Raw genomic sequence first — 72,089 nt, forward strand, 5'->3', positions numbered from 1 at the left:
CAAAAACTCTGTTTCTCTTATTCATTCTCATCTCAACTATTGTAACTCCCTTCTAATCGGTCTCCCTCTTACCAAACTCTCCCCCCTCCAATCTATCTTGAATGCTGCTGCCAGGATCATATTCCTCGCCAATCGTTACACCGATGCCTCTACCTTGTGCCAGTCATTACACTGGCTACCCATCCACTCCAGAATCCAGTACAAACTTATTACCCTCACCCACAAAGCTCTTCACTGCTCAGCACCACCCTACATCTCCTACCTTGTTTCAGTATACCATCCTACCCGCGCCCTCCATTCTGCTGATGACCTGAGGTTAGCATCCTCAATAATTAGAACCTCCCACTCCCGTCTTCAAGACTATACACGTGCTGCGCCAATTCTTTGGAATGCACTTCCCAAGTCAATACAATTAGTCCCCAATCCCCACAATTTTAAGTGTGCCCTGAAAACTCATTTATTCAGACTGGCCTACCGCCTCAACACATTAACCTAATCTATCCCTATGTGGCACAGCCAAAAGTTTTTTACCATAACCAGGTTCCCCGCATCATGTTCCCACATGCTTTATGCATCCATTAGCCCTCTGCCTCCGTACTGCTACACGCTTAACATTATGGCTGGTCCATACAATCAGGGCACCTGTTACCACCCACCTTTCGTGTCTCCCCTTTTTTTCCTCATAGATTGTAAGCTTGCGAGCAGGGCCCTCATTCCTCTTGGTATCTGTTATGATCTATGTGATTATTGTTATGCTGTAATGTATATTGTCTGTACAAGTCCCCTCTGAAATTTAAAGTGCTGTGGAATATATCAGCTCTATAGAAATAAAATTTATTATTATTATTATCACTAGGGATTCCTCTCCATTGAGGGCAGTGTACCCGGATTCCATTACCTTCTGCTTTAGAGAGTCCATGTCCATCTTTCCCTGCAGTCCTGCATACATGATATGCCTGATGGCCCCGACGTCAGTCTCTAGGTCCCGGGCTTGACAGACGGATTTGCACGGAAAAGTTATATGGCAAGCCACTGCCCTGTGTGATAGGCCCATATTGGTCCTAGCAGCTCACTGCACTTGATCTCAACAGTTAACTTATCTTTTCATCTACTACCGACTCCCCTCAATCAGGAAATGCTTCCCCTTTTATTAACACTATTGCCCTCCCATCAGTGGGCTTGTACGTTACATTAACTGTTCCTTATCTATTTCCTAGTCTTACAGTGTATTACTAACAACCTTTCCCCTTTTATTTATAAAACACTTATTCCTTTATACTATAATGGGGCTTCCGCATTAACCCCTCCATTCTTGTTATATCACAGTACATAAGGATTATATACATACACATTAAATGCCTAAAACCGCATAACGCTATTCACATTACACTTATGCATATGGCAGGTATGTTCAGGGCAGGAACGGGCAAGACAGTCCACATCCTCACACTTGCATGACATTACAGTGGGGAAAATATGTATTTGCTCCCTTGCTGATTTTGTAAGTTTGCCCACTGACAAAGACATGAAAAGTCAATAATTTTAAGGGTAGGTTAATTTTAACATTGAGCGATAGAATATCAAAAATAAAATCCAGAAAATCACATTGTATAAATTATATACATTTATTTGCATTTTGCAGTGAGAAATAAGTATTTGATCCCTCTTGCAAACAAGACTTAATACTTGGTGGCAAAACCCTTGTTGTCAAGCACAGCAGTCAGACGTTTTCTGTAGTTGATGATGTCAGGAGGAATTTTGGTCCACTCCTCTTTGCAGATCATCTTTAAATCATTAAGATTTTGAGGCTGTCGCTTGGCAACTCGGAGCTTCAACTCCCTCCATAAGTTTTCTATGGGATTAAGGTCTGGAGACAGGCTAGGCCACTCCATGACCTTAATGTGCTTCTTTTTGAGCCACGCCTTTGTTGCCTTGGTTATATGTTTTGGGTCATTGTCTTGCTGGAAGACTCAGCTATGACCCATCTTTAATGTCCTGGTGGAGGGAAGGTTGTCACTCAGGATTTTACGGTACATGGCTCCATCTATTCTTCCATTGATGCTGTGAAGTAGTCCTGTGCCCTTAGCAGAGAAACACCCCCAAAACAATGTTTCCACCTCCATGCTTGACAGTGGGGATGGTGTTCTTTGGGTCATAGGCATTTCTCTTCCTCCAAACATGGCGAGTTGAATTAATGCCAAAAACCTCAATTTTTGTCTCATCTGACCACAGCACCTTCTCCCTATCACTCTCAGAATCATCCAGGTGTTCATTGGCAAACTTCAGATGGGCCTGCACATGTGCCTTCCTGAGCAGGGGGACCTTGCGGGCACAGCAGGATTAATGTGTTACCAATGGTTTTCTTTGTGACTGTGGTCCCAGCTGCCTTGAGATCATTAAGTTCCCCCTGTGTAGTTTTAGACTGATCTCTCACCTTCCTCATGATCAAGAATACCCCACGAGGTGAGATTTTGCATGGTTCCCCAGATCGATGTTGATTTACATTCATTTTGTATTTCTTCCATTTTCTTACTATTGCACCAACAGTTGTTTCCTTCTCACCCAGTGCCTTACTTATGGTTTTGTAGCCTATTCCAGCGTTGTGCAGGTCTATGATTATTGAGGTTAGCATCCTCAATAATCAGAACCTCCCACTCCCATCTCCAAGACTTTACACATGCTGTGCCAATTCTTTGGAATGCATTTCCCAAGTCAATGCGATTAGTCCCCAATCTCCACAATTTTAAGCGTGCCCTGAAAACACATTTATTCAGACTGTCCTACCACCTCAACACATTAACCTAATCTATCCCTGTGTGGCATAACCAGGTTTTACCATAACCAGGTTCCCCGTATCATGTTCCCACATGCTTTATGCATCCATTAGCCTTCTGCGTCTGTACTGTTACACACTTAACATTATGGCTGGTCCAAACAATCAGGGCAACTGTTACCACCCACCTTTCGTGTCTACCTCTTTCCTCATAGATTGTAAGCTTGCGAGCAGGGCCCTCATTCCTCTTGGTATTTGTTATAATCTATGTGATTATTGTTATGCTGTAATGTCTATTGTCTGTACAAATCCCCTCTGAAATGTAAAGTGCTGCGGAATATGTCGGCACTATAGAAATAAAATTTATTATTATTATTATGATCTTGTCCCTGACATCATTATAAAGCTTTTTGGTCTTGCCCATGTTGTAGAGGTTAGAGTCTGACTGACTAATTGAGTCTGTAGACAGGGGTGTTTTATAAAGGTGACTATGTAAGACAGCTGTCTTTAATGCAGGTAACAAGTTGATTAGGAGCGTCTAACTGGTCTTTAGGAGCCAGATCTCTTAATGGTTGGTAGGGGATCAAATACTTATTCCTCACTGCAAAATGCGAATAAATTTAAACAATGTGATTTTCTGGATTTTATTTTTGATATTCTATCAATGCTAAAATTAACCTACCCTTAAAATTATAGACTGTTCATGTCTTTGTCAAAGGGGAAACATAAAATCAGCAAAATCAGTGAATCCACCCATAAAGTGGTTAAATGGTCTTCTACTGTTATCAGTAATCAAAAAGTTATAATATCACATGCACTAAAACATATGAATGTCTCTCACCAGTGGGTTACATAACAAATATAAGCAGCGTAAAGGTCCCTTACAGCCCTGGGCTAACAACAGCTAATAGCTGACATTTTATAGTAACCTCATTGTACATCTATGGTTCTGTCCCTAATTAACATTGTGAATTTAGCCTCAATGATTTGTGCCTAGTGCATACATTTACATATCTTAGGTTTAGTAACCAAGGTTCATGCAGGGTAGCTGTGAACCCTGTAGACCCGGGACAATAAAGTTATTAAAAAAAATTTGGAACAAATTTATGACTCTGTAGGCCTGCACAGGAAAAAACACAGATCATTTATTCATCTCAAAAACACCAGCATTATATGTCCTGGGTCTTCCCTTAACCCCTATTCAGAAATCATTCCAATTAAATATTAGCTTAAATTAAAATGCTCCTAAATTATTATGCATTAATGTGCTATAAATGTCTCATAGGTGAGGCTCTACCTCTGGGGCCCACACTTATATGGAGCAAAGGGCCACATCTTGCACAATGGAGAGGTGTGTTCGCATGCACCACTTTATTCATTTCCCTGAGAGGTTCAGAAATAGCTCATCAATTGGTATTCCCAGGAGGGCGAAATGAGGATCCGTTCTCAAGATAAGGGGGTCTTTTACCAGGGTGGTCGCAATATGCAACCAATAGAAGGACTTATATACCTTATTGAATTAAAATTGTAATATACCTGCTGGAGAATGAAATTTCCATCTCCTAAAAGCTTGTTGGCAGCCGGACTTGGCACCTGTCCACACTGCCAAAAATACCAATACTTGGTTTAAAAACAGCAGTATGACTGTGCTTGATTGGCCAGCAAACTCACCTGACCTTAACCCGAGAATCATGGGGTATTGTCAAGAGGAAGATGAGAGACACCAGACCCAACAATGCAGACGAGCTGTAGGCGGCTATCAAAGCAACCTGGGCTTCCATAACACCTCAGCAGTGCCACAGGCTGATCGCCTCCATGCCACGCCGCATTGATGCAGTAATTGATGCAAAAGGAGCCATAACCAAGTACTGAGTGCATTTACTGAATATACCTTTCAGTAGGCCAACATTTTGGATTTTAAAATCATTTTTCTAGCTGGTGTTATAAAGTATTCTAATTTACTGAGATTATGACTTTTGGGTTTTCATTGGCTGTAAGCCATAATCAACATTAACAGAAATAAACACTTGAAATAGATCACTCTGTGTGACCTCGTCTCCCGGTACTTACCTGCACGAAACCTCCGATCCTCACAAGATCTCCTTCTGTACTCCCCTCTTATCTCCTCTTCCCACAATTGCATACAAGATTTCTCCCGGGCATCCCCCCTACTCTGGAACTCTCTACCACAACATATCAGACTCTCGCCTACCATGGAAACCTTCAAAAAGAACTTGAAGACCTACTTCTTCCGACAAGCCTACAACCTGCAGTAACCACCGATCCACCAAACCGCTGCACGACCAGCTCTACCCTCGCCTACTGTATCCTCACCCATCCCGTTGTAGATTGTGAGCCTTCGCGGGCAGGGTCCTCTCTCCTCCTGTACCAGTCGTGACTTGTACTGTTTAAGATTCCTGTACTTGTATGTATTATGTATACCCCTCCTCACATGTAGAGCACCATGGAATAAATGGCGCTATAATAATAAATAATAGCTATACAGTATATAATATATGAGTTTCACTTTTTGTATTGAAGAACTGAAATAAATTCACTTTTTGATGATATTCTAATTTAGTGAGAAGCACCTTGTATACATTCAGCTCTGACCAGCATTGAGACCACTGCAAAATGTTCAGTTTGTCTGATTTTTCTCTTTATAGGTATATTTGTGAGTAAAATGTAAATTGCTCTTTTATTCTATAAACTACTGACAACATGTCTCCGAATTTCCAAGCAATAAATTTTGTATTTATTTTCAGAAAATGAGAAATGGTCAAAATAACAAAAAAATGCAGTGCTTGCAGACTTCAAATAATGCTAAGAAAGCAAGTTCATAATCATTTAGAAACAATACTAATGTTTTAATTCAGGAAGAGTTCGGAAATCAATATTTTGTGGAATAACCATGATTTTTAATCACAACTTTCATGCATCTTGGCATGCTTGCCACCAGTCTTTCACACTGCTTTTGGGTGACCTTATGCCACTCCTGGTACAAAAATGTAAGCAGTTCTTCTTTGTTTGATGGCTTGTGGCTATCCATCTTCCTCTTGATTACATTCCAGAGGTTTTCAATGGGGTTCAGTTCGGGAGATTGGGCTGGCCATGACATGGATTCGATGTGGTGGTCCTTCATCCACACACTGACCTAGCTGTGTGGCATGGTGCATTGTCCTGTTGGAAAAACCAGTACTCAGTGTTGGGGAACATTGCCTGAGCAGAAGGAATCAACGTTTTTTCCAGGATAACCTTGTATGCAGCTTGATTCATACGTCCTTTGAAAAGATCAGCCTGCCCAATTCCAGATCATCACCGATCCTCCAGCAAATTTCACAGTGGGTGCAAGACACTGTGGCTTGTACGCCTCTCCAGGTCTCCGTCTAACCATTAAACAACCAGGTGTTGGGCAAAGCTGAAAATTAAGACTCATCAGAGAAGATTACCTCAAGGCCCCGTCACACTAAGCGACATACCAGCGATCCCGACACCGATATCAAGGTGTCAGGATCGCTAGTAAGTCGCTATGTGATCGCTGGTGAGCTGTCACACAGACAGCTTCACCAGCGATCAGCACAGCGATGCCGAGCGCCCGGCATCGCTGGCCATCGCTGAAAAAAATAGAATCAAAATAAAAAATATAGTTATCACCTTCCGACGTCCCGTTCAGCCATCCTGCCTCTCTCCACGCTCCGGTCCCAGTGATCCTTTGCGAGAATGACCGCGAGATGTCACGGTCTCGAGGGATAACAAAGTCTCGCGGTCATTTGTGCAACGGATCACTGGGACCGGAGCGTGGAGAGAGGCAGGATGGCTGAACGGGACGTCGGAAGGTGAGAATAACTATATTTTTTATTTTTTTTACACCTGATCGCTGGTCTCCCGCCTGTCACACACAGCGATGCGTGCTGGTCTGCGGGAGACCAGTGACCAAAGAAATGTCCAGAGATTTCTTGCAGCGATCCCGCTACCGAGATTGCTTAGTGAGACGGGGCCTTTACTCCAGTCCTCTACGGTCCACAAATATTAGGGAAGTGACATAAGTTTGGCATTTTAGCTGTTTACTCATAGGTAGGAGGCGCATTATAACAAATTTGGACAGAAATATATATTCTCAGTTAGTAAGAAAGAATATTGGAGGTGTAGTTACTTATACTTAAAGAGGTATTCTCATGTTATTAAATTAGTTTAGTTAGACGGTATGAAAATAAGCGAGTTTGCAATTGACTTGCTTTTTCTAACTGCTGTGAATCTCCTGCTGTTTTTATTTTTAAAGAGTATATAGGTGATTGGATATGTGTGCGAAATAGTTATAGCCAAGGCTGGGGAGTTAACTCCCGAGACCCCAGTCAGCTCTCTCCAGACCACTGATTTCAGCAGCTTGCCTCTCACCCTCTGGGTCAGCTCCTGACTGGTTACCAGTCCTGCGAACCCCCAATTTGGTGGCGATGTGCAAGGACGGAACGGGCACCTTGGTTAGGGAAAATCTTGGAAACCGAAACATAATGTTGCGGGGCGGCAGGATGGGGAAGGGTTAAGTACAGGCGTACATCATTAGCGATTCCTTAGCATATGGATTATTGGAAGACGTACTCAATAAGTGACTGCTCAGCTGCAGGGAGTGTGAGGGTCACAAGCGGATAGCAGCTCAACGTGGGGGGAACGATAAAATGACATATACAGAAAAAAACTCAGCAAGTGCTAGATCAGGTGCTACCTCACTGCAAAGGCCCGAAGAGTCCCTGTACCTGGAGTGCGGCCCACACACTGGGTAGGAGTGTAGAAACGTATCGCAAGTAAAAAGTGGCCAATCAGATCATTGCTCTTATTTTCCAAACGGCCCAAGGGAAAATAGAAGCTGGCATGTGATTGGTTCTCATATTTTCCCTGGCCCTAGTTCTATAATGCGACCTTACTGTACACAGTGAGGTCCCCAGTCACCGGCACCTGCCCCTGTCTGCCCGGCGCCCTGACACTTCCCCTCCTCTCCAGCCTCACGTGCAGGCTTCGCCGCACCGCCGGTCACGTGGGTCGCGCCTCACTTCCGGTCCTTCCTCTTGGCTTCCATCTTGCTCCCCGCGTGTGTGCGCGCCCGGTGCCGCCGCTCTCTGGAGGCCTGTAATCCCGCAGTGTTCCGCATATACGCCCGCCTGCCGGCTGCAGAAGGTGAGAGGACGGGGCTCAGGCCATGCTGGCTGGGTTCTAGGACGGTCATGGGCGCCGGCGTATTCGTACGGTAGTTGTGGACGCAGCGCTGTCTGTGTAACTGGCTCTGAGGCTGTGTAATGCTGGGACTTGTAGTACCACTAGTGCTAGGCGCCATGTACTATGGCTGACCATGTTTCTGTCACAGGTGACTCCAAGGTTCTCTCCTCTGCCATGGCTGTCACACGGTGTATTGGGGCATCACGTGGGGTCAGGCCAAGTATTAGGGCCTGGCTGGGTATGGGGGCCTGTGAGGTGCCTGGGTATGGGGGTGACGGGTGCTGCATGGTGCCTGACTTGGCATAGGGGTGTTGGCTGGACATGAGGGCGCTGCTTGGTGTCTGGCTGGGCATGGGTGGTGGTCACGGGTGCTGCGTGGTGCCTGACGGGGCAATTGACATTTCTCCCACCCACAGTTGTGTACAGGGGTTCTAAATCACGTTCCCATAGTTATCTATTCACCTGAGGAGGTCTTTTGAATGGGGTAATATATTCTGGGAGTAACGTTTTATGAAATGATCCATCAGTCTTATGGTGTGTGTGTGTGTTTTTTTTATAATGGGCGATTGATGGCACTTGACCTTTTTGGAACTGGAGTTGACGTACTGTTATGTATATGACCTATCTACTTACATGAGCCGTGCAGGGGACCCAGCTGATGCCCGCAAGAGCTGTCTGTGTGCGACCATTAGGGTTGATCGAATAGCTTCAGATAAGAGCTTATCCGACTACCTATAGCGCTTCCCGAATAGCTGCCTCAGGAACCCGGATACCTGGAGCGCTCCCAATAATCAGCTGTTCGGCGCCACAGCTTCATGTGTCGCGGCTGTGTGACAGGCTCAACACATGTATGGATAACCTGTTTCTTGAGACTGTCACACAGCCATGACACATACAGCTGCGGCACCGGACAAATGATTATCAGGAGCGCTCCAGGTATCCTGGTTCCCAAGGCAGCTATTTAGATAAGCTCCTATCCGAAGCTATTTGCTCATCCCTAGAGACCATCTCTGGGGTGAAGGAGATGGTGAAGCTGAACATTGATATCCTATAGCTGCATGGTCGCTCTTCAATCTTTGGAGTGCCCAAAGATATTAATGTACGCACATCCACTGTCTCATTCGTAACTGCGCAAGATGCTCCACCTTAGTGAGTTAGATGTAGGTCTCAGCTGCAGGTTCCACAGCCATTTATGGTGTATTCTATCCATATCTGATTTGCCTACATTCTGTCAGCCATGTTGTCTAGTTTTACTCCTCAGTCCAAGAACGTTCTTGGCTATAAAATCTGAACTTTGAGTCTTTTGAACTTACGTTTTTCATGAGTAAGGCTTACAGTGCCTACAAGTAGTATTCAACCCCCTGCAGATTTAGCAGGTTTGATAAGATGCAAATAAGTTAGAGCCTTCAAACTTCACACAAGAGCAGGATTTATTAACAGATGCATAAATCTTACAAACCAAAAAGTTATGTTGCTCAGTTAAATTTTAATAAATTTTAAACATACAAGTGTGGGTCAATTATTATTCAACCCCTAGGTTTAATATTTTGTGGAATAACCCTTGTTTGCAATTACAGCTAATAATCGTCTTTTATAAGACCTGATCAGGCCGGCACAGGTCTCTGGAGTTATCTTGGCCCACTCCTCCATGCAGATCTTCTCCAAGTTATCTAGGTTCTTTGGGTGTCTCATGTGGACTTTAATCTTGAGCTCCTTCCACAAGTTTTCAATTGGGTTAAGGTCAGGAGACTGACTAGGCCACTCCAACACCTTGATTTTTTGCCTCTTGAACCAGGCCTTGCTTTTCTTGGCTGTGTGCTTTGGGTCGTTGTCTTGTTGAAAGATGAAATGACGACCCATCTTAAGATCCTTGATGGAGGAGCGGAGGTTCTTGGCCAAAATCTCCAGGTAGGCCGTGCTATCCATCTTCCCATGGATGCGGACCAGATGGCCAGGCCCCTTGGCTGAGAAACAGCCCCACAGCATGATGCTGCCACCACCATGCTTGACTGTAGGGATGGTATTCTTGGGGTCGTATGCAGTGCCATCCAGTCTCCAAACGTCACGTGTGTGGTTGGCACCAAAGATCTCGATCTTGGTCTCATCAGACCAGAGAACCTTGAACCAGTCTGTCTCAGAGTCCTCCAAGTGATCATGAGCAAACTGTAGACGAGCCTTGACATGACGCTTTGAAAGTAAAGGTACCTTACGGGCTCGTCTGGAACGGAGACCATTGCGGTGAAGTACGTTACTTATGGTATTGACTGAAACCAATGTCCCCACTGCCATGAGATCTTCCCGGAGCTCCTTCCTTGTTGTCCTTGGGTTAGCCTTGACTCTTCGGACAAGCCTGGCCTCGGCACGGGAGGAAACTTTCAAAGGCTGTCCAGGCCGTGGAAGGCTAACAGTAGTTCCATAAGCCTTCCACTTCCGGATGATGCTCCCAACAGTGGAGACAGGTAGGCCCAACTCCTTGGAAAGGGTTTTGTACCCCTTGCCAGCCTTGTGACCCTCCACGATCTTGTCTCTGATGGCCTTGGAATGCTCCTTTGTCTTTCCCATGTTGACCATGTATGAGTGCTGTTCACAAGTTTGGGGAGGGTCTTAAATAGTCAGAAAAGGCTGGAAAAAGAGATAATTAATCCAAACATGTGAAGCTCATTGTTCTTTGTGCCTGAAATACTTCTTAATACTTTAGGGGAACCAAACAGAATTCTGGTGGTTTGAGGGGTTGAATAATAAATGACCCTCTGAATAAACTTTTCACAATTTAAAAAAAAATTAAACAAAGAAATAACATTCTTTTTTGCTGCAGTGCATTTCACACTTCCAGGCTGATCTACAGTCCAAATGTCACAATGCCAAGTTAATGCCGAATGTGTAAACCTGCTAAATCTGCAGGGGGTTGAATACTACTTGTAGGCACTGTATGTCCTGTAAGAACAAAAGGAGATTCAGCGTGCCAACATCTTCCATCTTGGGGAAAGTTGGGTCACGCCGCCACCAAACACACTAAGGCCTCTCATTCAGAATTTTGTTGTTTTCTCCATAAAATTACAGAAGTCTTTGGATCCAATTTTCATCAGTTTGGTCAGTGTCAGTTTTTGCCATCAGTGTTTCATCAGTGACTTTCTCATATGTAAAAATAAGTTGTGAAGCATCTCACCTAGATTACGGAATTAAAGGGAATCTGTCACCCTATTTTTCGCCTATCAGCTGCGGCCACCGCCATCGGACTTATCTACAGCATTCTGTAATACTGTAGATAAGCCCCCGATGTAACCTGAAAGAGAAGAAAAATGAGTTAGATTATACTCACCCAGGGGCGGTCCGGGTCCAGAGGGAGTTGCAGTCCGGTTCGGCGCCTCCCATCTGGCAGCGATGACGTCCTCTTCAGTCCTGCCCGTCGTGGCTCTGGCTTCGGCGCACTGCTCTGCCCTGTTGAGGGCAGAGTACTGCAGTGCACAGGTGCTGGACCTCTTCTGCGCACTGCACTAATCTGCTCTGCCCTCAACAGGGCAGAGCAATGCGCCGAAGACGCGACGGGCAGGAATGAAGAGGACGTCATCACTGCAAGATGGGAGGCGCCGGACCGGATTGAGACACCCGTCAGACCAGGACCCGCCCTGGGTGAGTATAATCTAACTCATTTTTCTTCTCTTTCAGGGTACATCGCGGGGGCTTATCTACAGCATTACAGAATGCTGTAGATAAGCCCCTCATGGCAGCTGATAGGCGAAAAATAGGGTGACAGATTCCCTTTAACAATGTGCAGCACATGGGTAGCAATGTGTGCTGGCAGTCACTTTTCACTGACCCATAGCTGTGTATAGGTAATTGTGCTCACATACTCTGATCAAAAACAGACGATCCACACATTTTTTTTGTGGACCTACAAGCCGCAAAAAAAAATGCAGACTTGGCAATAGCACCCATAGACTTTAGTGGTATGTGTATTATCCATGAAAATTGCAGAACACGTGATTCACAGACATCTGAGGCCTAAATAGTCAGCCAGTGTCTGGAAATTCCTTAATGTAATGTGTATGGTACACTTTAGTTTACTATTGATACTGTCTGCATCAAAATGACTAGTGACGCCCCCTGTAGTTATAGTGTGTGGTCAGTGGTGTGGAGACTACAGGACATGAAGCAGTGTCCTCTACTGTGGTCATCAGCAGGCATGAGACTGATGGTTCTGAAATCCTCTCATTGTGCTTTGTTTTGTTTTTCAGATGAAAGAAAGTATCATGAATCAAGAAAAGTTAGCAAAACTTCAAGCACAAGTCCGCATTGGTGGAAAGGTAATTTTGTGTAATTTTTTTTTTATTGAAAGTGGAAATTATTTTTGCTTGTTCCTTTTAGTTGATTTTGCTGTACACTTAGTTGAGTGTCACCTTATGGACTAGAGCTGGGAATTAGTACAGTGCCTGACTATCTTCCATTTTAGTTGAAGGGTGTTTCCTATCTGCGGCTCAGTTATGACTACTGTAAGTGCTTACTGTGCTGGAAAGATAGGAATGTATGGGTGGAGATAATTGTGTGTGTTCAGCCCACTGCTTTGATCTTTGTCTTAATGATCCTTTATATCTTTTTGTATTTGGGTCTTTGTGAAAAGCAATGTTTGCTATCCTTTTTGGTTTTGAACAGCCCCTGCCTTTAAAAAAAAAAAAAAAAAAGTTCTACAGGGCACCCCTAGCCAAAGTAATTTTTTTTACGGATGATCGAAAAACCTGCTGTCACCTATAAAATGAGGAATACAGCATTTAAGAAGCGGTTGCCCAAGTAGTGTACAGCCCCTTTGAGCCTGAGTGTTTTTGTTTTCTGTCTTTCCAGGGTACAGCCCGCAGAAAGAAGAAGGTCGTTCACAGAACAGCTACTGCTGATGACAAGAAACTACAGTTTTCACTGAAGAAGCTGGGTGTTAATAACATCTCTGGCATAGAGGAAGTAAGTGATTCACTTTCAGGGATTTTCTCTTTAAAAAAAACAATTTTCAGTTTTGGCACTTTATTTTTTTCTTTCCAGTGCTTTCACAATATACTTGCAATAAACCTTTAATAATGTGTTGCAAAGAGCTGTGTACATGCTCTTATGCCCTTCCCAGTATCATCAGTATATGTATGGAGCGAGCTTAGAAGTTACCATGCAGGTTCTCCGATCACTGCTGGTAATCCCCTAATCTCTTGACAGCGGTATTTCCAGGCACCCATTGCACCTTATCCCTTCTTGCGACTACAGGGTGCGAGAGTTGCTGTGGCATCTGTAAAATTGGCTATATATTGCAATATAGCTGTCTTGCAGTGTACAGACCAAGCAATCAGGCCATGCCAGGTTCAAGTCCTTTCGAGAACTAATCATAAAAAAACCCTACAAGTTGCATGGTCGTTTTTACTGCACAACGCATGCCTTAAAAACAATGATGAACAATTTCAAGACCTCTGCACCAGTTTTATGGCCAAATGAGTTGCAAATTTTGTTGCACTTTATTTGCACAAAAACTTTGTCATTTTGTGATCTTATTTCCTGTTGCTACTTTTGTAAAGTGGGCAAAGTTATGCAAGTGGATGCCAGATTTATAAATTGCTACTTCTTAAAAAGTCAGTTCTTGCTTCACTAGGGAAATGACAGAAAATAGGAGAAACCTGCATGGAAAAAATGTTAAATTTAAGCTTGATCGAACTTTAACCAGTGTTATGTGATTGTTCAATAAACATGGTGCAAATAAAGGCAATGGAGCCTCCAACAAAACTGACCTAACACAGGCTGCTCATAATCAGTTCGTTTTGTAACCTTGTAGACACTTAGAATTATCGTGTAGTTTGCGTCCGATGTCTTGTCTACATCAGTGCTGTTAGTTATTGAAGTACTAGCTGAAGAGCCCGGCGTTGCCCAGGCATAGTACTTAACTGTGGGTCCCGCTGTCTTCCTTAACAGCCCCGCTCTCCACCCACCGTCCCGTTCTATCCCTCCACAGCTGTGCTCTACATCTGTGTTCTTCCACAGCCCTGCTCTCTCCCTCCACAGCCCCGGTCTCTTCGGCCACAGCCCTGCTCTCCCTCTACAGCCCCGTTGTCTTCCTTCTTCCACATCCCCGCTCTCCATGCACCACACGTGGTGACGCCGGGACCAGAAGAGAGAGGCGCGCAGATTGTTAGTTCGGGCGGAGTGAGCAGAGCTGCAGCGCATGTGATTGGGTGTCCTGTGGGGGCGTGGCCTAGCACGGTCGGGCGGAGTGGGCGGAGCTTCAGCACGTGTGATTGGCCGGCCTGCGGGGGGCGTAGCCTAGCGCTGTAGTAGGCCGCAGTAGAAGCCGGGGACTAAATTTAGGCCGGGAAGCTGCAGGGGAGAGGGGGGATATGGCAGTTGGCGACGGGAAGCGCCCGCTCTCCATGCACTGTCCTGCTGTATCCGTCCTCAGCCCCGCTCTGCTGCTTCGTGATTGATTGGTGTCCCACTCTGCTGCTTCGTGATTGATTGGAGACACACACACACACACACACACACACACACACACACACACACACACACACACACACACACACACATATTCAGAATTATATATAGAGATGGGCTGCACAATTAGTTTTTTTTTTTTTTCTCCTTCGCCTCATTGGGGGACACAGATACTGTGGGTGTATGCTTCTGCCGCTAGGAGGCTGACACTAAGTGAAAAAAAAGAGGTTAGCTCCTCCTCCTTCGTATACACCCTCGCCCCTATTGTGGGCGGAACTCAGTTTTTTGCTTAGTGAACATGGAGGCACACACGTCTGGTTTTGCTCCAGACTTTTTTCTTTTTTTTTTTTTTTTTTCCCCCCATGTAGATGAGACAGGGGCGACAGACTCTATTGAAAGGGTCCGATTTCCCCAAACCATCAACGGGCGAGCACGTGTTGAGTATCGTCTCCACGTATCCTCTCCCACACTGTTTTCCCCAGACCTTTTTTTTTATTTTATTTTTACCATCTATGAAGATGAGACAGGGGCAACGGATCCTATTGAAAGGGTCTGATTTCCCCAAACCATCAACGGGCGAGCATGTGCGAGTGTCCCTCCACGTATCCTCTCCCACGACGTGGGACACAATGCCGGACTTAGCCCTGACCACCCCTAGGTATTGAAACCATGGGCCGTACAGAGGCACAAGACTAGTCCGTGCGGCCCCCACTGCTCCACCAATGCTTAGACTGCGGTGCTGCAAGGCGGTGGACCGTCCCTCTCCTCACCCCCTGAAGGGGGTAGATGGAGCTAGGGTGCCTGCACCGTCCTATTTTGTCAAGGCCCCCTCACATACCTGAGCTGGGAAGCTGAAGAGGATAGTCAGTGAGGAGAGGGCCTGGGAGGGCTCCTGCGGCGAAGATCCGGGACTGGAGCCCTTAGCTGTCAGATGCCACCGGCCAGTGGCTGCAGAGCGATGCGGAGAAGCCCGTGCCAGTAAGTAGCCTGGGCGGCGGGGGATAAATTTAGTCCCCGGCTTCGGAGCGCTGCTAGGCCGCAGACCCGGAAATGCCGCCCCTGGACCGGTTTATATGCTGGCGGTCTGCCCCACAGCTGGTGGCGCACGATTTTTGTGCAGAGGCGTCCAGGAATGGGGGGCACAGGACTGGGGTAAGTGCTGCCCAGGAGACCCCTATCCCCAGCAGCGGACAGATACAGCATGTCCGAAGAAGCAGCATGCATGTCTTGTCGGGCTGCGTTTCTGCGGGCACAGAGCAAGCGATTATGCAAAGCCGGCTGTTATGAATGAGTCACCGTAGGAGGCAAAAACAGAAATACTAGCTAAGTCCATAAAACCAGAGAAGTTGGCAGCTATCGGATTGCAGACCCCTGAACCTATCAACAACAACTAGCAGTAGCCGTGGGGGGTTCCTACGGTGCCCTAGACCCCTCGAACACAGCCGGAGAACTACATAGCCTAAAGACAGAAAGGGAAATCTAAACTGCCCCAGAGCAGACCCCAAAGCAATAGGCAGCCCCCAACATATAATGACGGTGAAGCAAGAAGAAAAAACACTCACACAGAAAGATAGGCTGAGCAAATGATGGGGCCCAAGCTAACTAGATAGGACAGGATAGAAAAGCTGCTGTCTGTAATCCGCCAAAACCCTATAAAAACAAGAGCCAACAGCTGATAGGGGAAAAAAGCCCTGAAGACGCTAGGCTTCAAAAAGACTATATCAGTACTCAGGTATTTTCTGAAGACAGAGCAAAAAGGAATTCAGCTCACCCCAGCAGGGAATGGCAGAAATCAAGGAAAACAATGCAAAACAAAACCAAAACACAAATGCAAAAAGTAGAGCAGAAAACTTAGCTTTTGAGGAGCAGGAATCAGACTGGTCTAGAATCCGTCAGAGAGATCACCAGCAAGGCAGAAGGGCATCGGCTGCCTTATATCCAGTCAGTAATTCCCGTCACCCAGTCATCATCATCCAGCCCAGGTGCTTGGTCATCAGCCTCACTACCTTCCTTCACCAGAAGAGGGAGTTCATCAGACCTCAATGGTGAAGGGGAAAATGAACTCACAACAGCCGGCGACTCCAAACACGCCCAGGAGCCCTCCCCTGCGACCGAACCCACAATGCTGGTGTGGGCAGACCGCAGAGGACAAGGCTCGGGATTCCCGCTGTGCAGCGCCCGGAGCCCGACGCCTAACAGAACCTCAGTGTCCGTCCTCCCTTGCGACCAAGGTGCCAAGCCCCCCAGAGTGGGTCCTATCACTGTCAAGGTTCATGCAATTGAGTCCCTTCAGGCCTCAGATGGGGGCAGGGACCGTGGCTCGCTGGCCTTAGAAGGGACCTCCAGCTCACAAGAGCCTCTCGCCTGCAGGGGCCGCTCTCACTCCAGGCAGACTCGAGGGAAACGAATCCACACGGTGTCGCCCAGTCCATCCGGTGCCTTGGCATCTGTAAGTTCTGCTTCTCGCTCCCCGTCACCAGTGGTTGATAGCGAGCAGACCTCAGAATTCGACTCAGACGAGCCCCTTGACCTGGATGCTCCAGGGTCACGTGAAACAGTGGACAGCCTCATAGAAGCCGTCAATCAGTCCTTGGGGATTGAGGGTGATCCCGCAGCGGCTACTGGGCATGAAGTGGCATTTAAGCAAGTGAAGCCCCCGAACAGAATTTTTTCCTCTCGCCCGGAGTTTGAGGACATAGTGCAGCAGCACAGAGAACGTCCAGACAGGCGTTTCTTGGGTCAAAAGGCACTCGAAACAAGGTATCCGTTTGCTCTGGACCTCCGCAAAAAATGGATGGAATCCCCGATGGTGGATCTTCCAGTTCCGCGCCTAGCCACTAAGACCCTGCTATCCGTCCCTAGTGTTTCCTCAATTAAGGATCCCACGGATCGCCTTATAGAGAGCTTAGCTCGCTCAGTATATGAGGCGTCAGGGTCAGCGCTCGCTCCCTCATTCGCAGCAACTTGGGTAGCCAAGGCTATGATATCATGGTCAGAAACATTAAACAAGGTCACGCAGGAGCAGGATCTACCTGCAGAGATTTCGGAGGTCGCAGGTCAGATGGCGATGGCCGGAGACTATGTAATCAATGCGTCTTTGGATGCGGACAATTGCTCGGCACTTGCTGCCGCTAATGCAGTTTCTATCAGAAGAGCCCTATGGTTAAGGACATATAGCGAGCCGATTCTACTTCTAAGAAGTCCTTGACTTCCCTGCCTTATCAGTGCGGCCACCTATTTGGGGAGAAGTTGGATCAACTTATCTCAGACTCCACAGGAGGAAAGAGCGGGTTTCTGCCTCAACAAAGGGTCAAAACGCTTATCCGTCACCCGTTTTCAGGCACGTTTTCGGGCCTTTCGCAACCCCGGGTGGACTACAGCGGCCAATTCCGCCGCCCCAACCAGGATAGGGAGCGACAGGTCTCATATAGAGCCAACCCATTGGGGAGAATGCATACTCAGCAGCCCAGATCGAGGGGATCCAGATCCCAAAGATCGTCAGCCAAATGACTCGAGGCCTTTACCAGACGACACCGGCATGGTGGGCGGCCGCCTACTCTGGTTTCACCACGTCTTGGTCGGTGTCGCTCACGACACATGGGGAAAGGAATTGGTGGCCTCAGGTTACAAACTAGAATTTGTCAGATATCCTCCGAGATGGTTTTTTCTTTCCCGGCTTCCCAGGGTGGATACCCAGGCAATTGGGAGCCATTAAATCGCTCCAGCACAACGGAGTCATTGTTCCAGTGCCGGAACACGAAAAAGCGCAGGGGTTCTATTCCAACCTTTTTGCGGTTCCCAAAAAGGACGGGTCTGTCAGGCTTGTTTTGGACCTGAAGCTTCTGAACAAATTCATCAGGATCAGACATTTCCGGATGGAGTCTCTCAGTTCAGTCATATCGGCCATGGAGCAGTGAGAATACTTGGCCTCAATAGACATCCAGGACGCATATCTGCATATTCCCATTTTTCCTCCTCATCTGAGGTTTCTACGCTTCACCATAGGCGATCAACATTTTCTGTTCGTAGCAGTACCCTTCGGGCTAGCCGCAGTACCCTTCAGGCTAGCCACAGCTCCCAGAAGGTTCACAAGGGTTATGGCAGTTGTCATGGCCACACTGCATTCTCGAGGCATAGTCTTGCCTTATCTGGACGACCTCTTGGTCAAGGGCCCGTCAGTACGGGCATGCGAGGAAAAGGTCAACATCACGCTGGATACTCTTGCCCGCTTAGGATGGTTGGCAATGCAAAGAAGTCATCCCTTGTGCCAGCTCAGAGGATCTCCTTCCTAGGAATGTTCTTCGATTCTTGCCGAGGGTTGGTAATTCTCCCTCAGGAAAAGGTGCTAGCTCTCCGGCAGGGAGTCCGGACACTTCGCCAACCAGTCCCTCATATCATCCGATCCGGGATGAGGATTCTAGGGAAAATGGTGGCAGCAATGGAAGCGATACCTGTCGCCCAGTTCCACCTTCGCCCCCTGCAGCACGCCCTCTTGTCAGCCTGGGACAAGAATCCTTTCACGCTCGATCGGCGGTGCCGACTGTCCTCTCAAGTCAGGCAGTCGCTCGGATGGTGGATAACCAGTTCCTCTCTGGCCCAGGGGAAACCTTTCCCCCAAGATCATTGCCTGGTAATGACAACCGACGCCAATCTCCTCGGTGGGGTAGCAGTGTTTCGCCACCACACAACCCAGGAACGGTGGTCACTACAGGAGGCACGCCTCCCGATCAACTTAATGGAGATATGAGCAATTCGGCTGGCTCTGCAGAAGTTTCATCGCTTTCTAGCAGGCCGCCCCGTCCGTATTCAATCGGACAACGCCACGGTGGTGGCTTACATAAATCTTCAAGGGGGCAACCGCAGCAGAGCAACCATGCACGAGGTGGGGCTCGTTCTTCAGTGGGCCGAAGCAAACCACTCGGTGGTTTCGGCTGTCCACATTCCAGGGCGTGGAAAATTGGGCGGCAGACTTTCTCAGCCGGCAGGGTCTTGCATCCGGAGAGTGGTCTCTACATCCCAAAGTTTTTCAGCAGATTTGTCAAATGTGGGGAACTCGGATGTGGACCTGATGGCTTCCAGAGTGAATGCCAAGGTGACCACGTGTCGCTCAGGCCAGGGACCCGCAGGCATTCGCGGTGGACGCGTTGGTTCTGCCATGGAACCAGTTTCGCTTCCACATCTATTTCCCCCACTGCCACTACTTCCGAGAGTCATCAAAAAGATCAAGACGGAAGGGGTGCTGGCGATTCTGCTGGCCCCGTCGAGCGTGAGACGCAGAGCTAATGCAGCTGCTCGCCGACGTTCCTTGGCGCCTGCTAGAGCGCCCAGATCTACTGTCTCAAGGGCCGATTTGCCACCCAAACTCTGGGACCCTGTGTTTGACGACATGGCCGTTGAATCTTGGATTCTAACCCAGGCAGGGTTTGGGAGCGAGGTGGTCGCTACAACGATTAGCGCCCAGAAGCCTGCTTCAGTACGAATTTACCACAACACCTGGAAGGTGTTCTTTGCTTGGTGTCGAGGCCGCGGTGTTTCTCCGCTGAGATTCTCGATCCCCAACATCTTGGATTTTCTCCAGTCGGGTTTAGAGAGCCCGGATAGCTCAGTCGGTAGAGCATTAGACTCGGGCTTTGCCCCAGATTCCCTCAGGAGACAAATATCGGCCTGATTCGTCCTGTTCCAGCGCAGAATTGCTACCACTTTGCAGGTGAAGACTTTTCATTCAGGGAGTCTCCCACTTGGTACCTCCCTATAAGGCGCCTATGGACGCCTGGGACCTTAACATGGTCCTAAGTGTTGTGCAGGAAGCTCCATTTGAACCGCTTCAGGATATCTCTTTGAGGTACCTTTCCTGGAACGTGGTGTTCCTTGTGGCCATCGCTTCCATCAGGCGGGCTTCAGAGCTGGCAGCCCTATCCTGCAGAGCTCCGTTCCTCACTTACCATAAGGATAAGGTGGTCCTCAGACCTCAATTTCTGCCGAAAATTGTGTCCTCTTTTCACATTAATGAAGATGTTGTTTTACCTTCATTTTGTCCAGCACCGGTGCACAGTGTGGAAAAGGCTCTTCACACGTTAGACCTGGTAAGAGCCCTCCGGAGGTACGTGTCGCGGATGGCACCCTTTCGTCAGACGGACACGCTGTTCGTGCTCCCCGAAGGGCGCAGGAAGGGATTCGCTGCCTCAAAATCGACCATAGCCAGATGGATTCGTTTGACTATTCCGGAGTCCTACCGCATTAGAGGCACGCCGATTCCAGCAGGGATCAGAGCACCCTCTCCCCGGGCAGTGGGCGCCTTTTGGGCGCTTCGGCACCAGGCTTCGACGGAACAGGTTTGCAAGGCAGCAACCTGGTCCAGCCTGCACACATTTGCCAAACATTATAATAGCCATGCTCAGGCCTCGGCGGATGCGAGCCTGGGTGGAAGGATTCTCCAAGCAGCGGTGGCGCACCTTTTAAACAAGAGGTGCATGTAGCTTGGATCGGTGAGTCAATCTCCCACCCAGGGACTGCTTTAGGACGTCCCACAGTATGTGTCCCCCAATGAGGCGAAGGAGAAACATGGATTTTTGTGATAACTCACCGTAAAATCCTTTTCTCGAGACGCACATTGGGGGACACAGCACTCACCCTATTAGCCAGTTGGCTCTTTTTGTTTAGTTAATACGCATTTATTTGATATAAGGGTGGTCCTTTTCTGGACATGTTGTACCTGTATTAAGGCTGATTTTGTTGTCCTCCTACTGCTTTGGCACCAAACTGAGTTCCGCACGCAATAGGGGCGAGGGTGTATACGACGGAGGATAACCTCTTTTTTTCACTTAGTGTCAGCCTCCTAGCGGCAGAAGCATACACTACAGTATCTGTGTCCACCAATGAGCGCCTCGGAGAAAAGGATTTTACGGTGAGTTATCACAAAAATCCATGTTTTTCTTTTTGTGTGTGCATAATCAGCCCATGAAACATTGTTAGCTGTTATTTCTCTTAAAGAGTTCAACCATTGTTTTAATTTTTTTCTCTGTGAATCCATTTTGCGTGGAAACCGAAAAAACTGTATAGTATATTAATCTGCTTCCTTCTCCAGGACTGATATTTCAGTTCATGGGTAAAATTTGTATTCAGTGAAGACCAATTTTTCTGTAAGGGTGGTTTTACGCTTACCGTATTTTTGCGGACCGATTTTGTAGCCCCAATAGCTTTCTATGGGGCCGCAAAATCGGCCCTCAAAAATTGAAGCATGGGCCGTATATACGGCCGTGAAAAAATATCGAGCTTTCTCGATACTTTTTCACGGCGTACAAACACGGCGCCCATTTAAACAAACCGGAAGTTTGTCTTTGCGGCGCACCGTTACTTCCAGTTTTGCGGAACTCCATTTTTTTTCTCCAATACTATTTCTTTAGTATTGGGGGGGGGGGGGGGGGGGCAGAAAAGGCGATCCGCAAACATTTTTTGCGGTACACCACGAAAAATACGGTGATACGGGCCGCAATAACGGACCGCAAAAAATGCGGTAAGCTGAAAACCACCCTTACTCATATAGGAGATGACAGCTGGTGCTTTTAACATATTATGGAGTGAGGAGTTAGAAGCAGACAGGTTCTCCTTAAACGACAGTTTTCCATAAAACGGTATATGTGCCAGCTGTCATGTCCTGTCTCAGTAATGTGAAATTCTCAATTCTTGGGTAAATCTGTCTTCAGTGAATGTAGAATTTTGAGACTGGAAAGTCAGTTCAGGAGGAGAAAAGATGATTTCTCTAATGTATAGTACGAAGTTTCTTATTTTCACGTTTATTATTGATATAAGAGAGACAAAAATGACACATGTTCTGAAGCGGACAGCGAATTCATGCTGCCCAGTCTGTGCACAGCATATATCAGACACTGACTGACTGTACCAACTCAGCCAACTATGTTTGACACCAAAACGCTGTAGTGTTTCAGAGAAAGCCATGCCTAGCCACACTGGGGAGTAGTCGGGCAAATGGATCCCAGGTGGTTGCTCACCACCCGCTTCCTTAGAATTGACAGGTCCATATATCTATACACGCACGTAGACTAGAAATGGGCGAATATCTTCGGCTCTCCTCATCTGGCAAAGCTATAGCGCTTACCGAATAAGCTACAGCGGGAACCCGGATACCTGGATCGTTCCCGATAATCAGCTGTTCGGCGCTTCAGCTACATGTGTTGTGGCTGTGTCAGTCATAGCACATGCATGGAGAGCCTGTTTGTATGTATTGTTTGTATGTATGGAGAATACATGTGTTATGACTGTCACACAGCCGCAACACATGCAGCTGCGGCGCCGAACAAACAGCTGATTATTGGGGAACGATCCAGGTATCTAGGTTCCCGCTGTAGCTTATTCGGTAAGAGCTATAGCTTTGCCGAATAAGCAGGGAGCTGAAGATATTCACTTATCTGTAGTAGAGATCTGTCAATTCAGGGCAGCAGAGAGTGACCCTATTATTTGAGTAATCTCCTACGTATCTCCGAAAATTGTATATTGCAAATATTGGACCTTTTTTAAAGCGGTTCCTAATAAATGGAGGCATTTATTATGTTCGTTCATTACATTTATATCCCTTTCATTCATCTTTCCAGGTAAACATGTTTACAAACCAAGGAACAGTCATCCACTTCAATAATCCTAAAGTTCAGGCTTCCTTGGGTGCCAACACCTTTACCATTACCGGGCACGCCGAGACCAAGCAGCTTACAGAGATGTTACCCAGTATACTGAACCAGCTCGGGGCAGACAGCCTCACCAGCTTGCGGAGACTCGCAGAGGCCCTGCCAAAACAATGTAAGGAAAAGGCCCATTTTTCTTTTTTTTTAAGTCACTATTCATTTGACATTAGTCAGCTCCATGACCATCATACATTTGGGGACTGATGTTTCCAGGCTGCTAAGTACATCGGCAATGACTGCATCTTTATGGCACCACGTGACATTTTCAATAATGTCTTTAATCCAAGAGCAGAGTTGTAAAACTAACTTACTGCTGGAAATATAAATACATATAACTGCATGAAAAAAAAAGTAAGCAAAGCTTGTGCTGATGGTCTTCATAGTGCTGGTAAGATTATAGTAGAAATATTCACGTCATCATTTACTGCGGTGTACCTGTGTTGTGTTGGAATATTCTACCTGACGTACCTGATTTAGGTTCTAGGTCTGCAGTGGATTGGAAATTGTCAATTTTTGCTAACAAAGATCCGACGTAAACTACCTAATGACCTGGTTATGGTCCTTATTACATCTAACTCTCCCTTTTTTTTTTTTTTTTTCTTTTTCTGAGTGACATCATGGTTATAAGGAGGCTGTCCATTTTGGGCATTTTTTAGTATAGGACGTATACCAGGTTGAAGTAAGGGTAGCCGTCGGCCACATTGTGACCAAGCTAGTGAGCCAACCTCTGCGATAAGGTAGGGACATTCACTAGAGACATGTGAATATTTCTATCTGATTCATCTGGCTGGACAAATAATTAGTTTATCTATTTTCATATGTATTGTTGTGGCATTATATGGAAAAGTTATATTCACTTGAGTAAGGTATGTGAAAAATGTGTGGCGTGTTCAAGTATTTGGAATTCTATGTCTAATATGTGAATTTTTATGTGGTATTTGATCCCTTATGGTATAGTTTAATATGCTAAATCTTCTTAAGTATCTGATGGTTATTTGGACTATCTGTGTTTTATTTGCCTTTTAATATTTAGCCTCTTGTTTTTGATCACCCTAATAGTATTTCCTTCTTAATGGTTAGTGGCTTTTGAGGTTATTGGCTGTTGTTGATGGTGACCATAGATCAGAGCATAATAGGGAACATTAGGGCTAGCTGTCGGTGGGGGGGGGCGCCATATTGCGTCCAAGCTAGGGTGCCAACCTCTGCAGCCAGGAAGGGACCAATCTCAGGGTATTAATAGGGTGAGAGAGTACTCCACATTTAATTTTGGGTTTAAAATGCCCTAATATCATATTTGATCATTCTAACGGATCTGTCAAAAAACGTATGCGACTGACGACCATCAGTCTAAATCTGCCGCTAATGCAAGTCTTTGGAGGAAAACCTGATCCGCCCCGTTTTTTTCTAAAACTGGCGGATTTTGACTGACGTCAAAAAACTGAAATGTGACACAGGCCTAATGTATGTCATTTTCAGAAATGCTGCAGAGATTAAGAAAAAACATTTTGAAAAGCCAGCCTAGACCTATAGAGTTAGATTCTACCCCCGGCCGGCCTATCACCCTCTCCAGTTGATTGACAGGTCTCTTCGATGTGTATATACAGGGAGACACCTGTCAATAATAACCAGGCACCGTTGTGGTGAGAAACTGGCGATAGTGCCAGTGCTGGAATAATCGTATCTCTCCTTATAGGACCTGTGCGGCCTTTCACACTACCTTTTCTGAAACGCCGCAGCATTCCAAGTAAGACAATTTCTGACTGTATACACACAGCCAGGCTCTGATTTGTGTTGCCCGTGGTTCAGGCAGCATGAATCGAGTGATAGGTTCCCTTTAAGATGACACTTTGTATTTATGATGGTGTGTGGGACTTTTTGTGTTTTTTCATGCGGTTCACAGCCTGTGTATATAAAGTGTCCAAGTAGTGAACGACTCGGCATGCCCTTCATTTGTATTACTGGGTGTGCTTTGTTTCATACTAACTTTCCATTGACTTTATTTCAGCTGTAGATGGGAAGGCACCGCTTGCTACTGGAGAGGATGAAGATGATGAAGTTCCAGGTAGGATTTTGTCCCGTTTTATCTGCCTTGGGTCTCATTGGAATTTTACTGTGGCTTCCTCCTTTGTATGAATTGGACAGAAAAAAAATGAAGACAGTCTCCATTACATGCTGCAAGACCAGCTAGCTGGACACGGGGGCTCCAGCATTGCACAACAGAGTAACGTGTTTTGTCTGCCTCATTATACCAATGTTATACTGTAAATAATAGTAATGAGAAATACACATTGTGATGCGAGACACATTGCAATTTGGTTGATTTTTTTATGGTCATTCAATGTGTTTACTGACTTGTTCAGCTTGTGCTGGGAATTGTTCATATTTAGAAGATTTGGTATAAAAGGCAGTCTTATCACCCCCCAAAAGACTAATTGAACCACTTATACAGGTATGTAGGGGTCTTAGCCCCCATAAAAATCATACCCGTAGAATAGATTTTAGCGGTTTAGTTGTCAGGGGAAAAAAAATATGCAAACAAGCAGGAGTCAGTGCATTTTTGGCATGGTGAAGGGCTCGGTGCACTGTTGCACCCTTTCAGTTTGCATACTTAGCTTTTTGTCATGTCTTGATTGACCGCACTCAAGCAAGTGCTGCCTCAACATAATCAGTGGCTCTGCCGTGAGGCTGCACAAGTCTAGTCATGCTTAGTGCGCTCATCATTGCAGTGCAGTAATAATTGGTGGCCACACAGGAGCCAGTGATGAGAGCACTCACTGACACTGTATGCGTGGCATGCAGCTGCAGTATCAGTGTGCGCTCATTCCCGGTTTTTGTCTGCAGCCACCTTTGGTACTGTGTTGCAGACAGGAGCCAGTGATGAGATGGCACACTGATACTGCATAGCTGTGCTCCTGCAGTGTCTGTGCTGATGTGCAGAGCCACTGATTGAGGTCAGGGAGTGCTGTCCATTAAGATGAAAGCGAAAAGCGCTCCCTGTGTGAATCGGCAACTGCATAGAACAAGACCCAAGTTAGTATTACTCACATTAACTTGTTGTGCTGTACAGGCACAACATTGCAATAGGGTACAAAATGGAGAATTCTTGTGCTCTGCTGCCGCACTGACCGTCGGCTCTCCACCCTCACTGGGTAGGAGCTGCACCGCTGTACTGAATAAGCATACTCTTGGAGGAGGTGTATGACAAATGTCTTCCCTGATCCGCTCCACACATACTGCTGGCATACTCTCCTGGGCAGGAGCTAGAGATTCAATTCAGGTGTGATAAGGGTAAAAAAAAGGGGGCAGATATGTTCCGGGTGCTATGATGGAGGAGACCAGCCTATTCACAAGATGAGATGTTTAATGGCACAATGACTGTCAGTGCTCTTCATCAGGTACATTCAAATTAGAGACACAGCCTTTTTATAGCCGTGACATAAGCAGTAACTTAAAAAATAAGTCTTATCAGACTTGAAAGAGGTTTTTCATTTTGGGGGCCCAAATTATTTGTTGCGGTATGTCGAATTACAGCTGTAAGAGTCTCGGTCTAGTGTCACTGGAGAGGTTTTTCCAATCAATCAATATTTAAATTGGAATACATCCTTTGATATATTTACTATAATGTAGTTGCAGTCTTCAATGTGTTGGCTGTTCTAATACTAATCAACCTATCCTAGGGCATAGCACGGTGGCTTAGTGGTTAGCACTGCAACCTTGCAGCGCTGGGGTCCTGGGTTAAAATCCCACCAAGGACAACAGCTGCAAGGAGTTTGTCTGTTCTCCCCGTGTTTGCGTGGGTTTCCTTCAGGTTCTCAGATTTCCTCTCGCACTCCAAAGATGGGGAATCTAGATTGTGAGCCCCTTCGGGCTCAGTGATGATAATGTGTGCAAACTGTAAAGCGCTGCGAATATGTTAGTGCTATATAAAAATAAAGATTACTATTCATAATAGGATCAGTAAACATAGACATAATATTAAAAGTGGGGTTTTAAACCACAGCGTGTCAAAATATTTTAATGAGGTACTAAAACAACCCTGAAGGGTTACGTCTCACTATATTAGAAAAAATACTCAATATTTGTGATCAGTTTCAGAAATTAGAGAATCCTTTTGGATTTTGAAACTGGCCACTATGACCCCAGAGCAGTGGTCCCCAACCTTTTTTGCACCAGGGACCGGCTTCAAGCAAGACCATTCTTCCATGGCAGGGTGGGGATGGAGGTGGGGCGGGGCTTTGGTCATAAGGGGGCAGGGCTATGGACGGGTTGTAGTTTAGTAGTCAGTGCATACTTATCATTTAATATAACATTTATAATGTGACTCAACTCCCCATAGGTTTTGAATGAGTGGGAGCACGAGGCTTGTTTCCCTGTATCAGTGGGAACACTGGGCTTGTTTTCCTGCAACAAGATGGTCCCATATTTGACAAATATTCAAAAGGTGTACCACACATATAATCCCCCATATATATAATGGCCCCACACATGTAATCCCCCATATATATATAATGGCCCCACACGTAATCCCACATATATATGATGGCCCCACACATGTAATCCCATATACAGTGGGGAAAAAAAGTATTTAGTCAGTCAGCAATAGTGCAAGTTCCACCACTTAAAAAGATGAGAGGCGTCTGTAATTTACATCATAGGTAGACCTCAACTATGGGAGACAAACTGAGAAAAAAAAATCCAGAAAATCACATTGTCTGTTTTTTTTTCATTTTATTTGCATATTATGGTGGAAAATAAGTATTTGGTCAGAAACAAAATTTCATCTCAATACTTTGTGATATATCCTTTGTTGGCAATGACAGAGGTCAAACGTTTTCTGTAAGTCTTCACAAGGTTGCCACACACTGTTGTTGGTATGTTGGCCCATTCCTCCATGCAGATCTCCTCTAGAGCAGTGATGTTTTTGGCTTTTCGCTTGGCAACACGGACTTCCAACTCCCTCCAAAGGTTTTCTATAGGGTTGAGATCTGGAGACTGGCTAGGCCACTCCAGGACCTTGAAATGCTTCTTACGAAGCCACTCCTTCGTTGCCCTGGCGGTGTGCTTTGGATTATTGTCATGTTGAAAGACCCAGCCACGTTTCATCTTCAATGCCCTTGCTGATGGAATTAGGTTTGCACTCAAAATCTCACGATACATGGCCCCATTCATTCTTTCATGTACCCGGATCAGTCGTCCTGGCCCCTTTGCAGAGAAACAGCCCCAAAGCATGATGTTTCCACCACCATGCTTTACAGTAGGTATGGTGCTTGATGGATGCAACTCAGTATTCTTTTTCCTCCAAACACAAGTTGTGTTTCTACCAAACAGTTCCAGTTTGGTTTCATCAGACCATAGGACATTCTCCCAAAACTCCTCTGGATCATCCAAATGCTCTCTAGCAAACTTCAGACGGGCCCGGACATGTACAGGCTTAAGCAGTGGGACACGTCTGGCACTGCAGGATCTGAGTCCATGGTGGCGTAGTGTGTTACTTATGGTAGGCCTTGTTACATTGGTCCCAGCTCTCTGCAGTTCATTCACTAGGTCCCCCCGCGTGGTTCTGGGATTTTTGCTCACCGTTCTTGTGATCATTCTGACCCCACGGGGTGGGATTTTGCGTGGAGCACCAGATCGAGGGAGATTATCAGTGGTCTTGTATGTCTTCCATTTTCTAATTATTGCTCCCACAGTTGATTTCTTCACTCCAAGCTGGTTGGCTATTGCAGATTCAGTCTTCCCAGCCTGGTGCAGGGCTGCAATTTTGTTTCTGGTGTCCTTTGACAGTTCTTTGGTCTTCACCATAGTGGAGTTTGGAGTCAGACTGTTTGAGGGTGTGCACAGGTGTCTTTTTATACTGAGAACAAGTTTAAACAGGTGCCATTACTACAGGTAATGAGTGGAGGAAAGAGGAGACTCTTAAAGAAGAAGTTACAGGTCTGTGAGAGCCAGAAATCTTGATTGCTTGTTTCTGACCAAATACTTATTTTCCACCATAATATGCAAATAAAATGAAAAAAAAAAAAACAGACAATGTGATTTTCTGGATTTTTTTTTCTCAGTTTGTCTCCCATAGTTGAGGTCTACCTATGATGAAAATTACAGACGCCTCTCATCTTTTTAAGTGGTGGAACTTGCACTATTGCTGACTGACTAAATACTCTGTGTGTGTGTGTATATATATATATATATATATATATATATATATATATATATATATTATATATGGGATTACATGTGTGGGGCCATCATATATATATAGATATAGGATTACATGTGTGGGGCCATTATATATATATATATATATATATATATATATATATATATATATATAATATATTGTATATACTCGAATATAAGTCGAGATTTTCAGCCCAAAAAATTGGGCTGAAAGTCCCCCTCTCGACTTATATTGGAGTCATATACAAAGGGGGCGGATGTGTCAGGTCATACTTACCCGTCCTGACGCTGTCTTGAGCCCCCAGCTTCTCCGCGCTCTCTTCCTGCCTTCAGCGGTCACGTGGTGCCGCTCATTAAAACTCATCAATATGCGCATATTGATGAGTTTTAATGAGCGGCACCACGTGACCGCTGAAGGCAGGAAGAGAGAGCGTGGAGAAGCTGGGGGCTCAAGACAGCGTCAGGACGGGTAAGTACAGCGATACTCACCTGTCCTGCGTCCATGGCTGCTTGCTGCTGTCTGTCATCGGTCAGTGACTTCAGACAGCAGAGGGCGCGGTGACGTGGTTAATGCGCGCCGCGCCCCCTGCAGTCTGAACGTCACTGACTGATGACGTGCAGATAGCGGTGAGCAGCCATGGACGCAGGACAGGTGAGAATCTGACACCCAGCGACGGAGAGGTGATTATGTCATTTTTTTTATTTTTACATGCAGCAGCAGCAGCGGCAGCACATGGGGGAATAATCTAAGGAGCTTCTTATGGGGGCAGCATATGGGGGAACAATATGGAGCTTCTTGTGGGGGCAGCATATGAGGGAACAATATGGAGCTTCTTATGGGGGCAGCATATGGGGGAACAATATGGAGCTTCCTGTGGGGGCAGCATATGAGGGAACAATATATGGAGCTTCTTATGGGGGGGCAGCATATGGGGGAATAATCTGGAGCTTCTTGTGGGGGCAGCATATGGGGGAATAATCTGGAGCTTCTTGTGGGGGCAGCATATGAGGGAACAATCTATGGAGCTTCTTATGGGAGCAGCATATGGGGGAATAATCTATGGAGTTTCTTCTGAGGACACCATATGGGGGAATAATCTATGGAGCATTTCCCACCCTAGACTTATACTCGAGTCAATAAGTTCTCCCAGTTTTTTGTGGCAAAATTAGGGGGGACGACTTATACTCGGATCGACTTATACTCGAGTATATACGGTGTGTGTGTGTATATGTATATATATATATATATATATATATATATATATATATATATATGTATGGGATTACATGTGTGGGGCCATCATATATATATATGTGGGGGATTACATGTGTGGGGCCATCATATATATGGGGGATTACATGTGTGGGGCCATCATATATATGGGGGATTACATGTGTGGGGCCATCATATATATGGGGGATTACATGTGTGGGGCCATCATATATATCTATATGGGGGATTACATGTGTGGGGCCATCATATATATAAGCGGGATCACATGTGTGGGGCCATATATATATATATAATGGCCTCACACATGTAATCCCATCCTGTATACATGGCTTTGATCCCACTCTCCCGTCCTGTATACATGGCTCTGCTCCCACTCTCCCGTCCTGTATACATGGCTCTGCTCCCACTCTCCCATCCTGTATACATGGCTCTGCTCCCACTCTCCCATCCTGTATACATGGCTCTGCTCCCACCCTCCCATCCTGTATACATGGCTCCGCTCCCACCATCCCACGCTTGTATATATGGCTCCGCAAGCACCCTCCCTCCCTTGTATATATGGCTCCGCTCCCACCCGTGTATGCATGGCTGGGCTCCCCCGTCCTCCCCATCATACTTACCCTCACGTCGCTGAACTTCCCTGTATCTCGCGGCGCGTCAGCTTCTTCCTGTGCGGTCACGTGGTACCGCTCATTTAAGGTCATGAATATGGACACCACGCCTTTGGGAGAGGAGTGGCGTCCACATTCATGACCTTAAATGAGCGGTACCACTTGACCGCTCAGTGCTGGATGAAGCCGCCTCGCCGACAGGGATGCAGGGTGAGTATCCATATGGAAGCTATAGCCACTGGCTCCCCTTGTGTCCGGGGACCTGCAAGAGCACTGCAAGTCTGCAACGACCCGGTCCTGGGCCGCGGACCGGTGGTTGGGGACCCTTGCCCCAGAGGGTCTCGGTGTCAGCATTAATTACACACGTTGAATTATGTTAGTATAGATTTTTGGTAGAATTTCATTATCTATTTTTTTGTTTGTACGTATGTGTTTGTGTGTGGCTTTTTTGAATATTTGTTTATATTTTTTTTTTTCTTTACGTGTGTATGTGTATATCTCTATATCTCTGTCACGCTCTCATTTCTGCAACATTACCTGTATTTTAAAGCTTTTTCCACAATGGGTTCTGTTTCCTATGATGGATACTGTATAATGTTTTTTAAATTACTCTTTATGTCACGGCTGTAAAACGGCTGTGAATGTCTCTTAATTGTATGCACCTGATGAATTGGACAGACTGTCATGTGAATAGTCTGGTCTCCTCCATTGCAGCACTCGGAATTTATCCGCCCCTTTTTCCGCCTGAATTGTCAATTAAGATAGGACACATTGCTCAGTATGAAAATTAAGGGGCTTAACGGTGTACTGAGCCCTTACTCGCGCCATAGCACCCTAATTAGCATATGATTTTTTTTTTTATTATTATTATTTTTTTTTTTTCAAATAAGCCACTAAAATGTATACTACTGGTATGATTTTTACAGGGGTTTAGTCCCCTATATACTAAAAGTGGTTTATTTAGCATTTTGGTGGTAACAGACTTTTTAAGGGTGAGTGCACACAGTGCGGATTGAGCTGCAGATTTTTTCCGCGTGGATTTGTAGGTAAAACCGCATGTAAATTGACCTGCGGATTTGCCTGCGGTTTGACACCTGGACAATGGAACAGGTGTCAAACTGCTGCGGAATCCGTAGAAAGAATTGACATGCTGCGGAATTAAAACCGTGGAAAAATCCGCAGCATGTGCACTGCGGTTTTGAAATCCCATAGATTTGCATTGTACTGTACAATGCCTGCAGATCTACAGAGGCAAATCCGCTGCGGATCCGCAGCAAAAAACTGTGTGCACATACCCTAACAGTTTAGGACCGTAAAAGAGGTTCCTTTTTGAGATTGTCGTATTTATGGCCGCAACGTCGCTCTCTTTGGAGAATTTACACTATGGGGCAGTATATGGGTTATTGGTATTTTAGACCTGTACCCACTAGCTCCCTGGTTGTTTGGATGTGGACCCTTCTCCTGTCAACATCGGTGTCATCTTGACTTGTAACCACTTATCAGTGTCCAAGATTTTTTTGGTTGTGATCATCTAGTTTGCCAATTAGTGATTGTGTGTTTAGATGGCGTACCCATTTAGTATCGACCTACAGAAATTCCCATTATTGTTCGTGACCCTCATCTGTCCCTGACCATCATATAAATGGGGCTAGAAGGAGTGCTGCTCGCGTAGTTTACATTTTATAACGTTCACTGTGGATCTGTAATGATTATTCCCATCTGAGACATTTATATCAATGTAAATGCCATAATTGTCTAGTGTGGTTCTCCTATTGGACCCTTCTGATGAAGCAGCCATGACATCCAGGTTGAATATGAAGTGGCTGCATCCCTGCTGGGCTGTTTAATTTTATTGTGTGGAAATGGCTGGAGGGCGCTGTGCAAATGCTTCCTCTCCTCCGTTCAGTTTCTACTTGAATGTGGCAGCCACCTTATATAGTTGTGGGCCCTGCACCTACCACCGGTTTCTCTATGGGAAAGCTGAGCATAGTTCTCTGACCGTCCCAAAGAGAATGAATGGAGCGTGCGCACTGCTGCTCCATTCTACCAGGGATAATTGCTAATTTCTGGTGATGGGTGGGGGGTCTGACTGCTGAAACCCCCAACTAGAAGTTATCATTTGGTGATAATTTAGCCCTAATTTTTCTTCAAAAACCATAAAATCCCAGATTCCTGACTGAAGTCATCCAGGATTATTTTATTTATTTTTTTACTATGGGCCTAAGAACTAATGTGCAGGAAGTTGCTAACTACCTGCCTGTTTTGCCTAGTGCTGATCTCTGCCAGCAGAGAGTATCACAGACCACTCCTGTGGGAGATTCGGCTGATTCCGCTGACAGTACATCGACAGGGCAGCGGCTTCTCTTCAGCTCTGATATGTTGAATGGTCGTGACTGCCCCTAACTGTGGGGTGCCGACTGTCAGTCAGCCTGTCTTTGTCACTCACGCACTGTCAACAGCAGTCCGGGTGAGGAAGAGCTGCTCTGTTGATGTGGAGCAGCTGAATTGCCGGCAGTCGAGATCGGTGACTGCTCTGAGTCAGTTCTGGGTATAACAGGCAGGTAGTTGCCTCTGTTAGCAACTACCTACCTGTTAGTTTTCAGGCCTGTAGTAAAATTAAGATTAGTCCTGGAAAACCCCTTTTAAGTGGATAGAATATCACAGCAGACAACTATACCAGGGTTCAATCCTATGGGGGGATTAGCAGAGTATGTTCAAGATTTGCTTGAAATGCGACCGCAAATCAGATCACAAGCTGATGAGAAAATCTGTAAATTCACTGATGCTATGGATTTATTATCCACAATGTCACATTATGCATATTTTCTGCACCTATTCTTCCTCAGACTGCAGAGATCTCATGTCCACACCAGCTGCTGATGGAGGAGGCTGATGGACGGGTCTGGTCACTGCTCCTCCACCTACAGCTGTTGTATGGACAACTGTGCTGTCTGTGAGGAAAGCTGCACTAACAAGAATCGAAATAGGGTAGCATTGCTTAAAGGTATTGTATATCGTAAAAGTTTCATTGGTATGACTTTTCATTTAATCTCATTTTGAGGGGATCAAACTTTTTTTTTTTTTTTTTTTGACTAACTGAAGATAGTACTGTCTGGGGAAGAAGAAAATTAAAATTCTTCACGTCGAAATTCTATAAAGATTTTGTTTCTCTATTAAGATGTTTACATCACCTTTCACTTGAAGCTCCCAAATAGTGCTCGCTTTACCATGACACATTTGTTAGGACTGTATGTTTAAGGGTATGTTTACTCTACCTCTTGTTATGGTGGTTTTTGAGCTTGCCCACTGTTAAAAACACTCTTTAAAGGGTTTTCCTATTTTTTCTATCGGAAAACATTGTGCTGTGTTATATTCATTTGAGCGTCTTGTAAACTGTTAAGGCTGTCAAAAACACCTGGTGAGAGAAAACATACACGCCACTACTTTACAGAGCCTTCTGATGGAAAACACTACAATCTGGACATTGTCCAATCAAAAGGCTTTAGGAAACGAAAAACTGACCCAAAAACTTTCCAAAGGAGAGTTTCCTTAAGTTTCCACTTTAAAAAAAAAAATAAAAAAAATAAAATGTTTTTGACTGCTGTAAAACAACTCTGCATTACAGTAGTTTGTGAAAGTATTCTCCAGTCTTGGCATTTTTTGTGTTTTGCAACAATGCTGCTGCCACCATGTTTCACTGTGGGGATGGTGTTTTTGGAGTGAAGAGCTGTGTCGGTTTGGCACCAGACATAATGGTTACCTTGGTAGCCAAAAAGTTCAATTTTGATCTCATCTGACCACAACACTTTACTCCATACATTTGTGAAGTCTCCCACATATCTTTTGGCAATCTCAAAGTGAGCCTTACAATTTGTGTGTTTAAGTAAAGGCATTTTTCTGCCCACTCTTCCATAAAGGCCACTACTATGTCATGTACGGCTTATTGTGGCTGTATGGACAGATACTTCAGTCTATACTTGGGAACTCTGCAGCTCCTTCAGGATTACCTTTTGTCTCTGTGCTGCCTCTGATTAATGCTCTCCTTGCCCGAGCTGAGAGTTTTGGTGGGCATCCCTCTCTTTGTATGTTTGTTGTGGTACCATATTCTTTCCATTTGATTGATTTGATGGCGCTTCAGGGGATCATCAGAGATTGGGATATTTTTAATAACCCAACCCTGACTTCCGCTTCTCAACAACTTAATCCCTAACTTGTTTGGAGATCTCCTTGGTCTTCATGATCTTGTTTGGTTAGTGGAGCCTCTTGCTTAATGGTGTTGCAGCCTCTGTGGCCTTTCAGAAAAGATAGTGTATATACTGACAGACCATGTGACAGGAAGTCCATCTGCGTGCTGTGTATCACTAAGCACGTGACTTATGAAGGTAATTTCTTGCACCAGAAATTTTCAGGGGCTTCATAGCAAATGGGGTCAATACACATGTCGATTTTTAGTTATTTGGTCATGAATTTAATTTTTGCCTATATTTTTCTCACTTCACCAACTCCACCACCCCAATCTTTTTTTTTTTTTTTTTTTCCTTGTTGTTTTTTGCTTCTATTTGCAAAGTTGCTTTATTCTTATTTTTTTTATGAACTTATTAGTAGGTAGACCTAACCTTTAATCCCAGATGTCAGTGCTCTGTCTAGATGTAAAATTAATGTATGCCCCCAAAGAAAAATATTTTTTTAATGACCTATCTTAAAATGTTTTTCTACAGATCTGGTTGAGAACTTTGACGAAGCCTCAAAGAACGAATCCATCTAAGCTGAAAATCGCTGAGGAACCAAACGCTGAAAAGAGCTGCTATTTTATAATGTGACTTATCTATTTGTGTTTTCTTTTTTTGACTTGATGAGATTAAAGATGAATTCCTTAATAACATTCAATATGTAGCAGCTCGGCTTCAGTACCCACTTTATGGCAGAACCTACGTGTGCGGCCTAGTTCAATAGGACACACCTGGAAATAAAGATTGATCTTCAAAAAACTTCGAGTGAGATCTTTCGTATGTTTAGTAGGGTTTTCCAGTTACTATATTACCAGGTCTCAAAATATATTTGATGCAAATAGTGGTAGTTTTGGGCATGACTTCTACTGGACTACACAATTACGTAAGAATGTCCTCTCCAAGCTATGTATAGTTTCTAGCAGGGCTGTGGAGTTGGAGCTCATTTTGGTGGAGTCGGTATAAAATGGACCAACTCACATTCCTAAAATATATAATAAATTAGGTACAGTAGTTCAATGCAGAATGTGCTGAATATATTTTCATAGGATTTTGGGAAAGTTATGAAATGTCCTATAAATGGCTGCTCTATTCCTGATCTAAGGCTACATTCACACACAGCGTTTTTGCCGCGTTTTTTGAGGATACGTTTTTCAACTGCAAAAGCAGATCAGCTTTTTAAAAAACCGCATCACCTGAAAAGGTTTTTGAGCTCATAGATAATGTTTTCAATAGCAAAAGCAGATTAGAAAAACTCCACACAAACGGACATGCTCATTCAGCCCAAAAACGGATCCTCACAAAGCAATGCGTCTGAATGTCATATCTTGAAACCCATTGACTTTGCTGGGATGCCCAGAGTCACTGCATTTTACTGCAAAAACGCTGTGTGTGAATCATGGCCGTAGCCAGCGAGAGGCGGGGGGGCAGCTGCCACCCCTAGAAGAAGGGGCACGCACCTATCAAAACTCGTATGCTGCAGTGCTTCCGTCCTGCACCGGCTCCAGACTGCAGGGGGCAATCTCCCCTCCTCTGTCCTGTCTTCTGCCGTCTTCACCAGAGAGGAGGGGGAGGGGTGCCTTGCCTGCACAGGATCAGATTCCTGGGCCCCGAGCTGGAGAAAGTTGTGCACACACTGCAACTGGCAATAAGAGAGTCTGCAAGAGAGACATGCTGAAATCTGATTGGAAAAGTGAGGAAAAGTCTTAGTTACTCACCGGTTAACGGTATTTTTCGGAGTCCATGACAGCACCACCTGAGAGGGGATCCGCCCTTCAGGAACAGGAAACCTACAGATACAAAAAGGGCGGCACCTCTCCAACGCATCAGTTGGATTACAGAGCACAAGAGGACCTCCAAGGTTAATGGCATGATTTATGTACAATACTATCACTACTTAATTATTTTTCACCAGTGGGTATATACAAGAGGAAGACGTGCACACCCAAATTAAACTAAAGGGAGGGAATATACGGGTGCTGTCATGGACTCCGAAAAATACCGTTAACCGGTGAGTAACTAAGACTTTATTCGGTCTTCCATGACAGCACCACCTGAGAGAATTACAGAGAGTAATAACTACTTTAGGGAGGGACTACAGCCTGCAGCACCCTTATACCAAAAGAGAGGTCTGTGGAAGCACCAAAGTCTAGCCTATAATGACTATAAAAGGTGCTCGGAGAGGACCAAGTAGCCGCCTTACATATCTGGTCAATGGAGACTTCTGATCTCTCGGCCCACGAGGTCGCCATGGCTCTGGTGGAATGCGCCCTCAGCTTCCCAGGTGCCGGTCTGCCTTTTGAGGTGTATGCTATTGAAATCGCTTCTCTAATCCACCTGGCTAGTGTATTTTTTGACACTCTAAGCCCTTTCCTAGGGCCTTGATGGGAGACAAACAGGGCATTATCTATCTTCCAGGGATCGGTAACTGCGAGATTTTCTATGAGACATCTAACATCTAGGGTATGTAGTTTCTCCTCGTTAGTTGGATTAGGGAGGAAGGATGGAAGGACTATTTCCTGTGTCCTGTGAAAGCTAGAAACTACCTTAGGTAAGTACGCTGGATCAGGTCTGAGTATTACCCTATCGTCCTTGAACTGTATATAAGGGGGACGCCTAGATAATGCCTGGATGTCGCTTACTCTACGAGCTGAGGATAGAGCCACCAGGAAGGCTACTTTGAAGGACAGGTTTTTAATGGAAGCTGATGAGATGGGTTCAAATGGAGCTTCTGTCATAGCCATGAGAACTAGGTTCAAGTCCCACGGCATGAACCTATCCTTCACTATTGGCCTGGATCTACCTGCTGCCTTAATGAATCTACTAACCCAGTAATTTCCCGCGATGTTGCAGCTAAAGAGGGCCCCCAAGGCTGATACTTGTACTTTAAGGGTACTAGTGGAAAGCCCCATGTCCAGACCTTTCTGTAGAAACTCTAAGATTTGATTTATAGGCGCTGAACCCCCAGCAATTATCCCAGAGTTCTGAAGGAATTTCTTCCAAATTCTGACATAAATTTTGGTAGTAATGGTTTTCCTACTTTTAAGTAGGGTGCTAATCAGGTCTGGGGAGAAGCCTTTCTCTTTTAGCAGTGTCCTTCAAACTCCACACCGTCAGATGTAGGCCAGCCACCTGAGGATGGAAGACTGGGCCCTGGGATAGGAGATCCGGGATGTCCGGAAGAACCCAAGGATCAGACACCGGCATGATCCTGAGGCATGAGAACCATGCCCTCCTGGTCCAAAATGGAGCGATAACTATAACCCTTGCCCTGTCTCCTGATTTTCCTCTTCACCAGGGGTAGTAGCGATAGGGGAGGGAAGGCGAAGGCTAGCCTGAAGACCCACTTTATTAGAAAGGCATCTACCGCCAGGGCGTTCTCTCTGGGATTTACGGAGCAGAATTGTCTCAATTTTCTGTTTTCCATGGTGGCGAAGAGATCTACCTCTGGTTGTCCCCACTTTTGTACAATCAGGTCGAAGATGGAGTTTTTAGGGACCATTCTCCTTGCTTTAGCAGATTCCGGCTTAAGAAGTCTGCCGTGATGTTTTCTTTCGCTTTTATATGTAGAGCTGTTAAAGATAGAAAATGTTGCTGCTAGCCGGAACAACCGTTCTGCCACATTCATCAGGGGTTTGGAACGAGTCTCGCCTTGGTGTTTGATATAAGCCACGGTGACCTGATTGTCGGAGAACACTCGCACATGATGGCCCTGTAGATACACAAGTAGCTTCTTAGCTGCCTGCTCTACTGCTGTCAACTCTTTCAGGTTAGATGACATTTCTATCTGATGATGCTCCCATAGGCCCTGGACCAGGATCTCACCCATATGAGCCCCCCAACCGGAAGGGCTAGCATCCGTGGTGACTGCGGGATATGTCATACTCCCAGGGAACCCCTCTGGATAAATTATCCTTGTCAAGCCACCACTCTAGGGACTCCCATGTGTTTTGGGACAAGGTTAGCTGGCCCTCTAAGTAACCCCCAAGGATTCTTTGATGCACTAAAACCTCGCCCTGTAGTGTTCTTGCATGAAACTGGGCCCACTGGACCGCCGGGATACAGGACGAAAGAGAACCAAGAAGGGACATGGCTTTCCTGAGGGACATGGTAGGGTTATTGGAAGCGTTCAGGACCTGATAATGTAGGCGAACAAGCTTCTCCGGAGGCAGACTGCATTCCTGTTTCTCAGAATCCAGGATCAGGCCCAAGAATTGTTGGACTCTCATCGGCTGTAACCGAGATTTTTTGATGTTAAGCAGCCATCCTAACCGCTCTAGGGCAGACATTGCCCTTTGTAGCTGTTCCAAACAATGTTTCGCCGTTTTCCCTACATGTAGGAAGTCATCTAAGTAGGGGACTACTAGAATGTCTGATTCACGTAGATGGGCCATAACTTCCGCTACCACTTTAGTAAACACACGGGGAGCAACTGACACCCCATAGGGGAGGACCGCATATTGGAAATATTGAACTGACCCATCTAACTGAACCGCCACTGAGGAAACGCTGATGAGCTGCATGAATGGGTATATGGTAGTAGGCATCTTTTAAATCTAACACCACCATAAAGCAATTTTGAAACAGCAATTTTATTGTTGAATTAATTGTCTCCATCTTAAACGGGCGTATGACCAGGAATTCGTTGAGGGACTTACGATTTATTATAGTCCTAAAGGAGCGGTCTGGCTTGCGGACCAGGAACAGAGGGGAGTAGAAACCTTTCCCCCTTTCTCCCTCTGGAACCATAGTTAGGACCTTCTTGCGGCAAAGATCATGCACCTCGGCCTCCAGGGCAGCTTGTTCTGATGTGAAAGACCTGAGTGGGGTGACCTTAAATCGATCTTGGGGAACCCGGGAGAATTCTAGTTGTAGACCCGCAGCTATCACCCCCAGTATCCAGTTAATACTAGAAATCATGGACCAGGCTGGGTAGAAGGCAGCTAGTCTCCCCCCTACCGGAGCAACTAGTCATTGGGGCGTCTTTTTAGTGTCACGTGCTGGACCTTCCTGGCACCCCCCTCCTCCGAACATGAATCCTGTACTTTTCCTTTTGTCATCCCATCTGCCCTGATCCCTGGATGGCCTTCTACGGAAGTATCCTTTCCTGGTAAATGGACGTCTATAAGAAGGGTTCGGCAGACTGGGGAACTTTTTATCATCCCTGGCTTTCTCTAAAAGTTCATCCAGGATGGGGCCAAACAGATATTCCCCCTCACACGGAATGGAGCAGAGTCGTGACCTGGCCTGGATATCTCCTGGCCAGCATTTTAACCAGAGAGCCCTTTGAGCTGCGTTGGATAAACCCGCGGTCCTAGCCGCCATCCTCGCAGAGTCTGCCGAAGCATCAGCCATAAAAGCAGCAGCACTTTGGATGATCGGTAGAGTTTTTCGAATGGATGCTCTTGAGGCTCCGTCCTTCAGCTGGGAATCCAGTTGATCCAGCCACACCATCATGGATCTGGCCGTACATGTGGCAGCTATCGCTGGTCTTAGAGCGCCTGCTGACATCTCCCATGTTCCCTTTAGAAAAGAATCCGCCTTTTTATCCAGCGGGTCTTTTAAGGAGGCCATGTCGTCGAAAGGTATCGAGGATTTTTTGGAGGCTTTGGCTACTGCCGCGTCCAGCTTAGGGGCCTTATCCCATCTGCTTACCACTGGGTCATCAAAAGGGTACCTCCGCTTGAAGGCAGGTGGCAAGGAGACCCTTTTTTCAGGTCTTTTCCATTCCCTATCAGGCTCTGGACTTTGTCATTTAATGGAAAGGCCCTGCGCTTTCTGGGATCTAGATCCCTAAACATCATGTCCTGTGCCGAAAGTTCTGGCTTTGCGTCTGCTACCCCCATGGTGGATCTTATAGCTTTAACTAGCCTATCCATTTGGTCTAAGGGGAAGCAGAATCGGCTAGAGTCTTCCTCCGAAGAAGACGAAGTGGAGGCCGGGGAATCTGAGGAGTCATCGTTCCTAGGGGCGGCCGAGGACTCCGAACCCGAGAAACTAATTTTTCTCCTCCTAGAAGAATCCCCTTTAGATAGGGCCTTCATCTCTGTCCTGATTATCTCAGAGAGAGGGAGAGGGATCCGGCGGGCAGACAGCTGCGAGCAGCGTTGGAACCGGGACAGGTGAATATCTCAGGTGCCGGGTCCTGAGAGAGCGGTGACACCTGTCCCCCATAGCGTGCTGGTGTCTCCGCCTGCTCAGCACACCGGCACCTTGCCCCCAGGGACAAGAGGCAAGTATGTCTTTTTTTTTTTTTTTTTAAATACCTGCAGTAACATCAGCAGCAATAGCTTAATCTATGGAGCAGCATATGGGGCATATTCTATGGAGCATCTTATGGGGGCATAATCTATGGAGCATTTTATGGTGCATAATCTATGGAATATCTTATGGGGCCATAACCTATATGAAGCATTATATGGGGCATATTATTCTATGGAGCATCTTATGGGGCCATTATTAGCCTTTGTGCATCATTATATGGGGCGTATTTTGTATGGAGCATATTATGGGGCCATCATGAACTGTATGGAGCATTATGTGGGGCTCCTGATGCAATATGGATATTCAAAAACATTTAACCTACTGATGTCTCAATTAATTTTACTTTTATTGGTGTCTATTTTTATTTTTGAAATTTACCAGTAGCTGGTGCATTTTCCACCCTAGGCTTATACGCGAGTCAATAAGTTTTCCCAGTTTTTTGTGGCAAAAGTAAGGGGGTCGGCTTATACACGAGTATATACGGTAACACAAATTATCAACTACAAAACATTACCATATGTCACGGTTTGCATGTTTATAACATGTTCGAAGATTATGATGCCAAAACGTTTGGTGTTTCCATTATTTTGTCCAACCCCTGTCTCCGTCTCCTATAGCAAGCAGATTGACCATATTTCAGCAAAATGTTTCACTTGCTCTCAAAGAAATAGAAAAATTCAACCGTTCATCAAAACTGACTGTGCATGAGGCAATTCCTTTATACCCGGAAATTGTTAGAGATGTTGCCCATGTGGTTACGGCTTTGCCTCTAACCCAATTTAATGTAGAGAGGTTTTTCTCTAGCCTTAAAATTATTAGGTCAGATTTGTGGTCATCTATGAAGGAGGATATGATGGAGGCAATTCTATTTCTTAGAACAAATTCATAGACTGCACAAATGTTATTTGGTATGTTTTTGTTGAAAACTTTTTTTTTGCCACTTACATAGTTTATTACATGGTGATATATATGCAATATGTATATGTAATCGATATTACATAGTGTATTACATATTTACAATTTATTACAGTTTTTTTGTCTTCTAAAGTTGTATTCCAATAAATATATATTATGTTCTATCTAAATATATTGATTATTGTATCATAAAAATGATTAAATCACAAAACAATCACTGACCTCAGGGAGACCAGTCAAAGAAAACACTGCGGCAGCCGGCAAAGGCTCTCAATCAGTGAAATCCTAGGTGCATTGCTCCCTGGGAAATATGAATATGCAAATAAAGTCCGTGGAGCCTCATTTAAGAGTCTCAAACACGGGACTAGCTCCTTTCGGAAACCACCATTACCACCATATTAAGTGGCCCTTTAAGTCAATATCCAGCTCTTTATGAGTTTACAGATATGACAAGGGAAATACCAAGGCCGGGTATCCATCCACAGACAGCTGTTTCGGGGTGTTGCCCCCTCATCAGTGTGGAGCAGGATTCTGGCTAGGGAGCAATGCCTAGTAGACCAACATCACAAACAATCACTGACCTCAGGGAGACCAGTCAAAGAAAACACTGCGGCAGCCGGCAAAGGCGCTCAATCAGTGAAATCCTAGGTGCATTGCTCCCTGGGAAATATGAATATGCAAATAAAGTCCGTGGAGCTTCACGGACTTTATTTGCATAAAAATGATTAAATGTCTGATGTTCACATTGTACTACAATAAATTTTTCACTTAAATATAAGCAATATATGTGGGAGTCGGAGTCTGTGTAAGGGAATTTGAGGAGTCGGAGTCGCAGGTTTGGCTTACCGACTCCACGGCCCTGGTTTCTAGGGAGCAGGAGGTGAGTATTAAACTTCAATGTGCAAGTTTGCACACCTGATATGAGACATAAGGCACTTGCTTAAATGTGAACACACATTTAAATGGAAGCTGTCACCATGAAAATGCAACCCGATCTGCAGGCGTCATGTAGTAGAGCATGGGGGGCTGAGTAGTTTAATACTTGGTTTTATGAGAAAAGATTCCTTATAACTTTTGTGTTACTCATAGAATGTTAGAGTGTGAAGGGACCTCCAGGGTCATCATGTTTAACCCCCTGCTCAATGCAGGATTCACTAAACCATCTTGGACAGATATCTGTCCAGCCTCTGTTAGAAGACTTCCATTGAAGGAGAACTCACCACCTCAAGTGGCAGCCTGTTCCACTCATTGCATCATGCTGTTGACTCATGCAGTCTGTGATCTATTAGTGTACCCAAGTCTTTATCACATGTGCTGTTGCTCAGCCTTATTCCTCCATTCTGTATGGGTTTTTTTTAGATTTTTCTTGCCCAGACGTAGTACTTTGCATTTCTCCCTGATAAAAACCATTCTGATATTTGCTGCCCACAGTTCGTTTCTTTAGATCTTTTTGAATCCCCTCTCTTTTTTTCTAGTATTGGCTACCCCTCCTATCTTTGTGTCATCAGCAAATTTAATCAGTTTATCCTCAATTCCTTCATCTAAATAATTGAAAAATATGTTGGACAATATAGGGCCCAGGACAGAGGCCTGTGATATCCCACCTGAGACATTCTTCCAACTGAATGTGCAGCCATCACTCTTTGAGTCTGATCACTAGACAAGTTATGAATCCACCTAACCATTGGCTTGTCCATTCCATACTTGGTCATTTTTGCAATAAGGATGGTGCGAGATACTTTATCAAATGCTTTGATGAAGTCAAGATGTACTATATCTACTGCTTTTCCCTGATCCACCCAGTCAGTGATTCTTTCATAAATGAAATTGTTAGTATGACATGACTTGTTAGTTACAAACCCATGCTGGCTCTGGTTAATCACTTCATTCTCATACAGGTACTTGCACACATATAGTTTAATCATTTGCTCAAAGATCTTTCCTGGTAGAGAAGTCAGACTCACAGTTCCCTGGGTCCACATTCTTCCCCTCTTTGAAGATACTGACAACATTTGCTCTTCTCCAGTCCCCTTGGACTTCTCCTGTTCTCCAAGAATGTTCAAATATTCAGGAGGGTCATTCAGTAACTTTCTCTATCTCCTTCAGTACCCTAAGATGTAATTCATCTGCACCTGGAGACCTGAATTCATTTGTTAGCTAAGTTTTCCCTCACCCATGCTCTTTTTATAGATAGTGTGGATTCGTCTATTCTTTCAATAGTACAGTGAAGATCAGGTGATGATACATTTACTTTCTGAGAGAATACTGATGCAAAATAGGAATTTAAGTTTGGCCTTCTCAACAATACTTTTTACAACTTTACCATTATCATCTTGTAAAAATCCTACAGCATCTTTTGATTTTTCGTATACTTTTTACATACTCCCAAAATAATTTCTTATTGCTTTTGACGTCTCTTGCAAGCCTTAATTCATTATCAGCTTTAGTAATCTGATTTGTGCCCTGCAGGTTCTGCAGACAGCATTATATTCTTCTATAGCTATTCCTCCCTCTTTCTATTTGATAAACATTTCTTCCTTTTTAAGGAATCGTCAGTAAAACCTGGGCTCTTTCTTGGATTTTTGGTTTGGGGGGGCGGGTCTGATCAGTGACTGACAGCTTTCTTTATGCACACTTATACTTTGAGAGTTGTCGGTCACTGATAGGACAGCCTACTGAACCCAAAAGTCCAGAAAGCAGAAGTTCAAATGATTAAATCGCAAGTTATACTGAATCTTTTCTCACAACACTAAGAATGAAACTACTCCGCTTCTCATGCTGTATTTCATGATGCCTGTAGATTGGGCTGCATTTTCATGGTGACAGGTTTTCTTTAAAAGGTAAAATTACATTAGCTATAACAACCCTCCAAGTGCCTATTGGTGAGAAAATGGTAGTTATGTGAACTCGTCTGCAAAATGATAAATGGTAAATTGACACTCGGCCAGTAAGCAGATTCAAGATCAAGTCCCACAATCAACGACTTCTGTTTCTGAGTAGTCTTGAGGTGTATTGTAGTACCGGCCCGCAGACAAGAATGAACATAATCCTGTAGGAAAGTAGTGTTTATTGAAATGCTTTTAAAGTCTGATGTATTTGCAGTATTAGTCAGGCTGGGGGTAAAAGTTTTAACTTTGGCTGCGACACGTATGACTGGGTCAATGATGACACTATGTTGCTACTACCTCCAAAGCTAATGTCAGTGGCGAGGGTCGCGACACAATCCCAAAGTGACAATTAAACAAAATCATTTAGATTTGTGTAGAACTTGTGGGTCTCATTTACGAATATTACACTGTGATGTAGCTTGATTTTTGGGTGTGTCGAAGGCAGAGTCGCCCTATTAAATCCCTTTCACTCTGGTTACAGAGAAATCCTAAAACACTAACCATTCCTAAAATACACTAGATACATTACATACTAGGATATTTTACACTGGTAATAGCTATAAATATTCATTTGTGATGGTTTGAGTGAGCAGTGTAAGTTGTACAATAGGAACAGAGCTGAAGACTTCATCCTGGCTTCGTGGGTGAAGATTGTTCTCATGTGTAGGGTCTTGTCGCTCCATTGTAGAGTCGGTCAGTGTTACAAACTTTCAGCGACAGGATATTTCATCGCTCCAGTCTACGCAGTCCTGAATATTATCATGACAGCGGGTTTTTGGGATACAGTCACAGTCCGTAAAGAAGACAGTGTTACATCTCCAGCCTGGACATGCAGGACAGCGATCAGCTGGAAGATAGTAATATACACAGTTATAGTCTAACATCCAATGTTTCCTATGAACATTTGTATCGGTATTATTGAACTTAAGCTTTATCTTTTGGGCCATAGGATCTGTAATATGTAAGAACCACTGCCACAGTCTGTCACTAATGCTGGAGTCACATATCCGTGTGCCACGATCATGACACACACTGCGAATCATGGACTGGCAACAGGTCTGACCTGAACTTGGCAGCCGGATCTGTCTGAGTCTGTTGAATTTTGGTCATGAGACCCCATCGTTGGTCTGTGAATCACGGACTGTAACACATAGCGGTGTGACTGCAGCCTATTACTGCCCTTTATATACACAGTGATGTTACTAAAGCTCTAAGTATAAGGTGTGTAAGTTCAGATGGACTTTTCTGAATATGTACAAATTATTATAACTACGTTATTTGGTAAATTATTTTTTATGGATTTCTTAGAGCAGCTGTAATTTATCCTTAAATGTTTAATGGGGTTGTCCAATTATTTAATTTATCTTTATAATAAAGGAATTCAAAGCAATTTTAAAGTCAACTACTGTAAAACTGAAGCCATGAACATACTGTAACTTTTAATGCTGAACTGACAAAAAAAACTGATCTAAAACTCCCATTAAGTGGCAGACAGACACAATTTGTAGATTGTAAGCTTGCGAGCAGGGACCTCACTCCTAATGTCACTGTTTAAATTGTCTTAACTTGTATTGAATTTATTGTCTGTACATGGCCCCGCTTAATTGTAAAGTGCTGCGGAATATGTTGGTGCTATATAAATAAAAATTATTATTATTATTATTATTAGTACCTGGGTACACAAATTACAGCGAACTTGGAAGATCTGTATCATTTAAATTATCCTGAACAAACGTCAAAATCTAATGAATTATAACTTGAAAACCGGATGATATGCCAATAGTAAAAATGGACACATGGGTCAAAGTTGGATGAAAAACAGACAGAGTTAATTTTTTATTTTTTGTAGTTCACAGAAATGACTGATGTGTGGATTTAGCCTCCACTAGACAACTCAAAGCTCGTAACTTATTTAACACTGTGACAGCTCTTCAGCAGTACGCGTCGTATGGTGGGGCAGATACTTGTTTTACTTGTACAATGCCCTGTAAATGTTTTCTGTTGCTGCAGTCTTAATAAAGACTGATACCGGACATTTGTTCCAAACACTTTGGAGTATTTTGGAGTTGAGTGGTACCTGTTTCGTCAGAGCAGTCTCCGCAGTCATTATTGTTGTTGCAAAGTTTGTCAATGTATGTCCATGATTTCTTATTGGCACACTGGAATACCAACCCTTCTGGAAGACTAGTAGGTAAACTTCCTAAACAGGTAATGAAAGAAAAAAAAAAATCAGACCTACAAAGTTACAGATGCAGTGCATTAATAAGTAATGACTGTTAGTCCTTTCATCAAGCAGAAGTACAATACATACTGCCCTTGATAAGGCTTTGTTCTCATTTGGGTCTTGGCATGCAGCCGGTTATTTTGCTGTCACATTTGAAAGAAATATGTGAACAGAGTCTAAGATGTACAGATGAGCAATTTGATTTGTGTCCTGTCCTCCGTGTCAGATTTTTTTAACACTTCTGCGTCCGGCATCCTAGGTCCTTTTGACGTTTGCTAAACCTTACAACGTTATGACGACAGAGAAAGGATTCAGAAGGATCTAGATAAGCTTGAACAATTGACAGCGACTAATAGAATGGAATTTAACAGGGAGAAATGCAAGATTCTACATCTGGGCAAGAAAAACGAAAATTACATCTACAGAATGCTAAGAATAGAACTAAGCAATAGCACGTGTGAAAAAGACTTGGTTATACTAATAGATCACAGACTGCACATGAGTCAGCAGTGTGATGCAGCAGGAAAGAAGGCAAACAGTTCTAGGATGTATTAAGAGAAGCATTGAGTTTAGATCACGTGAAGTAATTATCCCTCTCTACTCCTTGGTCAGGCCTCATCTGGAATACTGTGTCCAGTTCTGGGTGCCACATTTTAAAAAGACATTGAAAAACTAGAGCAAGTTCAGAGAAGAGCTACCAGGATGGTGAGCGGACTGCAAAGTATGTCCTACGAGGAACAGTTAAAGGATCTGGGAAGACTAAAAGGAGACGCAAGAGTTGTCTACAAGTATCTGAAGAGTTGTCACAGTGTAGCTCAACCTTATTCTCATTTGCACATGGAAACACAAGAAGCAATGGAATTAAACTGAAAGGGAGAAGATACAGATTAGATATTAAAAAAAACAACTTTTTGACAGGGTGATCAATGAGTGGAACAGGCTGCCATGAGAGATGGTGAGTTCTCCTTAAATGGAAGTCTTCAAACAGAGGCTGGACAGACATCTGTGTGAGATGGTTTAGTGAATCCTGCATTGAGCAGGGAGTTGGACACAATGACCCTGGAGATCCCTTCTAACTCTAACATTCTATGACTTCTCGTGGCCTTGTAGCAGAAGTGAAGACTGGCAGCCACAGAGTGAACATCGGACTGGGGAGATTTAATCAAATGGCTCATCTCTAGTATGCCTATGGGATGAGGATGAGTATGAAGGATAGGCAGAGCAGGCTGCCGTCTGCAGCGTCAATTGATGTAGGAAGAGCACTTTAGAGTTATAAAAAAACTCCTTTTACATTTATTTGTACAGTCAACTGAATGTAATGTTTATGTGACTGATCATGTGTGACGCATCGGTCCACATGTGATATGACATTACTGAGTGAATCAGCTGTGAGAAGAATGGATGTTCATCCAACAACGATAATACCGATTTTTGGGGTCTTAGGGTAATACGATTTACCATGAAGCCTATGACTTTTACCCCAAAGAGATTATCTAGCCCATGGGTGAATACTTTAAGGCACTGTATATCTACCGCCTAACATTTTCTAAATCTGTGACACTAACCACAGTATTTTGCAGATTCATCCTCCCCATTTGCGCAGTCCACCTTCCCGTCACACACCGCTGAGGATACAACGCAAGTGGTCCTGTCATCGCACAGAAAGCCAGCTTGGCCTGATGGCGCTCTACACTCCCGTGTAATGTAATCTGCTGGGAGAGAAGTGAAGACACAGCTATGAATATGCGCCCTTTTGGAGTGCTTTCTCCTTTTTTTTTACTATGTCATTATCTGTTTTACACCTTTTTTACACTCCGTGCCACATTTCTTTTTTTATCTGGCAATGTGTGCATGGTTAGCTAAATCAAGCTGTTGTCCCCAAAGTCCTCACTTAGGACTTTTTAAAAAATCAGACATTTTTTCCGCAAATGTATTCTGCTACCCCCAACGTAATTTTTGCATAGTTGAAGACTAAAGCGCGATATTTTAAAGGATTGTGCAACTTTTTACTCCAAAAAAAGCACAAAACAAGCAAAAGAGCTAATGGAAATAAGTCGTTGAATTTACTCAAAATGTACTGAACAGTTGGAGTCATTTTGATGAATTTGGCAAAAAATCCATGAGTGCGAAAAGAAAGACAAGACCGAAAAGTGACTTTAAATGGCTCAGTGGTTAGCACTGTTGCACTTGAGTCCTGGGTTCAAATCCCATCAAGGACAACATCTGCAAGGAGTTTGTATGTTCTCCTCGTGTTTGTGTGGGGGTCTCTGGAGGAAACGGACTGTAAAAATACTTTTGTTAAACATCTGTTTTTGGTGACAAACACTATACAGTGCTGGCTATGCATTTTATTTAGAAAGGAAAATATAAATGCTGGTAGGATGGAGCCTAGATCGTGGGGGACCTGTCAGGTTTCCTTTAAACACTGCTGACCTCAAATAATGGCATATAATGGAAGGCATCAACATGTGTAATGGGTGTCATTATAATTTTAGCTGTAGGGTCCTGTGTTCTCAATTGTTCGCCAATAACCACAATTATAATATTGCCTATAATACCTCATAGCTATCAGTTGTAGCCCAGAGTGGCACTTTTTTACTCATAATGTTAATTAAAGCTGATTTTTGGCATTTAGAAGTATAAGAACTGATTATTTTTTACTTTGATTGTCTGGTATTCCATAGAGGACTCCTAATGTGATGAATGCTGAGATCGCTCCCAGGGTGAGGAGCACGACACCAGTAACACAGAAGCATCTTCTTCTAAAGCAGCAGCCACAATCTGTAAAGATAAAGAGGTCATACGTAGTAGAGAGCAGTGGAGAAAAAAAAATCATAGGGCAGCACGGTGGCTCAGTGGTTAGCACTGTTGCTTTGCAGAACTGGGGTCCTGGGTTCAAATGCCACCAAGGACAACATCTGCAAGGAGTTTGTATGTTCACACTGTGTTTGCGTGGCTTTCCTACGGGTTCTCCTGTTTCCTTCCACACTCCAATGTCAATAGTGTTAGGAAATTTAGAGTGTGAGCCCTAATGGTGACAGTGCCGATAATGTATGTAGAGGCTTATACAACATATATTGGCAAGCAAAATAAATAGGAGTCAGCTGGCTTAAACAATCCCTTTGTTTTCCTACATTATGGACAACCCTCTGTTACAAGATCTAAGGACAAATGGCTGTGTGTGCACCGGCCTTTACACAGAAGGGGGCTGGCTTAGCTATTGAAACAGTCAGCTGATCTCTTCATACATGGTTCTGATGACGCTCCGTAACAGGACAATGGCTCCTACAGACCAGAAGTTTTGCTTCTTGTTGAGCTCTGGCCATAGACAGAGCAGCTTTTCTCCAGTCACCTTCCACGACAGTCACTTTGGATGATGTCTCCCCACCCTAATGGGGGACAGGAAACACAAAGAGGTTAAATAACCCTCCCCTTCCTGCTACCTCCAGTGTTTTTTCTGTCCCTCAGTGGGGCATGAAGAGGTTACAGAGTGGCTGCCGTGGCCAGCGAGCGGAGCTCCTAGATACTTACAGCTGGGCAGCCGAGGTCGGGGGGGTTCGCCTCTCCTCCATGTCGCTGCTCCTGTCTCCACCTCCCGGTGTGACTCGGGACTTGTCCGCCCCTCCCGCACCCTCCAGGGCAAAGCAGGGCGGTATAGTGCAGGCCGGGGTCCTCTGGTTAGCTCCCTAGTTTCCTCCTTCCTCCCACGCTGCTGTACCGGGGCCGCGCGTGTCGGAGGGGGCGGGCTCCCGACCGGAAGCGCACTTCCGGTTCGCATCCTCCAGCGTTTCCCGGGATGAGGACGTGCGCTGGCACCCGGGGAACCCAATGGCAGCAGGGGCCGGGCAACATTTCCTCCCCACGGACCAGGAGGAAGGAGGGGCACGAAACGACCAACGCTGCAACGCCCATATAATGGTGCCACGGACTCCAGGTAAGCACAGTGTGTCTGTACGGTGAGTGCTGACATGGACGGTGACAAGCCCTTGACTGCTGCATCTGCGGAGCCCAGCGTTCCTCCTCCTACCGTGAGTAGCAGGGCCGGTCCCTTAACTGTCAAACTTTGGTGGCACGGGTCTGAGCAAGCCTTCTCTCTCTTCTTGCAGGAAGACAAGGCCTCTTCCCCAAGAAACCCCCGCAAATGTGGTATCTGTGGTGCCAGGTTCCCTTCTGATTATAAAAAGAAGCTATGCCAACCTTGTACGCAAAACATTCTGCGCACCGAACAGCCCTCCCTGTTTGACAGCATAAAAACTCTCATTAAACAGGAGGTTCAGACCTCCATGGCGGCCCAGACCCCGGTGACCCAGGGCCCTCCCCCAAAAAAAGAGGAAAAGGACACCTACGGAAGCCGATTCAGATTCGGGAGAAGTACGTTCTTCAGGGTCAGAGGACATTTGGGAAAATGAGGGCTCTGCATCCACCTCCAAATACGATGCAAATAAATACTATTTCTCCTCTGAGGATATGGAGGAGTTGGTCTCCATGGTGAGAAATACCATGGGGGTTGAGGAGGAGGAGGTGAAGCTCTCAGTCCAAGATGAGATGTTTGGGGGCTGAAACCCAGAGGTAGAAAAGGTTTTCCAGTTCACGAAAACATACAAAATCTAATAGCTCAGGAGTGGTCCTCCCCCGAGAAAGCACTTATTGTACCCTCAGAACTAAAAAAAACGCTTTCCCCTCGAGGGTGACAACTCTATTTGGGAGATCCCTAAAATAGATGTTCAGGTCTCTAAAGTGACTAGAAAGACGTCCCTTTCGAGGACTCTTCCCAGTTGAAGGATCCAATGGATCGCAAAATAGAAAGTCACCTTAAAAAATCCTGGGAAACTTCTACAAACTTGCTCAAAGCAAATGTAGCCTCCACTTGTGTTGCCAGATCATTGTTCTTCTGGCTTCCTACGTTAGAGGAACACCTCTCGGGGGGTACTCCCAGAGAAGAAATCTTAGATTCCCTTCCCCTCCTCCAAAAAGCAACAGGCTTTTCAGCCGATGCTTCGGGAGAAACGGTGCAGGTAGCAGCAAGGTCCCTAGTCCTTTCAAATTCGGCTAGAAGAGCCCTTTGGCTGAAGTAATGGGGAGGTGACATCACCTCTGAGACAAAACTCTGTGCCATCCCCTTCCAGGGGCACCACGTGTTCGGGCCAGTCTTGGATGACATCCTCGAAAAGGCTTCCGACAAAAAGAAATCGCTACTCGAGCAGAGAGTCGCCAAGAGACGATTTTTTTGTGCCCCACAAGAGCAGTCCTCCCAGAAGGAGTTCAGAGGGAAAGGCAAGACGGGACGATGGAGCTACCCAAAGGGGGGATAGAGGGAAGAACATCCTTGTCCCTCAGCAACAACAACCCCCGGACAAACAGTCGACTCACTCAGTTTTTCGCCCAATGGCAGGCCACCACCCCAAACCAGTGGATCCTGCATACTATACAATTTGGGCTGAAACTGGAGTTCAAACACCCCCCCACTGTTTAAGAGTCACCCCTGCACAGTCCTCAAGTCTCCAAAAGATTCTACTTCTTCAGATAGAAGATCTATTACGGGAAGAAGTAATCTCGTACGTACCTCAACAGGAAATAGGCAGAGGACATTACTCCCGCCTATTCCTGGTGAAGAAGCCCTCCGGAAAGCACAGGCTTATCATAAACCTGAAACCCCTGAATCGCTTCATCAGATACCGGAGGTTCAAGATGGAGTCAGTAAAATTGGCAATCACTCTTATTGGGCAGGGCAGGGCTGGCTGATGGCTACGATAGACCTAAGGGACGCTTATTACCATGTCCCAATTCATCCGGATCACCGGAAGTTCCTGAGGTTCGCGGTCTCCCACGACCAGAGGATCAGCCATCTCCAGTTCAACGCCCTCCCATTTGGCGAATCTCCGGCACCAAGAGTATTTACGAAAATTATGAGGGAAGCAGTCATTTCTATCCGACTTCAGGGAATATGCATTGTTCCATATTTAGACGATCTGCCCATTGTCGCTCCATCGGTATCCCGGCTGAACCAGGACGTATCAAAGACCCTGCAGATGCTCGAATCCCTAGGTTGGATCCCGAATCTCCAGAAGTCGGACCTTCATCCATCCCCAAGGAAAAAATTTCTGGGGATCCTCTTAGATTCGGAAAAGAGGACATCCTTTCTTCCTGAGGATCGTCAATTAGACCTTCGTCAGAGAATAATCCGGTTCAGCGAACAAAGGGCACCAATTCTGAGGGACGCCATGTCTATCCTGGGTTCCCTGACATCATGTATTAAGGCGGTATCCTGGGCAGAGGCACATACGCGAATCCTCCAGTCATACGTCCTAGTAAACGCAAGGAAGTATCAAAACAATCTGTCAAAAAGGATTCCACTTCCAGGACACGTAAAATCGGCCCTCTTGTGGTGGCTGAGTTACCGGAACTTGAGACGAAGAATAAAGTGGGACCAGCTTCCTCTGAAAATACTATGTACCGATGCCAGTCTGAGAGGTTGGGGAGCCGTGGTGGAGCAGTCTTACTTCCAGGGACAATGGTCCCAGAACATAAGAACCAGATCCTCGAATCTAAGGGAATTGAAGGCTTTGGAAGAAGCACTAAAAGCCACTCCTATATACATGTATTGTAGCAACTGGATAGGAATTAAAACATAACTTTTATTTTACAAGTAAGAATCAAAGTGCAAGGTGCTCAAAAAACAAACAACACATCCAAAAGACTGGTGTGCTAATATGCAAATCCTAATACCACCAGAGTATGCATAAGTATTTCCATATTTCCATAATATTCCATAATATTCTGCTTATAAGAAAGACGCCTGTTGATGAGGTATTAGAAGGTAGGCGCAGTGTATTATAAGCCCCAACCCCAATATTGCATCTTCTCAGCTAGAGTTTCAGGTATCATAATGCACCAAAAAATAATGAGGTACTAGGAAATAGGTGCATAGTATTATACGCCCTAATACCATGGGTTATATCCGAATCTATAATACAAATCTATTGCAACTGTCCACATTGGCCTATTAGTCCAGTACTGCAGCGGAATCAAATACAGGATATTGCATCATATTCATCCATTCCGGATTTATCAAATAAACAGTGACACAATGTTTAGCTCAGTTTCCAAAACCGTACTGCATATCATATATAAATCCTCACTGTGAGGTATACAGTAGCTATATTCTAGGTCTAAACATACATAGAGATCATAAATAAAGTGCACTGTTTAACATAAGCACAACCAGTTTCACCCCTAAATGAGCCACCGTCATCAGCTCACTCTTCCTAGGGGATTTAATGATAACATAACTATACAAGTCATAATTACAACGTCCTAATTGAGACGTATCATTGTCATGCATACACCTATTTTAACCATATTCTGCTGATAGGGGTTAGTTAACATGACATGCAAAAAGACCCTGTGGCATATAAAAATGGAACGGTCTCACTGATTTTCAGGTTCTGGTCAAGAAAGACTACATCCCCATAGTGGTGAATGTGCTACCCCTTCTCCCGACGCGTTTTGTTTTGATCATCAGGGGAGTCAAATGGGGCCACAGTAGCCAGGCATCATAGATGGCCATTTCTTGCCCAAACTGCCATAATGTGTACATCGTGGTAGCGCGTCATTCATTTTTTTTTTTTTTTTTTTGAGGGCAGAGCTAAGTACTGCAGTGCGCAGGTGCCGGGAAAGGTCAGGGAGGCCCGGTGCCTGCATATTGCAGGAATCTGCTCTGCCCTCAACAGGGCAGATAAGTACACCTGCACAGGAGCATGATGCCGGGGAGCTATAAATCAAGCAGGAGGGAGGCGTCGCAAGAAGATGGGAGGAGCCGGACCCAGACCTGTGACACCAATCGGTCCGGACTGCACCAGACCGCCCCCTGGGTCAGTATAATAAAACTTATTTTTCTTATGTTGTAGGTCAGATCGGGGGCTTATCTAGAGCATTATAGAATAGAATCTTTCAATTAGGGGTAGTCTGTCAGCCCCAAAACACAATTTAAAGACGATCTATTCCCTGCTCAAAAGTGGCCAGTTTTTGCTCTTACTTTATTGCCATTGCTCCCGTTTTTACTTTTTTTTTTGGTCTTTTTTTAAAGTCTGCCATACAGGATCCAGAGATATGGGCCGATGCTCACAGGGCAGTGATGCAGAGCAGCTGAATAAACAACCTCCAGAGAACTCTCCTTATTAATGACCATAAAAATGAGCACTAATAAAACGGTCCGTTTCTTTGGAACTGTATGACAGAAATAAAAACAGAGGGAGGATAAAATAAAAGCAAAAACTGGCAACTATTGACATGGTGACAAATGTTCTTAAAACTAAGCGTATAGTGCTACAGGAGACTTAGACCCGGTACAAATTACACTTTTACTCTACAAATCTGTAGCACAAAAAAGCCCATTTTTCACCTTTGCTAAATATGTTGTTCAGTGCATGGTGTTATGGTGCGTCTGCAGAGGAGAGTGCTGTGCGCGTTTGCTCCGATCTAGGAACTTTTACAGTAAGTGAACGCAGATACCCTCTTTTTCCTGAGACATCACTGGCTCTGGGCAATCCAGTGCAACACATCACCAGAGAGGTTACAAAATTCAAGGGGCAAAATGGTGCACTGAAGCCGCTAGGCCACACCATAGACTGTAATGTGATTTTTGGCGCATTCCGTGCGCATGCGTTTTTTTGACACTGGTTGGACGGACCAAAAATGCAACAGGTTGCATCCGGCACGCCTAGGCTCACACTACAAAAACACATGCGCACGAAAACGCATACAAACGCGTTCAAACACTAGACCATGCGCCTCCATGTTAAATATAGGGGAGCATGGCGCATGCGCATGGACGCGCACGATGCGCTGCGCTAAAAAACGCTAGTGTGAAACCAGCCTAACAGACTCCCATTAGTCTATCATTTACTTAATAATTTTATTTTTCCCATCATCTGCTATGAACATTGATAAGATGGTTTGGACCTTTTACCTTTCTCTTGATGAAGTGACACAGATCTTCTTGAATCCCATTCTGTTGAAACTGAAAATCTGTCATAATCCTGTAGAGATTGTAACAGAAAGTACAATTAAAGGGGTTGTCTCAAAGGCAATTATGGCATATCCATAGGACATTTAGGGTTGTCCATGAATGTTTTTCTTGAGTCAGCCCCTTTAATTCTGAAGAACACAATGATTTAATGCCCATAGTCTCCACTTTTATAATATTATCTGACTGGTCATGACTAGCCTGCCATTATTTTTGGATAGGAAAAAAGAGATAGATCTGTCCAGCTTGTTCTCTCACGGGCCATTTACATGGAATAATTTTCCCATACATGCACATTTCTATCAGAAAATCACTGACAGCGCTAACAATTCCCCTTCCCAACGTTTCCAATTTCCATTTTTGCGGTTTCATTTTTTTTCTTCCCAGAGCCATAACTTTTTTTTATTTTTCTGTCCACTTAGATATACGAGGGCTTGTTTTTGGTGGGACAAGTTGTATTTTTCAATGACACCATTCATTTAACCACAAAAAAATTCCAAGTGCAGTAAAATTGTGAAAAAACCCACAATTCTGACCTTGTTTTTTTGGGAATTGTTTTTATGGCGTACATTGTGTGGTAAAAGTGACCATGCAATATGATTCTGCTCATCAGATTATGGTTAGACCAAACATGTCCAGTTTTTTAATTATTTTAGGCTACTTTCACACTTGCTTTGTTTTGCAGCGCGTTTTTCCCGCAAAAAAACGCATGGAAAAAACGCATACAGATGCTGCGTTTTTTTCAAGCATTTTTATGAGCATGCATGAAAAAAACGCAGCGTTTGTATGCGTTTTTAGTGCATTTTTACCGCATTTGCGTTTTTTTCCAACATTAGTTGGCCCCTCACACTAACCCAAACCATGACTTTACTAACCCTAACCCTAATCCTTAACCAAACCATACCCTAACCCTGACCCTAACCCTGACCCTAACCCTTAACCAAACCATACTAACCCTAACCCAACCCTTAACCAAACCCTACTATCCCTAACCCAAACCCTAAACCCTAACTAACCCTAAACCCTAACCCTTAACCAAACCATACTAACCCTAACCCTAACCCTAAACCCCCTTAACTAACCCTAACTCTAACCCAAACCCCTAATTTCCATTGTCTAACCAATGGTCAACAAAAAAACGCATGCGCAAAAAAACGCATACATGAGCATGCCAATGCGCACATATGCACACCCATAGACTTATAATGGGTGTCTTGCTGTAAAAAAATGCATTGCGCGCACATGCGTTTTTTTGAGGCAAGTCGGATGCCCAAAAAATGCAAAAGGATGCATTTTGTGCGCCCGAGTGCACACCACAAAAAAACGCATGCGTGTAAAACGCATACAAACGCATGTGTATGCGCACATAAGTGCATCCCATGCAAAATATAGGGGAAAAAAGCGCATGCGTTTTTAGCGCTAAAATACCACGCAAAAAAACGCAAGTGTGAAACCAGCCTTAGTGGTGAAAAAAATAATCAGAAGTTTGAAAATAAAGATTTTGCGGTTGTCGCCATTTTCCAAGACCTGTATCATTTTCATTTTCCAGAAGCTGTCTGATGACTTATTTTTTGACGGGCAGCATAATATTTTCAATTATATCCGTTTAGGATAGATATGACATTTTGTTCACTTGTTACAGAATTTTTCATTGCTTTGCAGGAACAAAGAAAGTGTAATTTTGGCATTTTTTCTGTTGACATTGTTTACCGATCGGGTAATTATTTTTATATTTTGATATGTCTGACTTTTCTACCAAATATGTGTATTTTCTTACATTTTTATTATCTTTATTTTTATTGGTGGAAAATGGGGTGATTTGAACTTTGAAGTCTTACTTTTCACTGTATTTATTAGGCCCCATAAGGTACTTGAACCTGCAATCGTCTAATCGCTTGTGCTATATATAGCAATACTACAGCATTGCTGCATATAGTAAAAATCATGGTCTCCAGTGAATCCCAAGCACATGCTGGGTTTCAAAGGAACACTGTAATGACATGCACCAAGGTCTTCAACAGACTCTTGACTGTCACATCACTGGCGCACGGATGGGCGCATGGAATGACCGGACCCCCTGCTATCGCGCTGTTAATGCCACTGTCAGGATTTGACAGCAGCATTTAACAGGTTAACTATTGGTTTGCGCCACCTGTAGTTGTCAGAGGCAGGTGCTGGCTATAGCGCAGGCTCACTACATGAGCCTGCTCCATACACCCACTACCGACAGGATTTATAGATGTCTCTAACTCCAGTACTGGATGGGTCAGGCTAGCCTACATTTCAGTACTCTTCTGCCAGTGAATTGAGGCATAACTGGATAATGTTGGGACCCAAACTTTGTAATGGGGTCCCCAAACTACCACGTGCCATTTACAATTCGGGTGTGCTACTATACAGCACAGAAACCGGTTAGGCCAGATTAGCCATCAAGGATAAAGGCCCCCATACACATCAGATGAAAATGGGCTGACGAACATGTATATCAGAGGAACGTGTAAGTACATCTCAGACTGCATTGGTCAACATGGATTTTTTCAGCCAATAATGCAGCCAGCGCTTATCATCGGACAACATAGTCCAGTCAAAATACGAAAAAAAAAATCCTTTACCCTGAACAAATTCCAAGAAAGCGTTTTATTGTTTTTTTCGGTAGTATTACATGTAGGGAAAAACATACTAAAAGTTTACCAAGATAGGGTTACCACAAAGGGTCCAAATGTGATGTCAAAGAATATGGCCGCCAAAGCTGTAAAATGTTAAATGCGACTCGCCTTTCAGTGTCTATCATATTTCTTTTACAATTACTACTATTATTATATTTATTATTTAACGATTTATTTATCTTCTTTTACAGAGCTGAGAATGATGGAAAGTCAAGAAACTTGCCCCTTATGCAGCCATGAAGTAGAAGATGACGGAGAAAGAGTGGTGATTGGTGCGAAAGGAGCTGAAGGGATCAATAAAGCCAGTATTGAGAGGGGCGATAGCACTGTGGTAGCTGCTGGAGCAGTGGTGCACAAGAGATGTCGTATGAACAACATAAACAAGAAGCAGATAGACTTGCATAAGAAAGCTAGGTCCGTTCATCGTTCACCTGCCAAGAGAGGTACACGGGTGTCTACTGGATCCTATGACAGCACAACGCAGTGTTTGTTCTGTGAACATGAAGTGGTGAAGACAAGATCTAGTAGTGATTTCGATGACTATAGCTTTGTTAAAACGGATGGATTTGTAAGGTCCATCTTGTCACATTGCAAACAGCGTAATGATGACTGGGCAATCACCATTCAAGGGAGAATCGCGCACTTTGGGAAGGACTTACATGCTGCAGACTGTCTGTATCATCGTTCATGTGACATTAACTTTCGGACAAATTACGGAATTCCTATGCGTCATGGTGGTGGATCTACTACAAAGAAACCGCGGAAGATAGGGAGGCCGATGAACATGGACCAAGAGCAAGCGTTCTTGAGAATGTGTGCATTTCTTGAGGACAACGATGAAGAGCAACTGACTGTCACGGATCTTGCAAAGAAAATGACGGAGTATCTTGTAGAAGAAGACAGTGCTGCCTATAGTAATAAATGGCTGAGGTATAGGCTGGAGGAGAGGTATGGCGATTCGCTATTCATAGCAGAGTGTGAAGGGCTGCCTAACATTGTAACGTTCCGTGAAAAGACCAGAATAATCCTGAGGGACTATTTCCGTAGTCAGGAAACGGATGAAGAAGCCCAAAAGAGAGCCATCATAGAGACTGCGGCCAAAGTAATTAAGAGCGATATCAAGTCTAAGATCCCATCTTCAACTGATGAATATCCGAAGACTTCTTCGCTTGAATGTCAGTCTGCCTTAGATTATCTCCCCCTGAGTTTGCTTTGCTTGAAACCCTCTGCGTTGGAAGGACATTCACAGGAAGGTTGCAAGCATTGGACAATCAGTTGTTCAGGCTGTACCTCCCAGGGCTGTAGTAGGTCCATTGCAGCTTGGGTTAGCAGTCCAGCGCCATCATCATTTCAGGTCTTGATTTCTTGTAGACAGTCTCTCAGCCATGGGATATTGTTCATCGTATTCGGAAGTTCAGCGATTCGAGGAAAACGCTGCCGCTTCTGTTTGCCAGGATGTGCTCGGTGGTACCATAGACAAACTGGATACGGCACTGCTGTTCGCTGCGGACAACGTTGATCATAATATCATCATGTTAGATGGGAAGGGGACTTTCCACGGCATGGGGATGGTAGCTACTGTGACTCCAGGAAGGAAGGTCAGACGCACCGTTCTCAGACGGACGACTGCGGACTTGGAGATAGTTGAACAAAGCAGAGTTGATGTAAGGGAATACAGTTTCGCAAAACACACTCGCCGAAACATAAAATTCAAGCCCTTGCCATTTCTCGACGCCATTGACCGTCGTGTTGATGTATTGTGGGAAATGTCTTTACGCTTCAAACAGCCTGCACCGAGCTGGAATGGAATGATGCACATGCTACATAAAGACTGTGATCATCCGGGGTCATCTTCGGTAATCTTCCTGCCGATCATTGACATGTATTCCGGCGACAAGTCATGCATCTTCTCTACTCTTGAGTATCTGTGCAACCTTGCTGATAAACACCGATCCTCTGCAGTTGTTACATTCAATCAGCCACTCTACTGGAAAGCGTCAGAAATCAAACACGAGGTGCCTGAAGACAGCCCGGTTCGAGATGTTGTCCTGATGCTTGGGAGCTTCCACACATTGATGAATCTTATGGGTGCCATAGGAACGTTGATGGATGGGAGTGGAATCAAAGAGATCTTGGGAACAATTTACGGTGACAATGCTGTGCAACACATCATGACTGGAAAGGAAGATCAGCGTGCAGTTCGTGGCCATCTCCTCCTTGATCAGTGTCTTACTCAGCAAGTTGCAGACAAAGTACTTTGCGACCATCCCGGTTTTGCAGACCTGTTGCAAGAACTTGAGCAGTTGTATGCTCAGACACTGACAGGGGAGAGTGACTTGAATTTGGTCATCACTTCTACCTGCCTTAGTGAAATTGTCCACCTCTTGTCCACCAAAAGAAACGGATTATCTGCTCACTCTCGCACCAGTAAACTATGGCTGAATTACCAACAGATGGTTGGAATTGCAAGGGAGCTAATCGAGGTCGATCGTACAGGATCCTGGCTGATGCACCTTCATGCTGTAGCCGAATGTTTGCCCATTCTTGCAGCTGCTGGGCATGAGAACTATGTGAAGGCCGCCTACCCGCCTACCTTTACCTCCAGTCTATGACCACTCTGGAAGATGATATGCCATCAGTCTTCCATAGATTTATGAATGGCTTGCATGTTGTAAGGCGGACTGATAGTACTGGGCAGGCCTCTGATGCGCTCCCTAAAAACTGCAGGACTCACCAGAGGAAGCGGACCATGTCAAGAAGGGCATTGTGACAATATAAGTGAGGAAGCAGTGTCTGATGATGAAAATAATGACTATTGACCTGACACGCTTATTCAGTGATGAAGTAGGTCTTAAAATGCACTGTGTATTAATTCTATAACTTCTAGAAATGTACATATATGTCATGATGTCATTGATGACGTCATGACCTCGCCTGTCCATGTAGTTAGTTTAAAACTTTGTATAAAAATTGTTATATGAAAATATATAGTAATGCAAACTCTTCTGTAACCTAAAGCTACAGCTTTGAAATAGGGAAATATTTGTTATTTTTAGTGCGATGGCTGTCATCGTCTTATGACGTCATAGTTAGGACCTTTGTGGTGATCAATTTTTGGAAAACTTTTAATATGTTGTTCCCCACATATAATAGTAATAAAAAAAATCATAAAACGCTTTCTTGGAATTTGTTCCGGGTCAAACCGTATTTTGACTGGACTAACACAAAATCCAACGTTCCCAACCATCAGTCATCAGTTTGATTATTCATTTTACAGAAACAGCAAATAATTCTCCCATTATGATCAAAATCATCCATTTTGGCCGAATATCACCTAATGTGTATGGGCACCATAAGACTTCTGTTACTTGCAGGAGCTAGTCCATTAAAGGGGACAATAACATTTAGGGCCTATCCCACAGCAGTCACGTGCCATACTTCTACCCATTGCTAAGTAGTGATGCCGGTAGTACGACACGTAACCACTGAGGACACTGACTTTCTGCAGTAGTCACAAGCTGGCCGTGTATGCGTGGCTACCTTTCCATTCCCAGCATTGTGTATCTGAACAGACAAAAAATTTAATATTACTTGGTGTACATTCATAATAAAAGGATAAGTAATGATTTACAAAGTGCCAGAATTTTCTATTGTCCACTAATTACAATTTCGTTAGTCTATCCATGGATGAGAAATCTGACCTGGTGGTGCGGGGACACTCGATTTAATGCCATTACATTTCTGGGTAATAAATGTCAAATCCACTAGTTGAATTACTGAAAATAAGAGTAAAAAAAACAACATAATTAACATCTACAATTTACAAACATTGTACACTTTTACTATCTTACCCCGATCACTTTACTTAACCACAATGGAAAGATAAACAGTATATTGAATTTTTGCAAATGCCATACCTGACTAGGGGATTATTTCTATTGTGCGAGTTCTGGGGAAATACTTGTGGTCAGGTCGGCTAATATGAAATTCACATTGAGTGCCCTGTAGCGTCATTGTGACTTGGCCTTCAGAGATCCAAATATTCCAGCACATCTTCTTACTTAAAAAGAGAATCTTTATTGAGAAATCTTCATTAAAAAATCCAAAAGCAGGATACAGGTTAAAAAACCATGGTGAAGACAGGCATTTACGCATTTTGACTCGACAGAGTCTTACTCATAAGTAAGAAGATGTGCTGGAATATTTGGATCTTTGAATTTATGTCAGCTTGTGACATTTCCTAGCACCTTCAGCAAAGAACTGCCTTCAACGTGACAAGTAAAAAAGGTGAGCTGAATATATTCGTTTTTGGACTTGGCCTTCAGGTATGAGTATTTACAATTGAGGACATTAAAATGGCAGATAATGACCGAAATGTTTGCAAATAGTAAATCATTCCATTTTATTTGGCAAATATTACAGGGACTCTCCAGTAAAAACAGTTCCATATTATAAATAACTAGCTGAAGAGTCCGGCGGTGCCTGGGCATAGTAATAACAAATTATGATTATATATATATATATATATATATAAAGCTGGGTGTATAGCCCCACCCACTCCCCATAGCCACATTCACTATAATATCCCACATCATCCCGTCAGCCAGAGCCACCAGACTACTACCCCTAATATCCCACATTATCCCGTCAGCCAGAGCCACCGGACTACTACCCCTAATATCCCACATTATCTCATCAGCCAGAGCCACCGGACTACTACCCCAAATATCCCACATCATCCCGTCAGCCAGTGCCACCGGACAACTACCATTAATATCCCACATCATCCCGTCGGAGCCACCGGACTACTACCACTAATATCCCACATCATCCAGTCAGCCAGAGCCACCGGACTACTACCACTAATATCCCATATCATCCCGTCAGCCTGGGGTCAGAACCACAGCTTTGAGTGGAACGGTCCTAACTTCCATACCGGGGATCCCTTTAAGAGAGACCTGGGGTCAAAACCAAAGCGCTGGATGGATTGTCCATGACTTCCATACCAATCATCCCTTTAATAGAGGCCTGGGGACAGTACCAGAGCATTTGAAGGCAATCGCCCTGACTTCCATACCAGGGATCCCTGTAAGAGAGCCTAGGGTCAGAACCAGAATGCTGAGTGGAATTGCCCTAACTTCCATACCTGATCCCTTTAAGAGGGACCTGGGGTCAGAATCAGAGCACTGAGGGATTTGCCGTGACTTCCATACCAGAGATCCCTTTAAGAGAGGCCTGGGGTCAGTATCAAAGCGCAGAGTGTATTTGCCCTCACTTACGTACCGGGGATCCCTTTAAGAAAGGCATGAGGTCAGAACCAGAGTGCTTAGTGGAATTGCCCTAACTTCTATATCAATGATCCCTTTAAGAGACCCTGGGGTCAGAACCACAGAGCTGAGTGGAACGGTCCTAAATTCCATACCAGAGATCCCTTTAAGAGAGGCCTGGAGTCAGAACCAGAGCGCTTAGTGGAATTGCCCTAACTTCCATAACAATGATCCCTTTAAGAGGGAAGATGGGCCTATGGGATGGAGGATGTGTGATGGGGATATGGGAACGGGAGGGGGGATTCATTTATGTCATGTACTCACTGCTGCTTTCTGGGGGCAGACAATGGCTGGGAGCTTATGTTTACGGGGATGCTAGATTTCTGCCACCCGGTCACTGTCTGCTGAGGTGTTGTCGTGGAGTGAGAAAACTGTTGCTCATAGCAACCAATCACAGCTCAGCTTCTTTTAAACAGCTCTGGTGAAATGAAAGATGCTTCGTAATTGGTTGGTGATACACACACACACATTCAATTTTATATATATATAGATGTATTTTCTGTGCCCAAGTTCAGAAAGAAATCACCATCAAACTATGCAGAGTGGGGGCTGTTAACAAGGCCACTTTCATTGCAGGTGCTAATGATGGCCAAGGCACAAAACCCACATTCATCCATTATTCACTGGTCACTGGAAGAAAGACACAAAGTTAAATTAAATGTGTAATAATGGAAAAACTGTGTTCCCAATATGATGCCTTTCATTTCACATGTAAATGCACATGCTCCTATTAGTATTCTACTCCCCTACGCTATGCACTCAAAAAGTATGTAATGGACTTGAGAGGCTATATAAAGGTCATATAATTATCTTTCTTATTAAAAAATCAATGAGTCATTATGTGTGAGACGTCCAATATGTAATATAAGAAGGTTGAGGTTGGGACTTATTTTTCGGGTATTAAATTGGAGAACTATATATTGCCCACCAAATATATCATGTAAGGAACTGCAATAACAGGCAGCAGTAACTTACAAAGCTATCAAATAAAAGTTTCATCAAACAAGACTGTCATGCTGTGACTGTTCGTGTTTAGGAAAAGGGGCCCTAACTATCCCTGCTCCCAAAGTTACCTCTAAAGGCAAGGAGGTTTGGGCCACCAGCCTTACTCTTCTCCTGTTATTCGCTAAGCTGTCCCCTTCCACTCCCCAGGAGGCCTGGGACAGAAATGCTAGTGTATCAACACATAAGACAGACAGGGATAACAGAAAGCAACAAACATACAAACACTCATCAACTGTAGAGATGTATATAGTTAAGGATAGGACTATACCAACCAAATGGGAATAGGACAATAAGGAAAAAATACACCCACAAATAGCATGCCACAATCTCCAATAGCAACAATGATCTCCAATTCAGCACAGTGTCTCCAAGGAGCTAGGAAGCAAAGCTTTCGCTGGCAAGGAATAGAAGGTTTGACCATATTTTATAGGTAGAGAAAATGACCATGTCAGGAACAGCTGTGAGATGGAGCTGCAAGTTTCTAACCAGCATGGAAAGTGTTGTTAACCTCCTCAGCACCAAAGGAAATTAAATCTATTTAATATGAAACAAAAACACACAGGCTAAATGGAAGATATGCTATTCACAACGCGTAGTGATTTACTAACCCCAGATATTTCAGGAGGACATGACCCGTTTGTGACACTATCTAACAAATTTATGGAGTTATTTGAATTTTGGAGTTACTTATAGATTTTGCTGCAGATATGGCACAGTGTCTAAGATAAGCCAGGCCTATTGGAAAGTGAAGTAGATAAGACACAGAAGTAGTTGCCAAACAACAAAGCATCTGGTAATGATGATGATGTATCCCTGTGTAGCTGCTCAAACCAGTCCCAAGAACCGCACTGACAGCACTGTGCCAGAATATCTGGAGGACATGAACGTGGCCAGAATACTGGAAAATATGTCATTTTTCATACCACCACCAAAATAAGGCAACACCAGGGACAGTGAGCACAAAAGAAAACAGTCCCCTGAAGCCCTATGCCAGCAAGGTGCTTCTACAAACCCTGCTCGTAGAGCATAAGAAGGACTTGAAAAAGCTGATTTTGAAATTAAAAGGAAAAACGAGAAGATGAGACTTCACCTAAAAATCAAGACGACCAAAAAACCAAACCACCACCAATGATGAAGTCCATATAAAGATCAACAGTGCAGAAACAGAAGTGGTCTATAACTTCTTGTTTCTTGGTTTCCTCATAAATCATAATGGTGGTACGACAGCAGAGATCAAGCATCGAATAGAACTGGGGCGAGCATCCATGGTGAACATAGATCAAATATAGAAGCAAAAGGACATCTCGGTCACCATAAAGAAATAAATAAAATTAATGTTTGAAATTTAAATCAAGTGCAATATAGATTACATATAACATGTGCCATATAAAACAATGATCAACAGCAACTGAGTGGTAATCCGGCCCAACTCATGGCAACATTGTAGTTATTTAGAAGAAAACTAATATTGAGGAGATTAGAAAAAATATGTGAACATGCAAGTCCCCATTAAAAAACAATTTATTGGATAAATGTTAAACACGGGCGGCACGGTGGCTCAGTGGTTAGCGCTGCAGCCTTGCAGCGCTGGGGTCCTGGGTTCGAATCCCACCAAGGACAACATCTGCAAGGAGTTTGTATGTTCTCCCCGTGTTTGCGTGGGTTTCCTCCGGGCACTCCGGTTTCCTCCCACATTCTAAAGACATACTAATAGGGAATTTAGATTGTGAGCCCCATCGGGGACAGTGATGATGATGTGTGCAAAATGTAAAGCGCTGTGGAATATGTTAGCGCTATATAAAAATAAAGATTATTATTATAAACACCTTCCCAGTGAAAAAAATGGCCAATGCCAATAATATACAAAAAAAAACCTAATCTAAACTGATACCTTCCTAGCCCTGGAGGTTGGCACCCTATAAGTACGATATTGGGCCCTCACTCAACGAAGGCTATCCCTCGCTCCCCTATTGATCCCTGGTACAATAGAGAGGAAAACAATATTCAAATAGTGCAGGGATGAAAGGATCAGAATGCCCTAGAGCTAGTGCAGATACCCAGAAAAAACAACAGTTAAAAATATGATAACCACATCATGAAAACATGTGACCCAAGATATGCTGCCAAAGCATGATCACAGCCAATCCCACTAGGGGGAAATATGCAATTGAATAAACCAAATAACATATGGGTAGTCACTTATCATGTCTGTGGAGAAGCCTCAACGCGTTTCCACGCCGTGGCGGTTCATCAGGAGGAATGACCAATGCTGCTAATGATGCTGTTGCCACCTCATGCCTGATGTCACGATGTTACTTGACGGCACACAGGGTCAAAAGAGAGGCGGATTTAAATAACCACCCTAGTGGAAATGAGCACCACCCACTATGGATGGTAGCCCAATCAGTGGAAAGACGCATAAATTAAAACCAAATATGCACATGTCTCAGTATAAATAAGCGCCAAATCCAGTGTATATACCTGCTGGTCCATGCTCATGACGCTGCCATGCTCAATGCAGATATCAATAGATCGTCACTGGCGTGCGCTCCACACTGGAGCGCATCAAAGATGGCGAAGTAACTTCCGGTTAGGCCGACTTCATAACCGCTTCAAAAAAGATACCCGCGGAGAATCAAGAACGTGCGTCAACGGGACCCACCAAAGATGGCGCAGGACCTTCCAGTCCAATAAGATGACATCATATCCGCCTAAAACCATAACCAAGGAGCCTAACCACGCTGCCAGGGGTTATCATGCGCATCAATAAAACCCATCAAAATAGCAAGAGACCAAACAGTCCCAAACAAATAAGCCCACACAGCATCACTGAAATGAAAGCAGCCAAAAAATAATAAGGCAGAGGCAATACAAAAAGTATAAAGCGCCTACCATATGAGTAGAAACAGTACCAAAGTTACAGGGGAGTTAAACCCCATTATACCCCCATATGAAATGCATATATTATTAAATTAAGGCTCCAAAAAAGAAACAGGCATATTTGAGAAAAAAATGCAACAGAACAAATAAAGATCAGTAAAAATTATTACCATACGATACACAATTTAACCATTCAATGTGGTTTATGCCATACAGGCATGGTCCAATATACCACCAAAAAACCCCCTCAAAAAGTGGGGCCAATTTTACCAACCAGGATGTTATATGAAACAGGCGTAGGACATAAATTCATTCATCCCATCCGGGGAGACGGACTTTAGCCTAAATGTCCACTCACATTCCCGTCTCAAAATCAATTTGTCCAAATTTCCCCCCCTTGCCCTCGGCTTAATCAATTCAATCATACTGAAAGTGATGTCGCACATACGACCTTGATGCACCGCATTCATATGTCTGGCGACCGGGGTATCACGCTTGTTCCTGATATCCCCCATTGTAGTTAGAAGGATCACTGACACTTTTTCAACCGTCTTACAATTTATTGCTTTTTTAACAAAGCAGACTTTCATAGGTTTGTTTTATGGGAATGAAGAAGATTGAGTGTCTTACCCAGACAGTGCTGGCACCAGAGTGTTAGGAACGGCGGAACGCACTAAATAAAAATAATAATAAAGTGCGTTCGCCGCTCGGGGTCCACCGTGCAGTAGGTGTTACTGTGGCGCCCCTGAGGCTCAGTCGCCGCAAAGGTACTGCACCTCCTCCTGAGGCGTGGTGCCCCACCATCCAGGTAAGTTGGAGGCTCCTAACCACGCTCCAACACTCGCATCCCACACAACAGAGTAGTTCAGCAAAGCCACATTGCGGCTCCTTGCTTGGAGTGTAGCAGAGCACCTTTGGTGGTTCCCTGCTTGGAACACGAAAAGTGCTGGGAGGCGGGTGAAGTTTAGAAAACATGAAAGAGCGGGAAGGTTTAGAATTATAGGTCAGTCTGGGAGAGGAAGCCACTCAGAGAGGAGTGAGGAAAGAAGATCCCTGAGAGAGGGATGGAGGAAGGAGGTGCTGCAGCAGATCTGAGTGACCTGGGTCTGCTGGCACGAGAAAGGAAAGAAGGAGAAAGACATTGAACTGAAACCTGATCTTCCATAAGAGAGAGAGATTAGAACGGAACGAAGGAGTAAAAGGGAACAGAGAGGACGTTGGTTAGAGGAAGAACCCTGCCTAGAAGTTCTAAGTGCAAGGCCGGGGCCTGGTCCCGGAGGTTGTATGGACACTAATGGTTCTGCAGCAGACACCGGTGGAGTAGTGGGCTGTAAATGCACTACTCCCATCTAAGACTTGGGGGCACAACAGCAACTTGGATAGTGAGCCGGGACTCAGGAGTAGCGAGTCCCCGAAGCAGGCTACAGCTGTCTGCTGTACAAGTAGAGTTCTTGGGAACATCTGTCAGGAGGCACTCCAGTGTAACTCAGTACTGGGAGCACTTCACACTTAAAGGCGCTATAGAGGAGACGTTCAGAAAGGCACATGTTGGCGGAGCATTGGAAGGGAGCATTCCATCTTGCCTGGAGGTTGACTGAGTCCCTGACCCGGAGGACATGGCACGGAGGCAGGCACCTGTGTGTACTACAGACTGTGAGTAAAGCTTGGGAACTGCAAGCCCTGGTGTCCTCCATTCATTCTTGCGCCAACGCATCCAGCCCCGCTACATCTGGGTACCAGCTTCTTCACCGCTTGTGCCTCTCCTCTTCCCCCACATCTACACTGCCCTGGGACTACAGCTCCACCTGTGGGGAGTTTCACCATCATGGCTGCAACACACCACCAGCCCCAGAGGATCTGCATGCAGCGTCGGCCTAACATCTCACTTGCCGAACACCACAGGTGACGTCACTATTCATTCAAACCATTACATTTCCCCATTACTTGGGCGCCCAGGGCCACGCTGCTGTGACTCATCCCGCTGATACCGGCCCGGTACCGAGTACCCCACAGCCCTGGGAGGGCGCCCCATTACATCCGCTGCTGAGTAATGGCAGACGAGCAATATAGCAATATAATGCGCACGGGTTCAACTTCACCCGAAGTGCGCAGAGCGGGCTCTGTTTACACACAACAAAACATACAAAAGGCTGAGCCTGTTAGTCACAGGCCTCAGGTAAATGCACACATGGTATAAGGTCACAGGAGCAGGAACTAAGACAGAGGGGCTGCGTCCGTCTAGACCTACCGTGTGTGCGGCGTCCCTACTGAGAACGCCAAGAAGGGCTGCAACTGCAGCGCGGTGCAGGACACTGCCGCTGGACGACACAGCTACAAAGCAGGCACTATGTCGGACGCTAGCGCAGAGGTGCGGTGTGCACAGTGGCCTAAGGCTTGCCACAGACTGGCGCAGACTACTGAACTAATTCCCTAACCACATGCTTAATATCAGAGGGAAGGGGTTTCATAATAAGTCAGTCACCAGAATCATACATCCGTCACCATTTATACATAGCAGTATAGTCTATACTAGCGCATGGAGGAACGGCCATACGCGCTTTTTAAAGCAGCCGGGACCTTCCGGAAGCTTCCAGATCTCCGAGATGGACCAATGAGATCTGGAGCAGGACCTGAGCACATGACTCCCAATCTCCAATGGGAAACCGTCTCGTGAGCATGCTCAGCAGGAGGACAGAGGGATTTAGACCCTGGAGAGATTTGCTGCAAGGCAATCTCCTCTGCGGTAGATAAAGAGCAAGAGACCGCAGAATGTAAGGGTCTGGATTCCTGCAGAGCAGACGCAGGAACCTGACTCCTAACACCAGAGTGTGCGTCCGGACTCGTACGACTACTGTAAGCACACCTCAGCATTGTGATCGCTCAGTGACCAATGCAAGAAAGCTATCAATATGACAACCTGTCTGGCAAGATTTTAGTCTCAAGATAATGTTTCGGTAATACCTCAATCCAGTCCATGATAACAATGGGCTTGGGGTTTTGTTACTATTTTAAGTGCAGCACAAGTGGAGTCCTTGTATGTATTTGATGACTATATCTAATTACGACAATAGGATTTAAAAGGAAACAAAGATTATCACAATTATTTACTAATGTATGGAATAAGGCAGATTCTTAGAACATCTCTCTTCAATTAAAGAGATTGGTCAATTATCACATATTAAACATCTCCTGTAGAATGTGTAATAATTTTTCAGTTGGAATAAGTAAAAGAAAATATTTCTGTGATCCTGTCCCAATTCCCCTTAGCTTTAATTGTATCTGTGTGAGCAGGTTGCGGGATGCAGTGAAGGACAGGAGACAGAGCAAGGGTTAACCAATTTAATTGAACAAGGGGATACTCCACGCAGGGAGATAGACAGTTAAACGGGAAATAGGCAATTCAAATGCAGAGTATTTGCAGGCAATAACAGCAGTTCCCTTAGTTAACCTATCGTGAAAGTTGCTGAGCAGACAATAGCGCCCACAACGGCAGGCGCAGTGCTTGTCCAATGAG

General features: G+C 44.7%; 2 protein-coding genes across 2 annotated transcripts; one reads left to right on the top strand and one right to left on the bottom strand.

Annotated features, from left to right (window-relative positions):
• Positions 1–7,769: 7,769 nt before the first annotated feature.
• BTF3 (basic transcription factor 3) lies at positions 7,770–36,037 on the top strand. The gene is made up of 6 exons (XM_073584065.1): positions 7,770–7,942; positions 12,217–12,285; positions 12,818–12,931; positions 23,047–23,248; positions 25,139–25,195; positions 35,874–36,037. The coding sequence occupies exons 2-6, from the start codon at positions 12,217–12,219 to the stop codon at positions 35,918–35,920; spliced, it is 489 nt and encodes a 162-aa protein (XP_073440166.1). The 5' UTR covers positions 7,770–7,942; the 3' UTR covers positions 35,921–36,037.
• Positions 36,038–45,387: 9,350 nt separating this feature from the next.
• Positions 45,388–56,994, bottom strand: LOC141097055 (low-density lipoprotein receptor class A domain-containing protein 1-like). Its single transcript, XM_073584013.1, has 6 exons — positions 56,956–56,994; positions 56,641–56,710; positions 50,334–50,453; positions 49,238–49,384; positions 47,526–47,648; positions 45,388–46,295 (listed from the first exon to the last, which is right to left on the bottom strand). Exons 1-6 carry the CDS (start codon positions 56,992–56,994, stop codon positions 46,159–46,161), a joined length of 636 nt encoding a protein of 211 aa, XP_073440114.1. The 3' UTR covers positions 45,388–46,158.
• Between the last annotated feature and the right edge of the window lie 15,095 nt (positions 56,995–72,089).

This window comes from Dendrobates tinctorius, unplaced genomic scaffold (genome assembly GCF_039654945.1).
Source record: "Dendrobates tinctorius isolate UK_male_01 unplaced genomic scaffold, ASM3965494v1 ptg000083l, whole genome shotgun sequence".
NCBI classification, from domain to species: Eukaryota; Metazoa; Chordata; class Amphibia; order Anura; family Dendrobatidae; genus Dendrobates; species Dendrobates tinctorius.

Coding starts and splice junctions, on each gene's coding strand:
- BTF3 (XM_073584065.1), top strand. CDS start 12,217: ATGAAAGAAAGTATCATGAATCAAGAAAAGTTAGCAAAACTTCAAGCA. Junction 12,932..23,046: donor ACATCTCTGGCATAGAGGAA/GTAAGTGATTCA, acceptor TCATCTTTCCAG/GTAAACATGTTTACAAACCA. Junction 23,249..25,138: donor AGAGGCCCTGCCAAAACAAT/GTAAGGAAAAGG, acceptor ACTTTATTTCAG/CTGTAGATGGGAAGGCACCG.
- LOC141097055 (XM_073584013.1), bottom strand. CDS start 56,994: ATGTGCATGTATGGGAAAATTATTCCATGTAAATGGCCC. Junction 56,711..56,955: donor TTATTCCATGTAAATGGCCC/GTGAGAGAACAA, acceptor CAATCTCTACAG/GATTATGACAGATTTTCAGT. Junction 49,385..50,333: donor TGGAATACCAGACAATCAAA/GTAAAAAATAAT, acceptor CTTCTCTCCCAG/CAGATTACATTACACGGGAG.